The following is a 72,089-nucleotide window of genomic DNA, read 5'->3' on the forward strand; positions in this document are numbered from 1 at the left end:
TAAACTCGAATTTAACCAAACCCATCCTTGCATTCTCACCATGGGAACCTAGGAGACTTACCTCACATCTTTGTCGAGGCCGGTGACCTTCTGTTGGAGAAGAAAATGGAGGAAAAAGGCTTGGAGAAGAGGGACAAGGCTGCTGAAAATTTCAGAGAAAAGGGGTGACAAAAATGGATTGGAACTCTTCCAAATCTTCATACATGCAACTGAAACTTGGATGGATGGACAGCTAGGGAGTTCGGGAATACGATGGTGTGACATGCATACCTCGAATCCAAGTTCTTGAGGTGTGAATTGGGGAGAAAAGGAGATAAGCTTGAGAGAAGTGCTGCTGCTCTTTTTCCTATTTGGTTGGAGTGGGAGAGAGAGCACGTGAGACTGAGAGTGAGAGGGAGAGTGAGAGTGAGGGGAGGGAGAGAGCTGCTGCTGATGCAGCCGAGTGGAGAAGAGGAGGTGGGTCGGCCAGGTGGGCCCCACATCTTAGAGTCTCATCTATATCAACTGCAATTCCTTTTCTTTCTCTCCTCAAATTAAAACCCAAAGGAGATGCTCTAGTGCTCCAAAAATTTTAGGAATTTTTGTGCATCGATTACAAAACGAGATAAACTCATTTTAAAATGATTCATCCACAACGCCCATACGGGACTCAAAATAAACGAAAACTCTAAGGCCAAGTTATTTTTATAACTCTCAACAAAAGTTAAGCCAACAAGAAAAATAACAAGCACTCATCAAATACTCAACAATTAAACATAATGCTCATGATGCATGATTATACTTAATGACATGTTTATAAGATTTGGGATGTGATACGTAGGTAGCAGGAGCATTGGAGACAGGCAGACCGAAATGGAAGCCGAATATGGGGAACCGTCGGACTAACATCCCTGCAGTTGCAGCAAGAGCGTCTGGAACAGTTGTGGCGTAGCAGAATTTTATTGGATACAGCATATTCCATCCCGAATAGAGCAACTTTTTTTAATTGGGTTGATGATTTTGAGTTTAAAATTTTCTAGTTGAGTCCAATTTTTTTAATTTGGGGTAAAAAAATTAGTTAAGCATTTTTAATCACTTTGGATGATTTCTTATGCAAGAAATTAAGTTATTTATTCATTTTTTTTAATAGAAGATGCAAGAACCTGTTACTCGAGGAGGTGAAAAAAAAAACTAAACCAACGAGGAATGAGATAGCACTGTAAATAAAAAATAGGAGGTGTACGCTCAACCTTTTATTAATTGGTTCCTTATGGAGCAGAAAATTAAGGGGAGGGGAGCCGAGGGAGGTGGAATGCTTTTTTTTTAGATGGAAATGGAGCATTTTCATTAAATCACAACGGGATTACAAGGTGGATTACAATCTCGCTGCGAACAAACTTGCAAGAAATCAGGTGCCTCATTAAGCCACAAACACATGTGCAAGCCGCAGGAAGCTTGCTTCGCACACAAATATGCAGCAGAGTTGCAATGTCTGCGCGTAAAACAAAAATCAAAAGAAGCAAAATTCATGCTAAGGCTCCCAAATATCAGACATAATGGGCCGTATCTCTGCCCTTGAACTGTCCGGCTCCTTCCAACCACCTGGATTGTGTAGCAAACGAGTAACCAAAAGGGCAAACAGCAACGTGTGCAAGTGCCAAACAAAAATTACCAGACGTAACCTACACAACAAAGTTGCAGATAACCAAATGCTACATGGCCTTCAACAAAATACCAACTCTTTGCAAATCTTTCTGACTCGGGTTGCCAAAATGAGAGGAAGCCTGACTACAGTACACAGCCTCTGCTAGGTAGGAACTTTGACCTTGGGTGATGTAAACTGTAAAGGTGCCTGAACTTCTTGCCAAGTATGTTAAATTTCCAGCCTACCAGCAAGGGCTACCCACTAAACTTGGCAGCCAGTGACTAATATATAGAATAAATATAGTACTATGGGCTAACTTCAGGGAATGGTCACGCCATTGCAATGAACAGGAAAATTTCATGCAAATTTCGCCGGTGATTCCTGTTCTTTGGTTAAATTTCCAATCAAGTTCTTGCTCCAGTGCATGTTCCCCTTTTCCCTTTTTGAAAGGAGTCTTGCTCTCAGAGTCAATTACTCTATACATTCACAGGCCACAGTGACTTCATTATGCTCCAGCAGCAGATCTCCTAATGAAATTTGGCATCAAGGCATGGCCTGTCACACTCACGCATCACCTAAAAGTGACAGACATCCCTTTCGATTGTTCTTCACCAGCTCGTCTTGTTCCTGAAAGCCCAATCACCTGCTTGCTGTGCTTTATTCTAGCTCAACTGTAGCATATCGCACCCTCTACTGGTAACTGGATTATCCCCGAACATGAGTTTCTCGTGTTCCCTGGGAGGATAGGTTTGCCTGGTGGGATACTTGTCCTGACGCTTGATTTGATAGCCTCTTTAGTCGCATTCATCCACATGGTAGACTCTGATTCGAGGCTGTTCTTGGGAAATCAATTTGTTGGTTTCCTTCAGCAAACAATTTAAGAACCCTTAAGAAAAAAGGGTATAATCTCTGCAATATGCATGGTTATTTTCTTCGTCAAACAGTTTAAGGATCCTTAAGAAGAAACAGTGTAATCTCAGTAGGACTCATGTAGAACTCCTGTGTTCTAAATGGTGGGCATGAATTCGACGGTATGAAAACTGTTCTTGCACTTCTGTCCATTTCCTCAGAATATCCTCAACTTAATATCCTCGTCATCGCTTGATCACCGGTAAGATCCAGTCAAGTTTATCTATTTTACGAATCCACTAAATCTTATGGCGGGGTACATGTTTCACAGAATTTGTGTCGTTGGTGGCGCATCCTTGTTTGAGAATTTTAGTTTATTTCAACTTGGCGGATTTCATTTATTTTTTAACCTTTGGAGGAGATTGCAAGTTTGGGCTACCATTACTGATCGTTATTTAATTTAACCATGTCATTATTAGACGGTTGTTTTCACGAAAAGAACATTGAGGAACACCCAAGAATCCAAGACGAGTCGTTTTCTGTTTTCTCTCTCATTTCTTCACCACTTTTCTCAAATCCACGGCGCCGATACATCAGTGGAATAGCTCACATCAATCTTGCTAACCTTCGCTCTCTGAACATAAACTCGAGTTCTCCAATTAAATGAGAAGGGACCAAAAAATGTGGGTAAGTGTGAAATTAAGCAGAAGGTTGTCTTCTTCCTAATTTCTCAATAGTCATGTGACTGCCAATCCGTAGGAGTGCACTCGAGACCTGACGCCAAATGACGAATTTAATAAACTCAAAACCATAAGCTTGGAATTGAAGCCAAAACAATGGTTACAAATTTGCAAAATATATACAGAACCAATCGCGCTGTGATGTTGCCTTTGTATTCTGTAGCTAATAATCCTCTGTTACAGTGTTATGTATGTACAATTAAACGAAGCCAATTAAGAGGACGGAGCCAGTCGTCTTCAAGAACCGATCTTGCCGAACCCGCCGCCGGCGGCCATCATGAGCTTGAACTCCTCGAACGATACGAGCCCGTCGCCGTTGCGGTCCACGCCCTGGATCATGCGGCGGCACTGCGCGACGGTGGCGGCCTCCCCGAGCCCGCGCAGCACTCGTGCCAGCTCGGCGGGGGTGATGACCCCATTGCCGTCGGCGTCGAACACCATGAACGCGTGGCGGAGGTCCTCCTCGACGGCCGCCGCGTCGGTGGCCGCGGCGTCCATGATCGCCGCGAACTCGGGGAGGCTGATGCATCCGTCACCATCTGCGTCGGCCTCCTCCATCATGCGGGACACCTCGTCGTCGGTGGCCGCGTGGCCCACGCTCGCGAACAGCGCCGCCAGCTCGGACCGGGAGATCTGCCCGTCCCCGTTCGCGTCGAACTTGCGGAAGACGCGCTCCATCTCGTCCTCCGCCGGCGCCGGCGCGCCCGGGACCTTCCTCGGGGACGGGGACGCGGACGCGCTGGGCGCGGAGGAGGGAGGCGGCGAGGTCATGACGCCGCCGGCGCGCCGGCCGTTGCGGGAGAAGAACGAGCGCACCTTGCCCATGACGACGGTGGATCCTCTCCGGTGTCGAAAGCGAGCGCGAGAGGAGTTGTCGGCGTTGATGTCTCTGGCGATGCCTTGGCTGCGATGCTTTGATGATTCGAGGTATGGTAGCTGCGGGAAGTGGTGTGCATTTATAGGCGAGGGGCCGCGGGAAGCGGACGCGGTTACGGAGGTGGGGGCGCCGCGCGGGCGGTTGCGCGTGGGCGGTGGGGAGAGCCGCTGGCAGGTGGGTCAACCGAGCCGGCCGCACCGCTAAACTTGCAGGAGCCAGCCGCGCGCGTCCCGCGCGCGGGATGGGAACGAGTCGTCGGAGTTGGTCTCGGATCAGATAGAGCTGCCAGCGCCAGGGAAGCGGGCAGGCAAGCGCCGGTTTTGCGGCGGAGACGCGTCTCTATCTGGAGATTTGCAGCGGAGACGCGTCCGGACTCTGGAGGCGGTGGCGGGTTCCGGCTCTTCGGCTGTGGAATGTGGATACGAATTCCCTGCAGGCCTGCAAAGCTCGAGCGATCTTTGTTTCGATGGTTCTTGATGACTTCATCAGAGGCAAAAAGTGAGAGGGGCCAGGAGATTATCTGTGGCTTGCGCGTGAGGACTGAGGACGCTTTGGCGTCTTCCTCTCTGTCGCGCCAGCTAAGATGAGACCGACCGAGCCAGACCGCAGCGGCGAGGGAGGCCGTCCTTTGTAGTATCGGTGTACCCGGTTGGTTGGTTGGTAGGGATGAAAACGAACGGGAACGGTCGGAAAAACACCCTAACCGTTTTCATTTTCACATTTTCTCTCGAAAACGGAATCGAAAACGGGAAAGCCGGAAACGGGTACGAACTCGGGAATGTCGGGATATCAAAAACGAACCAATCCGAATATAAATATGCGGGTATCAGTCAGGAACCGATAATTTAAAATGAGAACACCGATCCGTAGAACAATAATTTCAAGCATCGACGCGACACATAATTAATTCACACCAACAAAAGTAATTTATATCATACATAGATGAACCACGTAATGACATAAGTATCAATTGAAAAATAACTATCATGTCGTAACTCGAGTACTCGGCATAACATACAATCATACAAAGACTAGGATTGTAGGTGGTGCAAGAGCTTGAACAACATCGGTAGGTCAGCAGCCGACCGAGACTGGACCACTGAGATCTGGTTGAACTTTGGGATAGAGGTTATGTTTGGACTGGCCGGTCGGGCTTGGTATGTGGGCTACATTGTGATTTGTGAAGTTTGATCTCAATTAGAAAAACGGGAAATTATAGATTAAAAACGGGAAATCCGAAAACGGTCGGAAAAACCCCGTAACCGTTTTCATTTTCACATTTTCTCTCGAAAACGAAATCGAAAACGGACAAGAAAATATAGAAAACGGATCGGAACGGAACGGGATTTATCCCGTCCGTTTTCATCCCTATTGGTTGGGAACGGGGCGACCGGTGAAGGAACGATGTGGCTGAGACAGTGATGGTGTACGACCGTACGTTGTCATTTTTTTTTTGTTTCGAGCTGACAAAACTTGTTCTTTTTCCCCAAGGGCTGATACTTATCATCGTTTTGAGATTGACGAAACCTCCGTGGTTTCGAACAATCGATTCCTCAAATGCATGCCCTTTGTCCCAAATCCTAACATCCCTAATAAGCACGTTGATGGTTAGGTTTAACCGTGCCCATGCTAACATGTGCATCTATATCTATACTATATACTAAACTTATATTTGGTAGAGATCCAAATTTACATAGAAATATTTTAGATTTAGATTCTCTTAGCAAATGTTTTTTTTAATCATAATCACTGGCTGTCTAATTCAGATTCTGAAAAAAGAAGGATTTTTCAGTATATTTTAACACGGCAAGTGAGGTTAACAAAATACATACATCTATAATTATCTCATAATAAAATAATTAGCCCACTGTTTGACCATTGAAAATATGAGAGATACCAAAATACGTGCTTCTAAAACAACATTACAAAATAATAAATTGATCTATGACCTAGATTCCATAATTGCTTTCACAAGATCATCACTGAATATGTCCATATTAATGTCATTTGCATCGAATGTAAATGCATAGGATGAATTTTGAGAGGGTTGATGCCTTACATACCTTCGAGGTATTGTGGGTATGTAATCTAGATCCGCATCACATCTTCGAAAATGTTTATTAAGTGCATGATTTTCACGAATGAAGTTACGGAGACACATGGTAGATGCCACAATCATCGTTTCTTTGTTCATCGGATAAGTAGGCATCTTAAGAAGTATCCTCCACTTCATCTTCCATACGCTAAAAGTGTTCAACGTCGTTACGAAGACTTAAGTGCAAATAGTTGAATACCTCTAGCTCACCAGAAAGAGCGACACCCCTTCTCCATTCAGAAACATGGTACCTCTGTCCTTTATATGGTGATAAGTATCCTGATTTGTTTAGGTAACTAGCATCAACAACATAATATTTTTCTAAATAAATACAAAATAAATCAATAATGTGAAAGTAGCAAGAAAGAAAGGGAAGGGAGAAAACAATAAATTTTACCTAGCGGAGGATGTAGAAAGGCTTGTGTATCATGTTCTATAGCATGATATAGCACATTTGTTTCATGCATAGACCATGGCTGACCAATAGATGCATAGATAAAACGCATGTCAAAATCAATCACTACCATAACATTTTGGATTGGAGTCCCTGATCTACCAATGTATCTTACATAATCTCGAGGAGGTGGTGTCGCTAAGATGTGTGTTCCGTCAATGGCTCTAATGCAATCCTTAAAATGTGGTCACATCTTTTGGTCACCACTAATCCTATTGTGTACATTGGAAAAGTTATAGTCTTGAGATCTTATGTAATCTATAGCCATCCGAACTAGACAATTCAACACATCATCAAACTTTCTACTGATTGTCTCCCTTGAATGCTTGAATGTATTCTGAATTGAACTATTGGATCTATTTTGATCGCAAATGCATAGAAAGATGGCAAATGATTCTATCGAGATCATATGGATGGATGACTCTAGACCACAGTTACTTATCAAAAGGTCATGCAATCTGATAAAAAGCCTTTCATTCATCCTGAACATTATGTGATTTTCTCCAGGTGTGTTTAGTGTTTTCATAATCCATCCATATCCACTGAGTTGTGAGGTCCTTGGTGCATTCTTATCATGACACTTCATGTAGTACTTGTGCAAAATAGCGACAATAGAAAACAAGTTGGCTTGCAGCTCTTGATGTTGACGTATGGCTTGTAAATCAAAAACATCGTCATCATTGGAGTCACTCCCACTCCTTTCACTTTCACTTGAGGACATCTATAGCATAACATAAATACAGCAAGTTCATGAATAAACCAACAAACATTACTCAACAGTATAAGTTCATTAATAAACCAACAAACATGACTCAACATAAAGCAGCAAACATGTCTCAACATAAACAACAAACATGTCTCAAAACATTACACATGACCATATTTTCAAAACATTACACACAACCATATTTGACAAAATGCTTCATAGTGAGCCAGACAAACCAGTCTTCTGAAGTGTCCAAAGTCATAAACATCTCCCTCTTAGCTCTCTTAGTGAATAATTCAAAAGCAATAAAGTATTACTTTGTACCAGGAATAGCACCACACTCCTTCACAATGGCCATTACTTTTCCTTGATAGAACACCCTGAGTTGTCCTCCCTTCTTGCCATTGACTCAACAGAAGCTGTGGACCTCTCATTTAAGAACACAATTTTACTAATTTGATCTTCTATCCATTTGCCTCCACTTCTTAGCTCTTTTTCCCTTGTCTTTGTCATCACCACAAGGTCTCTTGCCTTTTCCCTTGCCACTTGGTGTTATTTCTTCTGGCTCACTATCATCATTTGACTCAAACTCCTCATCACTACCATTTGAGCCACCATTAGGACTTTGAGGAATTACACTTAATGAAGCACAAAAGTGGTAATCACCTGTATTACGAAGGTCTTCAAACATAACCTTCAACTCATCTTTATTTTGAGGTCCCTTCTCTTTAAACTTGCCACATCCTGGAATTTTCTGAAAACATGTATGCATATGTTATAAATTTATTATTGGTCAAAGCATGAAAAGAACAAAAAAATTACAGCTTGCAAACTTACTTTTCTCATCTTCTTTCACCAATCATCGTTCATGCGAACTGTCCCCTTCTTTTCATCCCAACCTATATCTGTTTATTCAACAAATCGTTCCAAGCAGTATATTCTACCTTCAATTTGGCCCATTTGTTCTTAAACTGGCCTCTATTCTACAAAATGCCCATCTCCTCGTGAAACTTGCCAATCACATTTTTGTACCCTACATTGTTCAAATGGGTGATCGAACAATTTCACACCTAACTTGTTCAGCAAACAATCTACAAACAACTCTAGTGTTCTCTTTGGACCAACCAGCCTCAACCATCGATAAATCGACAAACATATTAAAACAGATTATAACACCGCTGTCACTAATCCAATCCAACACAATAGGCCATTTGTTTTCATATCCAGCACAAGCACAAGCCTATCTTCAATTACCAGCACAAGCACAAACCTATCTTGAATATCCAGCACAAGCACAACAACAACACAAACTCCTATGGTTCACTTTTGTATCTTTACCATTCCGCTTCACTGCATAAGGCGAATCATGGAGCACAAACAGAGCACAAAGTAGTGGGCACAAGCACAGCACAAAGTGCCTATTTGCTTTTTCCAACACAACAGAAACACAAGGCAGTGGTCGAATGCGAACCTTACCTTGCTGAGGGCGACGAAACGGGCAGTGGCGAGCTACGGTGATGGTGGGCGGCAGGCCAATGCGATGGCAGAGGGCCAAGGCTGCGGCGGCAGTGATGGCCTAATGTAGAAAACTGGTGGTGTCAAGGCGTGTGTTGCAGGTGCGACGCCTGGGATGGAGTTAGCTGCAACATTAGGAGGGAGTTGGTGGGGGGCAATAATTAGTGGCAGGTGGGTAAATAAACTACAACATCACGGCGAGGTAAAAAGACACGAGCGCTGAATAGGTGAGAAACGGGATATCGGTAGTTCCGAGCTGCTAGTTCAATTTTGAGGATAGTTTCAACCGATTCTATTAGAAACATTTCACGATTTTCACCGTTTGGTACAGATTCACAAGAAACAACAAGAATATGCAATGTTTCACACATCCAAATGGGGCCTAAATATACTAAAGAGTCTGGACTCGGCACACTCTTAGGTGGCCAGTCTGTTGTAACTCCTGTAGCAGCTAATGTAACCATTATTCACGTATTGTATCTACTGTTCATCACTGTAGTATATTATTGTTCGTACTATACTTACTATTCACCAATTATATATATATATGCTATTGTATACCTTTAGTGTAGAATACTATTCTACACCCAGCTAACCTAACACCTAGGCAACCAACTAGCTGAACCAACCCCCCATGATGCGGTCTGACCCAACTCATTCCCCGTTCTTCCCTTTAGCCACTTCCCCCAACCCACCTTCCATCTATTGTGCTTCTCCAGCGCTTGACCCAGTCGCTAATTAACCCCAACTCCCATGTAGCATCTAGGCCCCTAGGTAAGTAGAAATTATTTCGGTGATTAATGACAAATGTATCATTGTGATTAATAAGTTTATTTTGAAGGGTATCAAAAATTTAGTTCACAATAATGATTGGGTATTTTTGGTCCCTAAGTTGATTATATGGACGATCAAAGGATATGAGTATCAAGATTAAGGATCTTCTAGTTCTAAGTGTCATACGGAGATGAATGACACTTATAGTAGTATATGCCTCTTTTGTTAGTTTTTGACCGTACTATAAAAAGGTGCTATGAGTAGTAACTTTATCTAGTTGAGGCTAGGCTTAGTTAGATGCATATTTGTGAAATTTTAGCACTAGATAGCTCAGAGAAGCTCATTATTGAGATGTCAAGAAGTTAGAGTTCAAGAAAGTTTGAATTGGATGAGCTCAAAAAAATGTATTCTCACCAGATGGTCTGGCATTCAATGATTTAATATCATCAAAGCATTCTTAGTTCAGGTTAGAGAGATGATAAGTACATTGGATGGTCGATGATCAATAAGTTACTTTTGCTGGAGCATTTTTGGCTAGAAAACGAACAAGTCAACATCGAATAGTTTGGTGTTAGTGTGAAGAGAACGCCAAAGTATGTTACAGGACTTGTGCAAATTCTCAAAAGATGGAGTTGAATACACCGGATGGTCCGGTGTTCAATGGGATACAACACTGTAGCATTTTCTAGGAGAATTGCATTCGGCACAGTGGAGATGGTACTCACCGGATGATCCGGTGTATGGATAGCAGGAGCACCAGAGCATTTCTCAAAAGTAATGGCTAATGATAACTAGCATTGTGCTTTGAAAATTGTACACACCGGATGATTCGGTGTGTATGAGATGGTGTACATCGGATCATTCGATGTTCACAGGAAACATGGGTGGTTGGGCAACGGCTAGATTTGGACCTCTTGCCTATAAATACCTCCTCATTTCGTTTCACTAAGTACTCTTGCGAACCCAGAGGAGCCTATACACTGTGTGTATCATCAAGAAGTAAGAGAGTGAACTAGAGTGATTTTCAAAGTTCTTAATTGAAGATTAAGGATATCATTAGTGCATAGAGAGTAGCAAGTGCGTATCTAGCTGCAGTTTAGGCTTGATCTTGATAAAATGAAGTTATTGGCTTGTTACTCTTGGTGGTTGGCAACACCTAGTCGATCTTTAGTGATTATAGGTGTCTTTGTGAGCTTTGGAGTTCTTGTGGGAGCCTTGAGAAGAGAGATATACTTAATTTGATGCCCACCAATCCGAAGATGGAGAAGTAGCAATCATGAGGGAGCACTTGAGTCTTGGAGGCTCAAGGAGCAGCGATATCTTTAGTGGATGCTCCAACAAGGATAGGGGGAGTGCCAACTCCTCGATACCTTGAGAAAACATCGGTGTCTTTTTGACCGTCTCTTTACTTTCCCGCATTCACTTTGAGTATTTATATTCTTGCAAGCTTTCAAATTTTACATTTACTTTGTGTTCTAGCTTGCTTGATCATGTAGTTACATTTCTTTCCATCTAGACTAGGGTTACTAATTGTTCTAGAATTCGATAGAAGTAATTTTTAATTAGAGTTCAATTCACCTCTCTGACCATTCGATCCTTTCATCTCCAACTCTGCTCTGCTCCTTGGCGACCCCAGTCCCTATCCTGGTGGCCCTGCTCCTCTCCCTATTGGCCCTGCTCCTCGGTGGTGGCTTCCTCCTCTGACGCCAATCTAAACCCCATCGACAATGTAGAATCCCCTTTGTGGATGGGGATTCATGCACGCGCACTCTAACAAGGTAGGCTATTGTGGTGGCCCATCCAATGACGGTGTGCCGAGGATCCACACTAGGAATTGTTGCGTAGCTCTGGGATACAAGAAAAAAGAGTTGAGCGACCTCATTTGAGGCTCGACCGTGTGGCCCAACATGCTTGCTTGACCTCCCGCAACCCCATGCCACTGACACCCTAATCCCATCCTTGGTGGCGATGCAGGATCCCAATTTGGGATTTCCGATGAGGATCTAGGCATTAGTGACAACCCATCCTATGTCATGGTGCCTTGATGTGAGCAACGAGGTAGGGATCCCAGCTAGGCTTAGCAACGGGGTGGGACGGGTCAAGTCCCGGTGGGTTTTGCACCTGGCGGGAGTGGGGGCAAACTTTGCCGCACGGGGATCGCATGTCGGGGTCGTGATATGAGGGGGTCGGGGCCAGGGGCAAGATTTGACCCACGGGCCTCAACGGGCACCTAGGATGTTGGGCATCGGCCATTCGGCACAACACCTAGCACGGGGAGCCCCAGTCGACAAGTGGACCTAGTAGAGCCCACGCCTGGATGCGTCCTCGACTCCTCGTGCTAACCCTAGCTTGCTGCTTGCGTGAGGCGTGCAGCGTGCCTCGTCCTCATGCGGTCACCAGTTGCCACGCCTAGTCGACGGTCGCCTAGATAGCAGACGCCATGCCTCCACCGTCGCTCGCCCGCTCCTAGCGTCTGCGTCTCTGCAGCTAGCCTAGCGCCCTACAGATCTCCAGGCAACTGGGCAAGGCCCCCTCGCGGCAGCGCAAGGTGCCCTCCAACCGTCGTCCCTTGGTTTTGCCTACCTCGGTCGCTCGATAGTCGGCATGAGGCTATGGCCACGCCACCCGTCTAGTCGGTTACCGCCCGCCCGCTCCGGCACTCCTTTGGCCTACCACCCTCCAGATCTCCCGTGATGCCGCCCGCCTCAGCCACTCAGCGTGAGGCCGTGAGCTGAGCCACCCGCGTGGCTGAAGCTCGCCCGCCGCTCTGACACTCCCACGGCCCACAATGGATCCGGTTCCTGTCCTCCAGCACCGCCGCACCGATGAGTCGACTGCGGCACTATCTCTTTCTCCTTCCCTAATCCATCTTCCCCTTTCTTCTTCCTCTCCCTACACCAACAATACTTACCTCAGTTACATGGTTTTTTGCTGAGCCATCGCCATATCTAGCTCTACCACCTCCTCCGCCACCGACCGTCACCAACCGCTCTCATTTTGTTAATCGTTGACCTGATCCAAGCGCTTGGAGACCAACACCGACACCAGCACCTTAGGTCGACACGAGTCATCGACAAATTGATCCGGCTTTAAGGTATATTCCTACCCTTACAGTTGTGTTGGGTCTGAAACTATTTACAATTGTATAGCTTAGACATCTTGTGTAGCAATTGTTATCATCCCAAAATGTTCAGTAGAAGTCTGCATTTCATGTTTGGTGTTTTTTCTAAATCATCAACCACGTTTGATCTACATTTACTAACCACACTTGGTTTATCTCTTCTGACTACCCAAATTTAGTTATTATATGAGGTTGTTATGGGAATACCTTGCTGGGTTTAGCGAGTATGGTTTACTTCTCTAGAAATTTGGCATCTAGTAAAATTTTCATCACCATCGAAGTTATGGTAAACTACAAATCATATCCTAGCGCTAATTGTACTGAAATTTTCAAGTGCTATGTATAGGTCAGGACAAGCAGTACCTTGCCGATTGATTGATAGTTTATTGATTGGATATCAAATAGTATCAAAATTAATCCAACTAGGATGTTTATGTAGTGAGAACTACTTCACAAAAGTATTAAAATCAGTCCAACTGGGATGTTTCCTCTCCAGCCCTTTGTTCTACTATGACATGTACATGTAAAGCTTGAAGCATTTGCCTAACATATGGTTATTTTGGTGACTGGTGTGCTTATGGCAAAACTGAATCTCTTCGATGTCTATGCATATGCAACTGATGTACTTCTATATTCATACATGTTCTGATATTTTTTTTATTTTTGTCAGCTTGATTGGAAATGCCAACTCCTAGTATTAGTGCATCTCACGCTGGTGATACTGCTGGTGCACCCCCATTTGGCTCAACAGCTCAATTGGAATCTCAAGGTACTCATACTGATTATGTGGTTGAGATAGAGGCTGATGTTGCTGTAGTTAGTCAGAGAAAACTAAAATCTACTGTTTGGCAAGAGTTTGATAGAACTAAAATAAATAATGCTTGGAAAGCTAAATGCACCTGGTGTAAGAAACTTCTAGGAGAGACAAGAAATAGTACCAAACACTCGCTAAAGAGCTTCGTGATAGATTGAAGATGTTCTATGATGTAATTGAGTTATTGTAAGGCATTAGATATGTCACAACAAATCTTTTCTTTCCCAAAATATACAATGTTTATTTAGCTATTAGGAAGTGGCAAGCTTGCAGCAACTCTAAGGTAGAAGAAATGGCATAGTTGATGAAAGAGAAATTTAATAAATATTGGTCAGATGTTCATGATTTGATGGTTGTTGATGCTATCCTAGATTCTAGATGCAAACTACAATTGTTGAATGCTCTTTTTCTCAAAATTAATGGGATAGAAAGCACTACTAAGGAAGCCGTTGAAAAAGTTAGAGACTTGTTGTATAGTTTGGTGTTGTAATACCAAGATACCATGGAGTTTATTGCAACAACAGATGGTGCTGATACTAGAGTTAGTGCGGTTGCTCAGACCAAAGATGATGATGACTGGATTGGCATGTTCGATGAATACATAGCAATTTTTGTATCAGTAATACTTAGTGATACCGAAGTATGAGATTTTGTTATCACTTGAATTCAGTATTCATCCTTTGGTAGTTGATAAGTATTGTTTCAATAGTTCCATCTATATCAGTTCTTCAGTAGTTCCATCTCATAACAAATTCTTCAGTAGTTTCATCTCATAGGATTTAGTAGTCTTCATTATTTGAGCTCCAGCTCATAGCAATTTTTGATTCAAACCATATGAAATTACATCAATAATTCATGTAAGTAGTCATTAGTAGTCTCATTTTTTCTTTAGTAGTTTTTTTCTTTTCTTTGGTAATTCCAAGTCATATCAAACTCTGCCAACTTGGATCCGGTAGTCATTCGGCAGTTATCTTTTTTCTTCAGTAGTTTTCCTTTTGTTTGGTAGTTCAAGTTCATAGCAAACTCTACTAACTTGGATTCGATAGTTCCAATTCATAGCAAAATTAACACAGTATGATTTTCAGGCTTCCATCTCATAGTAATTTTAGGTCCGTAGTCCATGTCAATAGTTTATTTCTAGGGTTCATTAGTTGCATCCTTAAGCATTTGATAGTGCGTGTCAGTAATCCTTAGTAACTTCAAGCCATAGCAAATTTAGTCACTTAGGTTGATTTTGTTGCATTCAAGTCATAGTAAGATTGTTTAGTAGTTTTGAGTCATAGCTCGAGTCATAGCAAAATTCAACACTTAGTTAATTTGTTTATCATCTAAGACCTAGACAAAATACATCAGTAGTTTAACACTTTAGCCTCCAGTAGTTAATGGTTTTGTGGTTCAGTAGTCCCGGCCTTCTTCTTCCTGCTTGGTGAGCCTTGAGCACACCAAAAACCAGCAGCCAATGGGATCAATTGCTGTTATTTACCAACGATTTAGGGAATCAATTTGAGTGATCTTCACTAACAAAATCAATTTTCTGGGTGGCGGAGTGGGATCATAACACGACAAACAGGAGTTCGATGGTGGAAGTAGCCTGCAGGGATGCTCGCCGTCCATCTGCTCTACGCTGCTCTGCTGCAGACCGTTCCGCTCGTTGTAGCTCCGATCGTCGCGGGCGTGTGGTTGCTATCGGGCGCGGGGCCAGAGACACGGTCGTTTGGGCACGAGGATGGAGTGCGCAGAGGAATAGTTTGGTGGGAGGCGGCTCGGTCGGGCAGAGACATGTGAGAGAAGGAGAGGCGCTGGCTAATTAATTAGCTCCTCGCAACGCGCGCTGGTCCGCATGCATGGCGTGCGGGAGGTCCTTCGGTCGGACGCACGCATGCGACTCGGTCGGGCGCGCGGGAGGAGCTGAACCGCGGAGTGCTGGATCGGTCAGACCCGCTCAGCTATAGAATAGTTATTCTACAATATAGATGTAGAATAGCACTTTTGATATAATATATATACATACACTCGCAAATACGCTCTAGACTCACACGGGGTGGTGAGTTGACGTGATAGCTAGGTACTTGAAGGTCATATTCGGTATACTGTATGTCGAATATTGTACTCTAGTCTATATTTAGCATACCGTGTGTTAAATACGGTTGATATTCGGTATACAATATGTCGAATATATGCTATAATACCGTATTCGATATATGGTGTGCTGAATATGAGTTTTTCGGCGTACAAAATGATACGTCGGATACCATGCTAAATTTATAAATACGATAATATATTATCTATTTCGGTAAATATGCTCATATATGTTATCTAATTTTAGATTTTTGCTAGAGAAATTTAATATTACTCTCCATAAACTCCCGTCGTTAGCTAAAAAAATCGTCACCATCTCCTTTCACGTTTTCGAGCCTTTTCGCTCCATCCCAACTATATATTTGTGAGTCCAAAAAAATCCAACATCCCTCAGTAGACTTCAGTCGCTGGCAAAAAATCCTTATCACCTCATTCTTTCACATTTCCAAATGTTCTCGCTCCATTTCAACTCCCACCCCCACATGAGTCTAGAGCAATTCAACGTCCCTCCCACAGACTTCAGTCACCAGTCAAAAAATTTTTACTACCTTCTTACACGTTTCGCTCCCTTCTCTTCCTCGAATTTTTGCTCTTGTCAAGTAGCAAAATCGAAAAACCGATTAGTTAGACGTGCTCGCCGTCGGCTCTCTCTCCAGCTTCGTAGTCTTCCTCTCCAGCTCTGTCTCAGCCTGCGGGCGCGGATGTTTTAAACTCGTCATCATGCACACATGCTCGGCGTCCGTCGTACATGGCACTAGTAAATTGGGACAAGTGGAGCGCATCTATGGCATGCCCGCTGCTATATATACTTCGCAAAATTTAACGTGCCAGATGGATAGGCTACTTGTCAAAAGCGCATCCAGACGATGACTTTTGTGCAAGTCTTAATTGGCAGCCCCCGTACTAGCCTACGGACGTAGTACTACCTTTATTTTTAAATAGGTATCGTCCAAATTTTTGATTTTATTTTTAAATAAATGTTATTTTAGATTCTTAAGATGATATTTTACTAGAGTGATCATATTAAAGATTATTGGAAACTGAAGTTCTAATTTAATGAGTGTAGTGGATTGATTATTTATGTGTTATTAATTGAATTTTGGAGAGATTAAAAGAGATAACATGTTGTGTGTGAAAGAATTTATCGTAACTTATTATGTATGTCAAAGACTAAAATAACATCTAAAAGAGAATGAAGATAGTAGTACCGTATACTCTCTCCTATCACAAATATGTTGTTTTGAGTTGAGTACAGGCAATCTTAAATAATTTTGGCTATAAATTATTTTTTATATATTGAATATAGAAATTTGAAAATAATATGTGTATCTTTGTCTCAAAAAATACTTTTATAATAACATATAATATTTTATCAATATATAACAATAAAAGGCAATAGTTAAAGTTGTATTTTGAAGACTATATCGGTGTTCAAAACAACACTTATTTGTAGATTTTTCATTAAAAGAAGTATAACTGCATGTGTTGCTATTGAAATCGGTGAAAGCCCCTCAAACCATGGAATCACGGATTCGGCGACACCATCAGCTTGCCACAAATACCCTCTCCAGGCGCTCATCTTTTTCAGTAACCTCGGCAGAGCCGTCGCCCTCCTACTTTCCGTCAGCGTCACTCCTCCTGCCGCTACCTCTCCCTTGGCGGCGATCAAGCTGTGTGCTCGCCCATCCTTACCACCCAATCGAACCTGCCTCGCCGAAGGTCCTCCCTCCACGCTCGCCAAGGCACACCAACGAGGCTCCTCGCCCTACCGTTGTGCGCATGCGCCTCATCTATCCACCATCGCAATGCTGCTCCTCCTCTCTCATGAACCGGCTCGTTCCGACTGGATCCGGTGGTGAGGTGTAGCTAGATGAAGAGAGTGACTTGTCCACACACCAATCTCGCCACCAGGCTTGGGGTTGCTTGCATGCCACACGTTGCTCATCTATCATCGTAGCCATGGTCCATGGACCTCACAGAGAGGGGCATGGGACGAGGAAGAAGGAATTAGATGGAGGAAAAAGGGTATTTTTGTCATCTCATTATAGATGTTCAATTCTGTCTTTTATTTTTATTATTTCTGTGAAGAAAAACGGCAGGACACAACAGCTTAGACAGAGTGGTGGCAGACGGAATGGATTTGTGCACGCTTCGGTGGCATTTTACAATTAGACTTTTTTTTTAATGGCAAATCTACAGTTGGGCTCAAACTAGTGACAAATATGCAATTTGCCTAGACCCGTGACTGCAACAGTGAGAGGCTGTTTGGTTTTGGACTGGCCTGCTTGCCTGGCGCAGGCAGCAACTCCAGGCGTCCGATTCCAGATACATGAGGTTGGATGCTGCTGCTAGGACCAGACAGCTTTGTCCAGGTTCTAACCAAACAGCCCTGAGTGACCATTCAAAACACTGGACATCTACTTTGTCTTGTTTCGCCCCTGTCGTATTGTCACGCACTGGCCAGGATCCGGCGACCGGTCAAAACAAAAGCACACGTGGAACTCCAGCATGCCGACATGCGTCCATCAGATGACGTAGCACCAGCACCTTTCACTTTCTCGACCGGATGTCTCTAGAATGTTCCGTGGTCCAGTGGCGCTGTACTCACGCACCGTTCTTGATTTGACACCGCAGGCGGGAGATATCTATCATTCTAATCCACTGGCATAGCAGGGAAGTTTCCTTGAAGTGGAGATAAGTTTGGGTGGAGAAAGGCAGAATAACTACGCCGGCAATGGAAATGCAAGTTGTTGTCCTACTCTTGACACGTCCATGACGACGGCATGGTCCGGTGCACAACTTGCATGGACCAACCGTAACGAACTTCCTTTCTTGGAAGATGGAATTCTGTTCGACTACCGATGATCGCCATCTGCGAGAAGATCGATGGCCCAGCCACCGGTTCTGATCGAGATTCTTGCTAGTTACTTCTTTTCTTTTAGACTATCTCTAATTATATTTCTTTTTTATTCTTTTTCTCGTTTTTATTTTATTTATTTTCTTTTATTTTTAACAGCTTCTTTTTAAAAAGATTCGTAAAAAAAAAGAGAATTACATATGAAGAGAATGACTTTAAGAATTCTTTTGTGACGAGAACCGTGAAAAAAAACCGTAAAACGTTAAAAAAAACGAAAATTATTTCGTAAAGGAATTTTGATCACGACAACGTGGAGAGAAGGAAGCGTCAAGCATTTGCCTTGCCTCGTTAGTCAGTTCTCCTCTAGCCTATAACCAGCAAAATGATAATCTGGTCCTGGTCGAGTGAGCGCTCGAAATTTGCTGTCATGTTTATTCCTTTTCTTTTTATTTTTTCGAGTATGAAATGTCCTGCCCAGGTTCCGGCGACTGGTTGAAAGCACACGTGGAAGGTTCCTGATGACGTCACTATCTCACCAGCTTTTTTGGTTCTCCTTTTGACTTGCCCTTTCACTTCAGTACTCTCACGATGAGACTCTTCTAGAATGTTCCGTGGCTCAGTGGTCAAGTACTCACGCACCGTCCTTGATTTGACACTGCAGACTCACCGGAGATAACCATCCGTTGGCATTTGGCACGGTCTACGAATCCGCGAACCTGCATGGAAACTTCTCTGAGAAAGGTGGGAATAGATGGACTGTTGATATGTGCGGATGTGCCTATGCAAGGTAAGCACAAGTTGCATCATTGCATGGACCAGTCATTCCGAACCTTATTTCCTTTCTTGGAACATGCAATTTGTTCGACCGATGTTCTCCGTTTGGCCCATTTCAGCCACCGGTTCTGAGACTCTTACGCCACTACGATGCGTAATGTCTATGTTTATTTCTTAGAGGTGAGAAAATACATTAAATTAGCATGTAGAAATAAACATCTTATATATAGCTTATGTGTGAAAACTGTTTGTTTCATCGGTGAAAATTGTTTGTAATTTTGTTACTGCCTGTTAATGAAATTCGGGAGACCCCGCTCTGAAAAAAATATAGCTTATGTGTAATGTGTATGACTTTTTATAACTAATATAGGAGCACCGTAGAGATGGTAAAGGCAATACTGGGGCAGATGGAGGCAGCTTGAGGGGAGAAAATGGTTGGTGAATTGGGGCTATTTGTCATGCCATTCGTGATATAGGTATGTTTGGTTCATAGTCATATGTTGTTGTACTTTGTCACGTTTAAGGTTAGACAGGTTTAGTCAGTTTAGACAACTATTTGGCTTATAGTCGTGGTTATAGCAAATTTCTTTTTCTATTGTTGTGGCTGTATGTGTTAGGGACTCAGCAAAATATAGTAAACTTTTGTTAGGTAGTTTAAGATGTGAAGATGATTTTTTTTACAAGTGTGCTATCGTAAAAAACATTTGACAAACTTAGACATTGGTGAACCAAATCCCAGCCATCCATGGACCCGCCGAAGATACGTGGCCGCCTAGCCACCCGCCCCAGGCCTGCCCATGAGGTCCCGCCGCGGGCAGCGTTTCTTGATGTCGACGTGCGTCATGCATTTGTGGTGTTTGCGCCAGCCTCGTCACGTTCCGTCAGTCCGAGCGCGCGCGCGACGTCAGTCCGAGCGCGCGCGCGACGTAAGTCCGAGCATCGCGTCGCATGCCGTGTACTCGTGTGCGTGAGGGCCGAGGACGCTTTGGCACATGTCTCTGTCGCGTTGGCTGGGTCCGAGCCAGACAGCGGCCGCCACGCCGTGGTATCAGCGTCCTGAGTTGGTTGAGAAGAGGGACCGGTCGGCCGGAAGTAGGGATGGCAATCGATCAGAGCAAGTGGAGAAAAAACCCGTTTGCAACCAAACCCGCCTCACAATTTGAAAGCTGTATCCGGAATGGTTGGCGGGCTGAAATCTACACCGTACCTTCTAGGTGCCCACCAGGTTTTAGGGACAGAGGTGAACCCATGGCTCTAGCACGGACTTGTCCAGAGGAGCCCATATATAGCACCCCTCACGGCCTATAAGCATTCTCTCTTCCTAGCCTGTAACCCCAAGGCCAAGTATCGACTTCATCTTACCGTGCGGATTGCGGACTACTCAGCTCGATAATATCGATTGGGCAAACAGCAAGTCCCCATGACCCTAGCAACGGCGGCACCCGCTCACTATGGCCCCGGTGAGCGATGGCGATCGACAGGGAAAACACACAGAGTGGTGGTTTGGGTTAGGTTTTTGGGCGTTAGGAGCGTACACAGGGTGTGAGGAAGCGATCCTACGCTCAGTTTGGTCGGTGAGGAATCAACAACAGCTGACGACGGAGGCGGAGGTCAACAGCCATGGTGGCTCGATGGCAGCTTGGGAGAGAGGGGGGAGGCTAGGTAGAGAGGCAAGGGAGACGAAGTAAGGTCGGGTGAAGCTCCCAACGATGGCCTCTGGTGGTGGATTGACGATGGTGGTTGTCGGAGGGGAAAATGGAGAGAGAGAGAGAGAGAGAGAGAGAGAGAGAGAGAGAGAGAGAGAGAGAAGCTTGCCTTAGCAGGCTCGGCAAGTGGTGGTGAGCTACGGTGGAGCAAGCAGGTGGCTTTTATAGCCGAGCGGAGGGAGCAGCAGTGCCAACGGTGGGGTCTGGCGATGGCACTAGCATGTGGTATGACGCGTGTGGCTCATCAACGGCGATAGGAGGCTGCGGTGCAGCTGCTTTGGACGCGTGTGGTGTGAGCGGGAAAAGCGGTGTGACAACCGAGATGGTGGTGGCTCCTTTCCGTGTAAGCTTGCGCTGGCGAGGCTGCCGGTCGGTTGTCAAGTGTGGCACCAGAGGGGAAAAGAAGTGGTGACTCATCACCAGTGTGAGGTGACATCGCGTGCGCGTGCAAGCACAGAGAGAGCGAGAGAGCAGCGGAAGGGGAGGCAAGGCCAGTGGTCGGCAGTGACTTGTTGTTGCCCGTACGTGGCTCTGTCCGTGTGGCGTTGTGCACTCGTCGCTGGCTGCTGTGCGCGGCGACCTAGCAGAGAGAGGAGGGGTGACAGGGTGGAGGCAACACGACAATTTTTTGTAGTGGCAACAGTTAGGCAGGCGGGGTCCAACTACAATGAGCTAGGGCGCGCACACGAACTGTGGGAGTGGGAGGAAGAAGAAGTTGGAAGGGCGACGAGCCGGCTGGCGCAAGCAGGCCGCGGAGAAAGAGAGAAAGGGAGAGGGAGAAAGAGATGGGAAGGACCGTGGGAAGATGGGTCGAGGGAGGGGTGGTGGATCGGAATGAGGCCAAGGAGGGGGAGAGGGAGAGAAAGATTTTAGAAGTTGGTTTGCATTGATTTCTTTGAAAATGATTTTTTTTTTCAAACTTTGCTGAAATTTGGGATGTTACACATGATCAATTAACAACAAAAGGAGGGTTTGGGGTTGGGGTACAGCGACGAGCAGGAGTAGGAGGGCTCGATGGATCCCCACTCCCACTCCCGTGGCCTCTGCTCCTGCCATCTCGTGGAGGACTCATCTGCTCTCTGCTCTGGCGCTCCAACATCCGCTGCCGCCGTGGAGGCAAGGCCAAGAAGTCAAGAGGCTACGAGGGCAACCTGGGTAGGATGGATCGATCGTCGACGGATGGGGATTTGGGAGGTCGGCCGGTGGCACGACGCTAGGCAACATGGCAGGTCACAGGTGGTGTGGGTGTAGCGTTGGCAAAATGGAATGGACAGTGAGGAAGGGTTGAGTGGTGGTGAACGACATGAAGCTAGGGTTTCATTGAACATTATATGGGCATGGGTACTTTCTACAAGTTCTGAGCAACCTGAGCTGAGGCCTCATGTGTTTTGAATCCCCGATAGACACCCGTGGGTGGAATTAGAAACCAACCCCGACCCGCACCCTTTGCGGGTCCTCACCGGGCCAAACCCGTGAGTGTAAATTTGGACCCGAACCTATTCACTGTGCGCAGAACCCGCCGAGGGCCTAGACCTACGGGTCTAACTATCATCCCTAGCTAGAAGGACGATGGGAGGATTGTATGTCATCTAGGTTTTACTTAATCAGAGTCGAGATGATAAAATGTTTTTTTTTCATTTTCTTTCTTCTTGTTGAAGATCGAGTACATTGTTTTTTCTTCCAAGAGCGTGATGTCATCGTTAGGCGTTGGCCAGATCGTTGTCATCCATCCGCATTTCTCAAACCTAATTCGGAACCTTTAAAACCTCCGTAGGCCGTACTACTCGCTTTTGTTCAGAGGAGCATACGTTCTGTTTATTCACGTGATTACGTGAACTGAGTTGTCGGTGAGCACCCTAATTAAGCATGGTGATTAGACCGTCTCCAACGGAGACCGTTTCGGTGCGGCATTCTACTGTTGCGGCACATTTGCGGAGTGAGGGCGTCCGCATACGACTCCAACAGAGGCCGTATCAGCTGCAACAGCGTTGCGGGGTGGAGAAGGGAGTCGGCAAACAAACGAAGAGATGCTGGTTCCGGAACCCTGTGTGCGAGCGGATTGGAGATGGGGCGGTTGCTCCCGCGAAGCAGCGGAAGAGGAGCTGGCGAGCCCGTGCGGCGGAGAGGCGGGCGGCTTCGGACTCCGGCGGAAGCGCGGAACATCGGGGTACCCGGGAGAGTCCACGGCGTCCCCCGCGGCGGAGGAGTCCTGCGAAGCAGATCCGGCGATGGCACTTGGATCTCCCCCGTCCGTGTGCTCGGCGATAGCACCCGGAGCGACGTCGGCAGCTACGTTCTGGTAGGTTCTCCGGTCTCAGATCCATGATTTGTTGTGGCTGACGTCCGGAGCGTGGTCTGCTCGGCGGCGGTACCGAAGGACTTTAGGGATTGGTTGGTGCGTACCAGAGATTGGGACTTTAGGGATTGGTTGGCATCTGGCTTGAAGAACAAGAGATTGGGACTTAGATTTGGTAGGAATAAACTAGCAGTCCTTCTCCCATTATCAGTGCATGATGCTTGCTTGTAGTTGGGGTTCGTAGGGATGTGAGTTTGAGCTCTGTCTACTTTGGTTCCCGCCGTGCAGCTGGTTCTCTTCGTCCACCAGTGAGTGAGAGAGATGGCGCAAAGGCCAGCCCAATGTACCAGAATTGTGGTCTCCTGAAATCCCATAGTCTTGAATAACCTCTGCTCATTGCTACTCAGTGGAATTGTTGCACTATGTATACCCATTTGGACAGATCATAGTCTTGAATCCTTTGTTTGTGGCAGTAGGTATTTCCTCTACAGATCCATGACTTGCCTCTACTCTGCAGTGATCATGTATTTTCTGTCGGCATGAATTGGCAATGTGCAGTTGTCGGTGTATCAGGAACCGGGGGTCCCCGAATCCCGAGGCCAAGCCAGCCATCCGCCACATGGCGCCATCCAGCGAGGTCTCTCTTGTGGGGTGAGAAAAGGCCGAGTCCCGGGAGAAGGTGCTCGGGGCCACGGTTGGTGGCCCCCGAGTACCCCAGTACCCTGATGATCCACGGAATCCAAGCACCGGGAAGAAAGTGCTCGGGGAGATGTCCAGTCACCCCCGAGCACCCTAGTCCCCCGACGATCAGAAGAGCTAAGTTCCGGGAGAGAGTGCTCGGGGCTGCGTGCGGCAGCTCTCGAGCTCTCGGTTCCCCGAAGATCCGTACGAGAGTGCTCGGGAGACAGTGCTCGGGGCTGCACGTGGCAGCCCCCAAGCACTCGGTTCCCCGAGGGTTCATGCAAGAGTGCTCGGGAGAAAGTGCTCGGGGAGGTGAACAGTACCCCCGAGCACCCGGCACCCCAAGGACAAGGATGGGCATTCTCGGGAGAGAGTGCTCGGGGATGTGAACAGTACCCCTGAGCGTTCGGTACCCCGACGACCCAGAAAGGCCCCCGAGGGGCCTACCGATGAGGTGTCAACCAGCCAGAGGTCCGAGGCCGCATTTAATGAGCGTGCATAGCCTGACACCTATAACTACTCCCGCCGCGCTCAGCGTCAGTTCCTGCCACGTTTTGGCAGAGAGGCGTGGGGTCATTAATTGCACAGGTCCTGTCCCGTACCATCCGGCTTGTCTCAGGATAACGTCGTGAGGATCAAGACGTTCCGTCTGCCACACTGTTGTGACAGGGGAACAAGACAGGGCGAGCATGCCGGGTTGCTCTGCGGCTGCCCGGTGGGCCCTCTCCACGGCGCCCGTTGCCAGGGCATTTATGGTGACGGGCGACCGGGCGTGCGACACATTTTCCACCCCCGGTCACTTCACCCAGAGGAAATGATGACGCCCTTTCCATTTATGGCGTCTCGGAACTTGAGCCCCCTCCTTTCCGTTCGGGGCATGTCGTGGCCGGCGAGTACTTAAAATAGCCGGCAACACAGAAGCAGGGGGACAAGACCAACAACGAGGGACGACCCCGACGAACCAGACAAACGACGAGAGACCGAGAGTAGACACGAAGAACACAGCGCAAGAGAGACACCGTGAGCAAGGTTGAGCACAGTTCCAGCCGAAGAACAAGGAGCCTCAAGCTCCTAGTTAGGCCAGCATTCTTGTAACCAGCAACATCCTTGAGGGACTTCCTCAGGACAGTTATAGCATCCATACAGGAGTAGGGTATTACGCCCCCGTGCGGCCCAAACCTGTCTAAATTCCGGTGCATTTACTTCTTCTCGTACTAGGTCGACACACCCACCACCGGCCGTTGCATTCATTCCCATTTATTTCTCCGGCGAACTTATTCAGGATCATCCCCCGGCCGAATCTCTAAAAAGGGGTCTCTCGGGATCCCTGCGACAGGAGTTAATCCTTCGACAGCAGTAGGCAGGAAGCAAACTATACATGTGAAGTAATTAGGAAAGCAGTATCTTTGTTTATCATCTTATTTGCTTGCCAAAATCTATGTATGCATCTTATTTCCTTGCCACAATGTATATGTGATTCTTGTGTCTGCATGGCATTGTCTTTGTTTATCATCTTATTTCCTTGCCAAATTCTATATATGCAGTTAATTTCCTTGCCAAAATGTATATGTGCTTCTTGTGTCTGCATGGCAGTATCTTAGTTTATCAACTTATTTGCTAGCCAAAATCTATCAGTATCTTAGTTTATCAACTTATTTGCTAGCCAAAATCTATGTATGCATCTTATTTCCTTGCCAAAATGTATATGTGATTCTTGTGTCTGCATGGCAGTGTCTTTGTTTATCATCTTATTGCCTTGCCAAGTTCTATATATGCAGTTAATTTCCTTGCCAAAATGTATATGTGCTCCTTGTGTCTACATGGCAGTATCTTAGTTTATCAACTTTTTTGCTTGCCAAAATCTATGTATGCATCTTATTTCCTTGCCAAAATATACATGTGATCCTTGTGTCTGCATGGCAGTGTCTTTGTTTATCATCTTATTTCCTTGCCAAGTTCTATATATGCAGTTAATTTCCTTGACAAAATGTATATGTGCTTCTTTGTGCCTGCATGTGTTGGTACTCAGTGCAAGTGTTGCAATGTGTAGCTTTAGCTGTAGCTTCACTTTGATGCACAGCTTTGACTGTTGCTTGCCATTCTTGTTAGTGGGCAGGACAATAATTGTAACTACATGCTGATGCTGGTTTGAAGCTAGTATTGTTCCAAAGGCATATATTACAATAGTTTCTCAGTTCTGCAATTGACCTATGGTCAATATATGTGGCATATTCTGTTACTTTAGTTTGTAATCAACCTGTAATGTTCGATGACAAGGAAATGTACATAATATATGCATGGTTTGTAGATAATAATAGATTCTCAGTTTAGGCATCCCTGTCGTTGGTTGTAGATGGACGCTGCTTCGCTTGCCGCTCTTGTCTCAAAAATGCAGGACCATGTCGAACAAATGGCGGCCGAACTCAAGAACGTGGTGAAGGACAACTTGAGTACGGAGAACACCCCCGCTGATGTGGACCTGAACCGAGCTCTCCTTCAGGTAGACAACATTGCGGGGGACTTGGAGCAGCTCGTCTTCCAAGTTGAAGATGCATTGCGGACCGGTGCCGAGGGCAAACAAGTCTTGCTCGGCAGTAATGTAGAGGAGGAAGGGTCCGGTTCACAGGACGTCGACGATGATGACCTTGTTCCTGTGGATTGGAGCCCTGATGATCTGTTGTGTGGAGATTCAGTGGAGTCTATGACCGTAGAATCCGATAGGTCGTGGCGTCTTCAGTGAAGTGCATCATGTATCTTGTTGTACGGTTTGTGGTAATGCATTGTGGAGTTTAGTGGCCGAACTAGTTGGTGGTTTGTACTGAGATAATCTAATCAACTCTTGCTTACATTTGGGTGGGTATTGTCTTTGTCAACTAATGGGCCGGGTTCTTGTATTTCATCGCGTTTGTCACGCATTGCAGGAGCAGTATGGAGTACACCCCATTTCTTCGTGGTGACGAAGATGAGATTCCTTGGGATGATGTTGTGCCGCCCACCCAGGACGACATCTTCGGGACCCAGCCTTCTTTGGCACAAGATCAGCATCCGGAAGGACAGGGTGATTTGCCAGCTGCAGGTGGTCGTGGAAGCAGTTACACCATCCAGGAGGACCTTCATCTTGTGAAGGCGTGGCTAAACGTGAGTATAGATCACGTGGTGGGGAGCAACCAGAGTATGGAGGCTTTCTGGCAGAGGATCGAGTCCTTTTTCCATGAGCACAAGGACTTCTATAGCAATTGAAACAAGAAGTCTCTTTAGGGAAGGTGGACCTTCGTCAATGGTATGGTGCAGCAATTCCACGGTTACTATGCTAAGGTCCTCCGTAATAGAAGTAAGAAGGCTTTGTGGCCTCATAGTACATATGCACAGTACCTAACAGTGTAATACACGCACATACGTACTGTACCAGTGACCAATCCTATGCATTTCTCTGGTTTCGCCCCCAATCATTTTGTACTGTTACCATCCGTGACAGAGCACTAGCCCTAAGTACCTACAAGCAAATTGTATAAAACATGTCTAAAAGATTTTTATAAAATTTTATCTATATTATTCATCTTGTAATTTAATGATTAGTTTAAATAGGAGAGAGTATAAACATGTATCTTTTAGAAGAAATAAATTTTTTATAACATAGAATCCTATAAAATTAATTTACCGGACCGATGACTCGTCAAAATACCTGCGTGAAACTCCCCCCATGTGGCCAGCGCCCTTGATGGCGTCCTTTTTGTCAGTTTCTCATCATTTTCTTTTCTTGTAGACTTGCCCTTTCACTTCACTTTCGCAACCATCAGACGGTTCTAGAATCTTCCACGGCTCAGTGATCAAGTCCTCAGTAAATCATGGAGTAATTCTTTTTTTTTTCATGTAAATCGTGAAGTAAGAAGGCTTTTGTGGCCTCATAGTACATATGTACAGTATCTAACAGTGTAATACACGCACATACGTACTGTACCAGTGACTAATCCTATGCATTTCTCTTGTTTCGCCCCCCAGTCATTTTGTACAGTCACCCTCCGTGACAGAGTCTGATACTTGGAAGCAATAGAATGTTTAGAAAGATTCTTATAAAATTTTATCTATATTATTCATCATGTGATTCAATAATTAAATTAAATAAGGAGAGAAAAATAGACACGTATCGTAATAAAAAATAGAGTTTTTTTATATAACATAATACTATCAAATTAGTTTACTAGACCCGATGACTCGTCAAAATGCCTGCGTGAAACTCCCCCGTGGCCAGCGTCCTTGATGGCGTCCTTTTTGTCAGTTTCTCATCATTTTCTTTTCTTGTCGACTTGCCCTTTCACTTCACTTTCGCAACAATCAGACGGTTCTAGAATCTTCCACGGCTCAGTGGTCAAGTCCTCACGCGCCGTCCTTTGATTTGACGCCACAGACTCGCTGGAGATGTGATAAACATCCACTGGCACGGTCCAGAAAATCTGACGACCAGCTGCGAAACTTCCCTTAGGTTTTGGGTGGTGGATGGATGGATACCAATGGAGGAAGGCAGGACGAGCTAGGCCGGCTATGGCTGTGCAAGGTCAGCATCACAAGACGCACTGCAACTTCTCCTGCTCCAGATGCGTCCATCTTCGGGTATCGATGGACGACATGTTGGGTTTTCTATCGGGGAGACGGCAAGCGGCATGGCCCGGTGGGAAAAATGGTCGTCTCCTTTATGGCTTTCCCTTTCTTGGACGGTCCTGATCGAGTGGGCGAACCTTATCTCGCTGCCATGTTCACTGGTAGCTAGCAGTAGCTCGCAGGAGCCTGGACGGACCAAAGCGACGTACGAGTGGCGCCATGCACGCCACCACCGGCGGGCACACGCTGCAGCTGCGAGATACGATTGCTCAACGATCTGGCCCTGTTCTTGTGGACACAGTGAACACGTGGTGACTTGTGGATTATAAAGGAAAGAAGAAGAAGCGATGTGTGGACGACCGCCATGAATGGGATTGGTATAAGCTTAGGACCCCTTTTTCTCCCCATGAGAAGGTTCCCTCTGAGATTGTTGTCTCGACTTTTGGACTGCAAAAGAGCAATCAACAACGTGTTGGTTTCATCAGGCCTGGCCCAGTTTATTTCAGGCCGCTGGACCTAAGAATGTCCTGGGCTAGATCCAACAGGACGACGGGCCACGCTGGTCTCGTGATAGGCCAGTCCTGCTAACAGCCAGAGCGTGGGTCGCAAACCCAGCCCACTCTGGGCCGTTATAGGCCTTGTCCAGTTCCAGAAACAAATTCTATGCATCTATTATACGAAAGATTATCTCTCCTATAATAGAGTCTCATGAGAGTATTTCTAGATAAAGTCTTATAAATTTTGCTTCCGTTAGTGTCTCTTCCGTTTCAAGAACATTCATGAACTTTGCATCTTTGAAACAAGGGCTCTTCAAGCCAGCTTCAAGGGTGTGATCCTGGCTTCTTCTGTATTGCTCCTCTCAGAGCAATGAACTTTGCAGGTTACAAGCTCGCCAAGGAGGCGACGATCAGAGCCCAGAGACTCGATCCATGAGAAGAAAAGCCACCGAGAATTCCAGACGATGATAGGTCTATAAGTCTACTCACCTGGTTAACATCTACTCCGGTGCAATGCAAAGAAACTGAAACCATGCAACACAGGTTTTCCTGCCCTTTCCGCAAAGAAGCAGCAGAAACTCTGTGCAATGCCTTTGTGACGTTTGTATCAAGTGGTAAGTTCTCATGTTCTTCTCAGAAAGCCGATCCTTTCTGGGAAGAATGCACATGTCATCTCAGAGAAAGAATGGCTCATGGTTTCACAAGTAAATAACTGCCGATGCGATAGTAACACCAGTGGGCGAGAAGCTAACATTGAGGTTAGAATTCCTGCTTATCTACTGTATACTAAGTAAGTCCTGCTGATGTACCTTATGCTAAGCAATCAGAGGGAATACATATCAACACATCATCTTCATCGTAGTAATTGCCCTCCTCTTTGATCACGGATTATATTGCGTTCTTCCCACAGCGGGCAGGAGCAGGTTGCTCTCTTGTGCTTCCATTCTTTCCCACACGTGTAGCAGAACTCATAGCCGCACCTACGAGAAGCAAGATTGATATAGATGCAAGAAAGGTTAACATGAAAGAAGCCTGAGCATTACCACACAACAGACGTAACGATGAACAGATTGACATGAGGAGGATATATTTATTGATAAACACTTGGCACTAATATTAAACATAACAATAAGGAGGATATATAGCGCAATCAAGAGAGAAGGCTTAGGCCGTCTCCAAGAGAGGCCGTATCGGCCAGCCGTATCGCTGTTTGCTGACGTGGATGGAGCTGTCGCCAATTTTTGCCGAGTGAGTGGCCTCCACCGGAAGCGGCATCCTTCGGTACAGTAATGCGGAAGGAGGCATTGAGCGGCAAATTTGCTGCTGAAAACGGGCTCTCGTATTACCGTTTATGCAGTATGCGTGTGGGCCCGAGGAGAGGAGGAGAGTAACGAAAGGTAGAAAATAGGGTGGCTGTTGGAGATGAAAAAAATAGAGAATGTTGTAATAGTGTTAGAGAATGCTGTAATAATATTATAAGGGACGGATTTTAGAGTTTCTGTTGGAGATGGTCTTACACGCAAGTCATATGGTAGCAGCCCTCTGCTAGTTCAATCATGTGGTTGCATCTGACACATTGGCGCCACAACCGCTGCTGCGCAAGCACTGAAACTTTGCATCTTCCGAACAAACATGCGGGTGCCTGCTCTATACGGTTCACAAATGAGTTTGAGCACCGAAATGCCTCCTTGGCGCATTTTTCAAATATTCGCGAATATTGAGAAATTCGAAGAATTCAACTGAAATTTGTATTTTTTTATTTTTTGAATTTAAATTCAAATTCGACCGATAAGCGTCAGTTTTCATAATGTGACTGAGCACGAATCAATCCATATTCGTCGATATTCATGAATATCGTTCGAATTTGTGAACCTGAGTTAGAGCAAGTCATCCCGTCATGCCACGTGGCCTTGCACCTGATGCAGAACGAGCCTATGCATCTCACAGACTCTCATCAACGTCGCAGCATCATCAACAGTTGTATAATTTGAGGAAGATCTAAATGAAAGTACAACTCTCGGCCTCTGCATCAATAAGATGTCAAGACATCCAATTTCTCTGCATCAATAAGATGTCAAGACATCCAATTTTTTGGAGATATTTTACGGTGGTCTCAGAGTAATTTGGGTTATCCATTTTTTGAATTGGATGGTCTAGATCGGTTAGAATACTCCCTATTATCTAGAGGTAGTATATGAAATATATATTAGTAGTATAGGGAGTATATGACATTTTTGAGAAAAAAAGAAATGGCATGGAAGTAATAAGTGCAGCACCCCCGCGTATGTCGTGCTCGAGGTGCTCTACGTGCTGAAGGTCTTCAAGGCCGAGTACCAGGTGCCGCCATGGGTCTCCGGCGACGTGCAACACCTCATCGCACGCCTACTCGTCGTCGACCTCTCCAAGCGCATCTCCATCCCGTAGATCATGCGCACGCCGTGGTTCAGGAAGGGCTTCATGCCACCTGTCCCGTCCCCCTCCCCCTGTCTCGACCAAGAAATGGCTCGAAGAAGACGATGGTGGTGTCCTCCTCGACGGTGGCGAGGACAACCACAACAACAACTCTGGCGCCATCTCACCACGGACATGCAATGCCTTCCAGCTCATATCCTTCATATCCTTTGGGTTTAACCTATTGGGTCTGTTCGAGGTCGACCAGAAGGCCGTGACGGTGTTCATATCCCGTGCGCCGCTGGCCACCGTGGTGGAGAAGCTGGAGGCCACGGGCAATTACTAAAATGCCCAATCACGTGGATGGTAGGCTTAAGTCTATACTAACTTCTAGCTACATGTAGTATGGAGCACCGTAAAAGTTCTCTTTTTTTATCCTTGCATTGCATGTATCGTCCATTCACTCAGAGACTTCAAGGCTGAACACTTGGGGTGAGGGCAGTAAACCTTTGCACCTGAAGGGGGTCTGTTGTTCCCTGATACGTTCCACCATAATCTATAACAGTCGTGGCGATAGGAATCTCTTTGAACCCTCCACAGTTAGCTTGGTGGAACAACCATCTTCTGGGCAGGCTGGAAGCTTTCCATGGAGCAGCTTACATTTGATGTGTTCCTTCATGCTGGAGAAGCAGAAGCGATACGCGCAACCTTCAACCGCATGAACCATCGAAACATAAGTGTATTCCAAGCAGATGTTGCAGGTTTCCTTTTTCTCCTTGGGAGCATTGGCAGCGAGAGCATTGGTGATCTGAGCGTCTATGTAATTTCTTTCAAGTTTTATCACATAGCCGACTTCGGTACTCGGGACAATTGAGATTTCAAAGTGGTCAAACATCCTCTGAAGTGATTGAACCTGATTGATCATGTCTTCAACCTTCTTCTGCCTTGCTTAAACATTCTAGTCATCCGTCAGGAAGATACCATAATAAAAGATGAGTCTTTTTTTTAATGATGGAATAATCATTATCCTAACCTCTGCATCACATGATGCACATAATCGTTCATTATTATAAAGGTACCACACCATAGAGAAGAAAAAAAACTTATAGGAAACCAAAACATGAAAATAAAACTCTCAAACACAGATACGATTAGTGAACCTCCATCCATGTTTAGTAAAGATTTTCATCAATGTAATCTCCAAAAGACGGCATGCATTTCTCATATGGTGGTGTTCCTCCTCCTTTTGCAACAAGGCCCAAAAGCGAGTATAATGAGTACCCCTGAAAATTACTTGCATAAGAGAGAGCACTTTTGCTTTGTTAAAAATCACATCATTACGACTTAACCATATGGCCCAACATATAGCAATTGCACCAACCAAAATATGATTCTTTATTTTTGGTTTCACCCCATGTAACCACATTCCCAACATATTAGAGATGCTAGTTGGAGGTGGAAAGCCAAAAGCCATTTGAATCGCACGCCAAATAAATCTAGAAAATGACGCTCGAAAAAAGGTGTTGTATCGTTTCATTAGCATGACAAAAGCTACACCTAATACAACCATTCCATTGTATTTTTTCTAGATTATGTTTGGTTAAGATCACTCCAGTTTGCAAGTACCATAAAAAACTTTTATCTTTAGGGGGAGTTTGAGCATCCATATGTAGTGGTTGTGTGGAATGACACCATTATTAATCAATGCTCGATACATGGATTGGACCGAAAATTGTCCATGCTGATGTAAGGACCATCTAAAGGTATCAGGTTGATCATTGAGTTGTATATCTGAGATTTTATCTACCAACTCATGCCAAGCTATTAACTTATCTCCCACAAGCACCCTTGGAAGGACACATTATAAGAATCCGAGCTTAACACATCCGCTACAGATGCATCTTTCTTTCTAACAACGTTATATAAAGTGGGGTATTGTTCTTTAAGCTTTCTACCCCTGAGCCACACATCTTTCCAAAAATGAATTTGAATTCCATTTTAAATATTAAAGGAACCTAGATTCAAAAACTGATGTTTGATCTTCATTAGGCCAGACCAGAAATGTGAATCGCCAGGTTTCTTACGTACATGAGAAATCATTTTGGTTTTCAAATACTTGTTTCTAAGAAGATCTTGCCAAACCCCTTCCTCATTGATTAACTTGAAAATCCATTTACTAAGTAACCACTTGTTTTGCACATCAAGGTTTAAAACTCCCAGTCCCCCTTGATCCTTAGGTGTGCAAATAATGCTCCATTTAGTTAGTCTATATTTCTTCTTATGTTCGTCACTTTACCAATAAAAACTAGATCTATAATAGTCTAGTTTTTCTAAAATGCCCCTAGGCACTTCAAAGAAAGATAGCATAAACATTGCTAGACTGCTAAGGACCGAATTGATAAGGACAAGCTTGCCTCCAACTGAAAGCATCTTGCTTTTCGAACAACTCAATTTTTTTCTAAAACCTCTCCTCCACTTCTCTCCAATCCCTGTTGCTTATCCTTTTGTGATGCATAGGAATTCCCAAATATCAAAAATGGTAGTGTCCCCTATCACATCCAAAACTCATCGAGTAATCATCCTAAAAGTTCTTTGCTTCACCATAACAAAATAATTCACTTTTATAGAAATTACTTTTTAGGCTAGATAGTTGCCTAAATGCACACAACAAGAACTTCGTATTCTTGGCTTGTTCAATGTCATGCTCCATGAAGAGAATTGTATCATTGTAATATTATAAAATTGAGAGACCATCATCTACTTAGATGTGGAACTACCCCTGTTATTTGACCTTCCTCCTTTGCTCTACAAATTAAAATCGCCAACATATATGCTACAATATTAAAAAGGATTGGAGATAGTGGGTCTCCCTGTCTTAAACCTTTCTTAGTCTAAAAAATGTCCAACTTTATTATTCACTTTAACTGCTACACTCCCCCTGTGACTACTTGTTCAATCCATTTACATCAACTAGGTGAGAACCCTTTCATTCTTAAAGTTTGTTGCAAAAACGGACATTTAACTTTATCATATGCTTTCTTGAAGTCAAGTTTTAGAATTACCCCTCTCATCTTCTTCCTATGTATCTCATGGTTTGTTTCATGGAGGATGGCAGCTCCCTCCATAATGTATCTCCTAGGTAAGGAAGCTGTTTGAGTAGGTCTTATAATTTTTTTTGCTACCATAGTAATTCTATTTGTGAGGACCTTAGTAAAAACTTTGAAGCTAACATTCAAAAGACAGATGGGTCTATATTTTTGGATTTATTTTGCTTCTTGACATTTGGGTAACAGAGTTATTATTCCAAAATTGAGGCTATATAATGACAACTCACCTCTATGAAACTCATCAAAAAGCAACATTAGGTCCCCTTTGATGACTTCCCAGAATGTTTGATAAAATTCTGCTGGAAAGCCATCAGGTTCCGGAGCGTTGTTGTGTTCTATTTGAAAGATTGCCTTTTTCATGTTCTGTTATGAAAACACCTCTGTTAAAAGATCATTTTCTTCTCTGGACACTTGAGGGATATCATTCCGGAGAGACCTAATCATTGTAAATTGATTATTCTTTGGTGGATCAAAGAGACCTTTGTAGTATTTTGTGATGTACTTTTTAAGGTTTCCATCGCCCTCAATAATTCCCTCATCTTGTTCAAGTCTAAAAATACGAGTCTTTCTATGTTTTCCATTTGCAACCAATTAAAAATATTTAGTGACACCTTCAAGCAACTTCATTGTTTTAGATCGTTGGAACCATTTAATTTCCTCCTCTCTTAACAACTTAGATAGTTTGTCCTTCAGGCAATGCTTAAACTCAGTGGTAGACCCAGCTAAAAATTTTAGTTGGGACGAACTCGAGTGACAAGCTAAACCAAAAGTATGAGTACATTGCAAATGCATCGCATCCACGTATTGCAACCACACAAATTAGAGTGTAAAAGGTAAATGGATGACATAGAAGACGATTTAAGATGATACCTCCAAAATGAAGAATAATTTAAAATACGCCAAAAGATAAAGGATCGACTTGTCAATTTAACAATGATCAATTAGTTAGTGATAATGAAGTGATCATATGCATAAAAAATTGATGAATATTATGATAATATACATGCCACTAGTAAAACACTAAGCACGTCTAGATTGTCTAGGTTTTATTGGCAAGTCCATTTTTCGGTCCTTCATGTCTTGAAACCTTCTTTTAATTTTATCACAATCAAGTTCTTTAAAAATCCCCTTTTCAATGTAGCACAATATGAAGTGATTAAGCCAATCATCGGACATCTTATTGCGTAAATCTGTCTTGATCAAGTGCATAGCTAAAAAGGCTCTTTCAACCGAAGCCGTAGCCACCGATAGGATCAATGGTAACTCAATGAGGCGATAGACCAAAGGAAAAGTAATATGCTTTTCAGTTTCAACCATCTTCGCTGCCAAACTTCCAAGATCCGGACAAGCACTGAAAATAATCAATTTTTCTCACATGCATAATGAAGGTCTCAAGTTGATCCCTTATAAGAGAACGGTCAGCAATAGAGAAATATTCATCATAGATCTTTGTAAGTCGAGCAACCTTATCAACATCAAACTTGGAGAAGGAATTTCTTGGATCAAGATAAGAAAAGCAAATAAGCAACTCCGATGATACCTCATTGAAGCGATGATCCATCTCTGTGATAATAGAACCAAGCACTGAAAACAAAATATCAACACGATAATGATGCTCTTGAGTGATTAAGTTCTCATCAAACATCGATCAACCCCATCTTAGTATTGCATCATCCATATTTGGTATTGGAATATATTTTGCAACACAAAATGATTTGACTTCTTCCAATAATGGCTCCCAACCTGCATTTCTCAAGGTGATCAAATGTGCTTTCATATCTATAAGGAACCGTCCAAATAGTATTTTAATTAATCATTGAGTTGATCATTTACATAGTCAGAACCACAATGATTAATCAGAATACCATCCCGGTAGTCTCAGCATGTGTTTTATGCCCAAGATCGGAACACACGCCTTTCCAACATATTTCATCACAACAGAGCTTAATAAAGAGCGAGTAATAAAATTATATTACAAGTCTTTAGAGGATTATCATTTACAATGATTTACAACGCACGAACAATAGGAGGATAAAAGAACAGTCTCACCTCCTAGCCACCTAGAGATACTACGTAGCAAAAAACAAAATTTATGAACAACAAAAGATGGGTGAAGCCATTTTCCCTGAGTCGCCACCCCAAAACCTCGTCACTCGAGTAGTTTGCACTACTCATGGCCGTCACCTACATCGGCGGGTGTGAAGTAACCAAACACTAGGTTCTCCTCACCTGTAGCACCTGTAAAAGCAGCGTGAGTACGAAGGTACTCGCAAGACTTAATTCATAATGGGTACATATAATAATTTGACTCCAAGGATTATGTATTTGGATGAGTTAGTAAGGAATCGGACACAAGGTTAAGTAGATTCATATGCAAAAACAATTTTTAACACAAAGTGTGAGCATCTACACTTAACCACATATACCCTTCTATTATGAAATCCCTAGCATAAACATATCTGTAATAGAACCATCTTATCTCATCAATAGCCATCACCAACCATGTCCCAACATACCATACTTTCATCCCACATCGGTACTCTATGACTGCTGCAAATGGACAGAAGTATGCTCATGACCGAGAGCGTGACAATTTGAATTATTTTTACACCCTGCAGGGGGTATATCTTTACCCACACATCATGAGGACCATTTGGCTTGCATAACCACACAAGTCCACATAAGGGGATACTCATGACAACCTTTTTCAAGTAAGCTCTGACTGATTGGAACAAGCGCCTCTAGGTGCGGAGGTCAGCTAGAACTAGTCCTCAAGCAAACTAGATACCCCTTACAAGCCTATTATGCCGACAACACCAGAGATATTCAAGACAAAGGATCACAACTACACGAGATATTCGGCTCATCCTTCCCATATTAGATATGTGGTTAGTACGTAAAGTGCTAGAGCCAACTGCAACAACGGTCAGTGCTTAATCGACGGCATACGGGTTCCTCTCCCGACCTACCCCTAGCACCACCCATACCTCGCCTCATTCTCACAAGTCATACTTCCTAACATTATCATTATTTTGGTGAACAATAAATAAACCCTAAGCTTGCGAACAATGGTTGAACCACTACTCGACTTCTACCGATGACCTATGCATTGCTAAGTATGTCAAAGAAACTTTTAAATTAGACAAGAACATTGTTAACCTAGGTTATAAGGATACAGATTATCAACAATTCAATATAGAAGTAATGCATCAACATAGGTTCTACCCATATAACCCGACACTGAAACACTAACATCATAACTTACATAAGTAGTAACTTATCAATTTAGACTCCACATGATCCAAATTACGAGGGAAAATATTCTTAGATGCTTGCCTTGCTGCTCTGATGCATGCCTGACACTTCCTGTGCAACACTCACAAAACTCAAGTGCTTCGGTGTCGTCTTCGATCACTTTGATAGTTAGCGTGTCGCTCTCTAAATAAGCCAAGAATGCATCGAATAAGAAAATGATAGTGAAAATGCATGTTTATGATGCATGAACTGCAACTGGTATGAAAAGCGATGTATTTCAAAAGCATTTGCAAAAGATTAGCAAAATAATGGGGTTAGAAAAGGTTTGAACCTCAAATGGGACAACTAAAGACTACAACGCACTATGTAGCTGGCGGTCAGACCGGAAGAAGTGAAGGTCAGACCATTGGGTTGCAGAGAGATTTGTGCTCTGGTGGTTAGACCAAACCTCTGGGTGGTCAGACCGGCCCTAGTGGGGGTATGACTTCTGACTACGGAGTTTGATTGAGGTTTTGACCTACAGCCGGTGGTTAGACCGGCCTGAGCGGTAGTCAGACCGAGAGTCCCTACCTGCAGAACCTTGTCGAGGTCGCCGGTGAAGGCTCCGGTGATGCCTTCGACCATGAAAGGTACCAAAGGGTTCTAGGAGACTAGTGAAGTGCTCCTAGGGTGGTTTGAATAACATTCACCGAGCCAAACTTGAAAAGCTCCATGGATGGGATTTAGGCTAGGGTAGAGCTCGAGTCCAAATAGAATGGGGACTAATTAGAGCTCAGGAAAGACAGGAAAATGGTAGGAGATATCTCACCTTAGCGTAAGAAAGCTTTCTATTGAAGGGGATCACTCCGGGGAAGCTCCAATTTAGAGATCGGGCTCCAGGATGGCGTATGGGCTTGAGGTGAACGAACGCACGTAGAAACTCCTCCGGAGAAGAGGAGGAAGGGGATGAGCTTGGGGAAAGGCTTCGGGAAGTTCAGAGGAGTCTCTCCCGTCGATCTCCGGTCGTTGGGGCAATCCTCTCCCTTCTCTCCCTCAATTCGTGTGAAGAGAGTGAGTGAGAGTGAGAAGGGAGTGAGAGAGAGAGAGAGAGAGAGAGACCGGTCGATGGCTTAAGTGGAAAGCCACTACGCGCTGGCGATCAGACCACAGGCTCGAACGGTCAAACCTCCCTGGGACAGAGGCCAAAATGGCTCTACATGCCTATGGCGGTCAGACCAACGGTGGTGCGATTGGACCACCAGGGGAGGGTCTTTTACCAATTTCTTTCTAAGGGTCTAGGGTCTTCCTAACCCTCTCCAAACTATTTCTACTAAAAAATAAATGGTGGAAACGCGCATAGACTCAAGACATATATTTTTGAAATGTTTTTAAATACTTAAAACATGATTTTAAGACGCCATGATGATTATACATACTTAATTACATAATTAACATCTTAGGATGTGACAATATCAATAAGTAATGACATAGCCTGGACAATATTCTGATCTTTTCTTTGCATCAAGAGAGATAAATCATGTGTAATGCAAAACACTTTCAACATCAACTTCATATTTAAAACAAAGAAAAAGCTCTCCATTTTGCGCACCAAACCACCTGCTTGATCAGGATTGTGTTCATCCTCATGAATCATAGCCAATACCTTGACCACAAAATCCCACATTGACTCAATCTGAAGTAATGTTGTGAAATGAGAGCCTCATCTTGTATCTCTAGGTCTAGCCAAGTTTGTACATTGGTTCTTTCCCCTTCCTTTAAAAATCTCACCACTCTCCAACTTTGCCAAAATGGTTTCACGATGCGTTGCAAGTAATTTGTCCTTCCTCTTGTAAGATACACTAGTACTTGTCACAATCAAATTTACATAGTTGAAGAAATCATCAAAAGATGGGCAATAAGTTGCAACATAAACTATGATCAACTGTAATTGGTGAGCAAAGCAATGAACATAGAAAGCATAAGGGTTCTCATCACGAATTTGCTTTTGCAAACAATTGAATTCACCTCTCATGTTTGAAGCTCCATCATATCCTTGCTATCGTAGTCTAGCAATAGGTAAACCATAGTCAACAAGAATTTCAGTCACAGCCTTCTTTAATGCATTTGATGTTGCATCTTGGACATGTTTGAGACCTAGAAACCTTTCCATAACTATTCATTTTTTGTTCACAAACCTACAGGACACATGACATAGTTAGTAGCATAACCTCAAGTCATCAATGAATATTTCAAGAGTAAATTTCAGAGACTCACCACTACTTTGGCTAAATTATCACAGACCCACCATTACTTTGGCTATTATATCACAAACCCACAATTTTTCCCTCTTTCGTCAGTTCTGCCGTTGAAATCTACTGTTCACCAGCACTGTTCATGGGTATGATAGTTTTCTATTTATTAAAAAAAATCAGTGGTCTGCTGTTTTTTCAAAAATTCTAAAACTTTTTGTATGTGTTCCATAATCTATGTGAAACCCATTTTAATTATATTCACCTAAAAAGCATGTGTATAATTTAAACTAAAATTCTTCAAAAAAAGGCTACTTTTATAAATTCTAACAATTGTTAGGGTCTCAAATAAAATCCTAAAAATCTGGAAAATTTCACTAATATCCTTTTTATATGATGGAATAATTTCTAAAATTATTTTTAGACCAAGGTTATATGGCAAAAAAGTGGGTTCCTTTGCAATGCTTTATTTATTCCATTATTTATAAATTGTTAAAAGTTATAAAAGTAGTCTTTTTTGGAGAATTTTAGTTTAAATTCTACACATGATTCTTAGGTGAACCTAATTAAAATATGTTGGACATGGATTATAGAACATGTACAAAAATTTCTAGGATTTTTGGAGAAACAGAAGACCACTGATTTTTAGAGAAACAGAAGACCACCGTGCCCATGAACAGTATCAGTGAACAGTATATTTCAGCGGCAGAACTGACGGCAGAGGGAAAAATGGTGGGTTTGTGAGATAATAGCCAGAGTAATGGTGAGTTTGTGAAATAGCCTCAAAATTAGGTGGGTTTGTGAGACAACAGCTAAATTAGTGGTGGGTTTCTAACATTTACTCATATTTCAATATAATGCATAAATAAGTAACTACTAACCTCACAAGCACAACCTTTGCTCACTACTGAGATACCACGGGATTCATCAATTAGAATAGAGAAAAGACTATCTCCAATCTTTTCCTTTATCACTTCAGTGATCTCTTTTGCACAACTTTGTGTAACATCCTTTTAAATCTTGTGAGAAGTCATGCGGGCATTTTTTGGACACAACTCATCAAATGCAACCTTGACATCCTCATTCCTTTTTTTTACCAATCAACAATCATCTCTAAGAAACTGCCATTGTTTAAGGAAGAGACGGATTCATCGTGCCCATGGAATGCATGACCTTACGAAATGAGGTAACTTGCAACATCTAAAGCAGCAGTCAAATGAACTTCATATAGCATTTCTGTATTTTGGGAATTGGAATCGATCATATGATAAATACTTGCCATTTGATTGTTAAAATCCTCGGCAAATAGCCTTGCTTTATTGTGGCAATTTGAAAGTCCACCAACATGACCGGGCAATCCTCTATATGCATGCTTACAATCGTTATACCCTATCTTTGTAAAAACTATATGACCAAATTTTTCATGCTCGGCTTCATGCCTAAAAAGAAATTAATAGAAGCAAAATGTGGCATCCTTTGACATGCTATATTCCAACTAATCACAATCCTTATACCATTGTGGTCGAAAGACTCAAAAATAATTTCCAACGCACTTGCGAGGAAAATTGTGACCTATAGGTTGAGTTGGGCCCCTCAATAAATAAGCCCTCATAACTTCAGATTTAATGTTAGGATGAAATCTCTCAACTGGTATTCTAAGAGCTGGATCAGCAACACAATAAACATGTAGGTCAAATTCCACAATTAGACTAATACCTTCATCTTCATTTTTGTTCTTGCTGTGGTTGTGGTTGTTCAGTGTTGACCCCAATCTGAACTTGTTCTATATTAGCTTCCACATCTTCAATGCAAACATTATCTTGAACAACTTCTTCGTTATTGCAATCGGCAACATCGCAACTTTCGTGGTGCTTGGTTTGTTGGAGCTTGAGCCAAAACTCAAACTAGTAAAATAGTTCTTCAAATCTACATAATAAGTCATTGTTAAAATCTGCTAAAGTGCTAAATGCTAAAATTATGGATCAAAAAATGAACAATTTGTAGTTTTGTACCGTTTGTTTTGGTCTTCTTCTTGCCAATCGCATTGCTGCTATTGCTCCTGGTGCTGGTGGGGTTGCTTCTGGTGGCACCTCGGCCTCGGCCGATGCCAACTCCCGTCGGAGCTGCAGCTGCCACTAAAGTTCAACCATGGCTGTGCCCTGCAGCGGTTGCAGCTGCAACGGGCGGAGCGCCTACCACGTAGTCTGCTCCCTTGGGCTCCTCTTTCTCTCCCTCTATCAAGCTCCTGCTGCTCCTTGCTAGGGGATTAGGGCCTGCCGCCGCACCAATTTGAGGCTCGCTACGCACCTCCGCCTGCTCGTCGTCTGGCGGTCGCCGCTGCTCGCTAGCACTAGGTTTTGCTTTGCCCGCACCACACAATGTTCAGAGATGGGGAGGCCAGAGGGGATCAACGATTCAGTTGCTGATTAGGCTATCTCCAAGCCAGCAAGCCCAATTGTCCAAGACTCTAGCCCAATTGTCCAAGACTCCAAGATAAAGCCGGCAAGCCCACAATGAATTGGCATCCTCCTATGATGTGTCTTCTTTGTCATTCTCACGAACAAAACAGAGATTTGACGCTGCGTTTCTTCTGGCGATGGGATTCACATAAGCTCTCGCGGTCTTGCCGGAGGAGGGGCGGGGGTGCTGCTGGCCGTCGGTAGCTGGGGTGGCCACCCCACCATGCCTATAGGGTGGGTCTGCCACTGCTTAAACTATAATTCATGTGGTTGCAACAACGAATACTCAGCCTTCTTATCCAAATCATCAAGCTTTGCTAACAGATCTTGTTTTTCTTTTCTATATGTGCCAATTGAATTTTTGACCCACTCCTTAGGACTTGTCTACGTTAGTGTATATTAGATTGCCATTTTTCTAATGGTGTATGTCCCCTAGTTTCTGTACACCATGCATCCTTTACCCGGTCAAAGAAATCCTCTCGTGTTAACTAACTAAGTTCAAATTTAAACAAGGGTGGATTACCACTATGTGAGGCTTTCATGGTATTAAGGAGTAACGGTGTGTGATTTGAAATCTCTCTAGTTAAGGCATACACTATAGATAAGGGGAATTTTTGTTCCCATTCCATGCTCACTAAGATTCTATCCAATTTTTTAAATGTTGCTACTTCCAAAGAATTAGCTCATGTGTAAGTACGGCCAGATATTTCTAACTCTCTCAAATTCAAGCCATTGATAGTGACATTGAACAAGAAAGACCATCGATTATCATATTTGTCATTGTTTTGTTAGTTGGACTTCTAATAATATTGAAATATCCTCCTAGCCAAATAGGTAATTTTTCCTTACTACAAGAATGAACCAATTTGGCCAAAAATCATTCTTTAAATTCCGGATGTGCTGCACCATAAACAGCAACCAGAATGCATTGAAAACCATCATCTTTGTTTCTTAGATGGATTTTTACATAAAAATCCCCCTCCTAAAGACTATAAATATCAAAGACCTCTAGATTGATGCCTAATAAGATACCACCAGACCCACCATGGGGTTTAGTCCAATGCCAAAAAAACTCCTTTTCCCCACAAAAAGTATTCATACATGTATTCGTGCATTTCTTTTTACTCATGTCTAGAATACCGATAAAGTCAAGCTATTGTTCTTTAGATGTATCAGAAAGAAATTGGTATTTGCCAAGTCACGATGACCTATGCTATTCAAAAAAAATCTCTTTCATCTAGAACGATGTTTAAGGTCATTGGAAGCACATCCACGATAGGCTTTTTTCTTTTTGAGTGAACTAGATTTTCTTTTTTGTGGAACTAAATCACAACTCTGTGAGATCTAAGCCCACATCCATAATCTCCTCTGTTAAGTCACCACAAAGATGACCAAGAGTTAGACAAAAAAACTTGTAACACAAGAGATCCAGATAAAAGCATTCCCAGAGCATTTATAGCATACACATAGGAGTAAGGTATTACACTCCGTGCGGCCCGAACCTGTCTAAATCCCTTGAGCATTTACTCCCACTAGTAGTCAATCATCTGTCCTGCCTACATCACATATACACGCATTTAATTTATGTACGAGATAGATTCAGAATCATCCCCCCGGCCGAATCTCAAAGGGGTCCCTCTGGATCCCCGCTTGAGGAGTTCATCCAGGAATCTCGCTCCCGCGAGGGCTCCCACTCCCGCGAGGCCCGAACCAGGAAAGTGGTGTGAGATCCACCAAACTGACTGACACGACCTCACTGAGTGCCGATCGGTCAAAGGGCTCATCGAGCAGTGCCAGAATAAGCGCAAGGAGCGCCGCAGGGGTGGCGATGACAAAGCCGCCCCCGAGAACCAAGAACTCGGGTTCCAAGAGCCTGAGCACACCGTCGCTTTCATCAACGAGGGCGCGTACACGCCCTTTTCTCGTCGCTGCATCAAGATAATGCGGCGTGAGGTGTGCTCGGCTACCCCGGGCACTGCGGCCGTAAGGCCTCTGAAGTGGTCGGAGACCCCGATCACCTTCAGTCTGGCGGACAACCCCGCGAGTACTGCAGGCGTGGTGCGACTATCTTTGGTAGTGTCCCCCACCATCTGCAATGTGAAGGTCAGCAGAGTGCTAATTGATGGGGGTGCAGGCCTAAACCTTCTATCCCAGGAGGCCTTCAAGAAGCTGCAGGTGCCTTCAAGATGCCTAAAGCCGTCGCTCCCCTTCTACGGGGTGACACCGGGGCATACCTTGCCCCTCGGGCAGGTCGAGCTGCCCCTCACATTCGGGAGCCGGGACAATTTCCGGACGGAGAGCGTCGTCTTCGATGTTGCGGAAGTCCCTCTCCCCTACAACGCCATCCTCGAGCGCCCGGCGCTCACCTGGTTCATGGTGGTGACGCACTATGCCTACCTCACGATTAAGATGCTGGGCCCTGGAGGCCCTATCTCCGTGCCCGCCGAGACCGGTAGCGCCGTCTTCTGTGCGGAGCAGCTTTACTCGGCCTTGGTCTCTGCTCAGGCCGAGGTCGGAGGACACCCAGGGGGCCTAGGACCCTCTTCATCCAAACCCCGACTCGCCGCCGATGCCTTCATCCCCACGAAGGAGGTCGTGGTGGGCGAAGACCCGTCCCAGGTCATCCGGATCGGCGGTGACCAGGGCGACAAATAGGAAAGCGTGCTCGTCGCCTTCCTCCGGGCTAACGTCGATGTGTTTGCATGGAAGCCGTCCGATATGCCCAGGATCCCTAGGGAGGTGATCGAGCACCACCTTGCTGTGTGACCAGACGCACGGCGGGTGAGGCAGAAGGTCCGGCGGCAGACGCCCGAGCGCCAGGAGTTCATCCGGGAGCAAGTCAGCAAGCTCCTCGACGCTGGATTCATCCGAGAGGTCCTCCACCCGGAGTGGCTGGCCAACCCAGTCATCGTCCCGAAGGCCAACGGCAAGCTGCGGATGTGTGTCGACTACACCGACCTAAACAAGGCTTGTCCGAAAGATCCTTTTCCTTTACCCCGCATAGACCAGATAGTAGATTCCACTACGGGATGCGATCTTTTGTGTTTTCTAGATGCAAATTCGGGTTATCACCAAATCCGCATGGCCAAACAAGACGAAGAAAAAACATCTTTTACTACCCCGGTGGGGACCTATTGCTATGTGTCGATGCCCTTTGGTTTGCGCAACGCTGGATTTTTTCATCATTCCAGCGCCCCGTGCGCATTACCCTTGATACGCAGGTTGGCCGCAACATTGAAGCTTACGTCGACGACCTCGTGGTCAAGTCCCGAGATCGGGCCACCCTACTGGAAGACTTAGCCGAGACTTTCAATAGTCTCTGCACTACCCGCCTGAAGCTCAACCCCGAGAATTGCGTCTTCGGGGTACCCGCGGGCAAGCTCCTCAGTTTCTTGGTTTCTAGCCGAGGAACCGAGGCCAATCCGGAGAAGATCCGGGCCATCGAGTAGATGCGTCCCCCGACTCATCTCAAAGAGGTCCAGTGTCTTGCTGGCTGCATGGCGGCCCTGGGGCGCTTCATCTCCAAACTCGGGGAGCGAGGGCTCCCACTCTTCAAACTGCTGAAGAAGACCAGACATTTTGACTGGACACCGGAGGCCGAGCAGGCCTTCCAGGGCTTGAAGAAGTATCTCACCTCACCACCCGTACTGGTGGCCCCCTCCGAGGGCGAGCCTTTATTGCTCTACGTCTCGGCCACCCCCTAGGTCGTGAGCATGGTACTGGTGGTGGAGCATGATGAGTGCTCGTGGCAAGGTGCTGGGTCCGAGCTCCCAGCCGCCCCCGAGCAGCCTTCGGGTCTCGGGGCTCCTCCCGACCAGGCAGTCGAGCTCGAGACCACGGCTCCTCCCGACCAAGGAGTCGAGCCCGAGATCTCGGCTGGCCCCGACCACTGTGCCGAGCTCGGGGGCTGTGAAAACTCCTCGGGCGAGGCCATAGTCCGGGCCCGCCGCATATAACAGCTGGTGTACTTCGTCAGTGAAGTCCTCTGAGACGCCAAGACAAGATACCCTCAAGCCCAGAAGATGCTTTATGCAATGCTCATCGCTTCCAGGAAGCTACGCCACTACTTTCAGGCGCACAAGGTCTCGGTGGTAACCACATACCCATTGGAGCCGATGCTCTGGAACCGAGAAGGCACTGGGCATATCATCAAGTGGGCGGTCGAGCTCCCAGAATTTGATCTGCACTTCGTCAGCCGCCAGGCAATCAAGAGCCAAGCTCTGTCTGACTTTGTGGCAGAGTGGACGCCAATCCCCGAGATCGACAATGAAGAATTGTCCGCGTACCCCTGGCAAGATGAGCCTGGGTACTGGGTCATGCACTTTGACGGCTCCCTCACGCTGAAATGCGCGGGGGCTGGAGTGGTGCTCACCTCCCCAACGGGTGAAATACTCCAGTACGTCGTACAGCTGCATTTTCGAGCAACCAACAACATGGCGGAATACGAGGGCCTCATCGCTGGCCTCCATGCAGCGGTGGGTCTCCGGATCCGGTGGCTGCTAGTCAAGGGAGACTCCCAGCTGGTAGTCAACCAAGTATCCAAGGAATACCAGTGCGCTGATCCTCAGATGGCAGCGTACGTGGCAGAAGTCAGGAGGCTGGAGAGGCACTTTGACGGCCTAGAGCTGCGGTACATACCTCACCGCGACAACGCTCTGACCGATGACCTCTCCCTCCTGGCCTCTGCCCAGGCGCTCGTCCCAGCCAGAGCCTTTGAAGAAAGGCTCACACAGCCATCCATCCTGCCTCCCGACCAGGATGAAGTGGAACCCTCGAGCCTAGTTGAGGGAACCCAGTAGCACCCTCAGTGGGAGGTCCCGTCAGGGTGCCGCTGCCCAATGAGTGCGTTGCGCTCGCCGGTAGTTCTCAAGATGCCTCGTGGATCGACGAGATCCGAGGGTACTTGAAAGAAAATATCCTTCCCGGGGATGATGCCTCTGCGGAGAGGATTGCACGGCAGTCCAAACGCTATGCCATAGTAGATGGGGATCTCTACCGGTGCAGCACGGATGGTGTCCTCCTGAAATACATCACCCGGGCAGAAGGCAGTGAGCTCCTCACTGAGATCCACGAGGGCGAGTGCGGTGGCCATGCATCATTCCACACGCTGGTCGGGAAGGCCTTTCGGCAAGGTCTCTACTGACCTACAGCTTTCCAGGACGCTTCCAAGTTGGTTCGGCGCTGCAGGGCGTGCCACTTCCACGCAAAGCAGATTCACCAGCTAGCTCAGGCTCTCTATACCATCCCCCTGTCATGGCCCTTTGCGGTCTGGGGGCTGGACATCTTGGGTCCATTCCCTCGAGCCATCGGGGGCTATGAGTACCTCTACGTCGCCATCGACAAATTCACCAAGTGACTGGAGGCGGTCCCAGTTGTCAAGGTTACCAAGAACACGGCAATCCAATTCATCCACGGTATCACAAGTCGCTTCAGCGTCCCGAACAGGATCATCACCAACAATGGCATCCAGTTCACAAGTGCCCTATTCGGGGACTACTGCGAGGACCTCAGAATCAAGCTCTGCTTCGCCTCCGTTGCTCATCCTGGGAGCAATGGGCAAGTCGAGCGTGCAAATGCCGAGATACTGAAGGGGCTCAAAACCCGGACCTATGACATGCTGGCAAAGCATGGGAAAGGGTGGATCGACAAGCTGCCTACTGTGTTATGGGCCAACCGGACCACACCAAGCCGGGCCACCGGGGAGACACCGTTCTTCCTCGTGTACGGTGCCGAGCCGGTCCTCCCCTCCGAGCTCACTCTCGGCTCCCCTCGGGTGAATGCCTATTCAGAAGGCAAACTGGAACTGCGAAGACGCGACGACGTCGATCACTTGGAGGAGCGTCGGCGACGAGCCACCGTCCGAGCAGCAAGATACCAACCAGATATCAGCGTCACATCCGGGCCCGGTCACTCGAGGTTGGGGATCTAGTTCTCCGACGCACCCAAACACGCAAAGGAAAGAATAAACTGTCCCCTATGTGGTGTGACGAACCGTCCAAATAGTATTCTAATTAATCATCAGGAGGATCATTGTTCATAATTACAACCTCGATGATTAACCAGAATACTATTCCGGTAGTCCCAGCACGTGTTTTGTGCCCAGGATCGGAACACATGCCTTCCAACTCAAATATCACAACACAGTTTAATAGAGAGCAATTAATTAAGCTGTATTACAATACTTAAACATGCAACTGCTTCCACAATTTACAACAAAAGAGGAACAACAACAACTACGCAGCGGAAGATAAACCTATACAACAAAAGAGTATGGAGCCGTATGCCCTTAGGCTCCATACCAAAAGCGCCGGAGTTCGGAGTAGAAGGTGCTACTCCTGCCCGCCACCCTGATCGGCAGGCACAAAGTAGCCGAACACTGCCTCTTCCTCACCAACCTGTGAACCTGAAACTTAAGGGCAGTACCCTTAGTACGAAGGTACTAGCAAGTCTTACACAGTATGAGTATATATATTCTCGACTCCAAGGATCATGCATTTAAAGCTGTAGCAAGGATTAAGACATGTTTAAGTTCATTAAGCGGTAAGCAACCTAGACTCTAGGTGTAAGCAACTGACTTAACCAACCACCCACTCAGACCCTGCCAACCAACTGATCAGAACAGATATATAAAAAACAAGTGTATAAAAGTAAACCATTACCACCGACCACATACCGACCAAACCACCCAAACCAACCATGCCACAACCCACATCAAAACTCTACGACCAAAACATGATCGCTCGGTGGAGATAAGCGATAGCAATGCTCATGACCGAGAGCGCGGCAGTTTGAACTGATTATACACCCTGCAGGGGGATACTCCTGGACCCACACGACACATGGACCATACGGCTTGTGCCACCCGCTAAGATGCACACAAGGGGGTACCCGTGACAACCTTTCCTAACCAGGCCGAACCATGTGGATCAACCATAGCTCGACGCGGCGGTATTAGAACTACTCCCCGAGCAAACTAATACCGCTAAAAGCCCGGACTCAAACCGGACTCACACCGTCTATGACGAGGCCCACATGACCACGTCTGCGAAGGTAATCAGCTCGCCTACCATTATATCAGCATGTGGTGAGTAAGGTAAGTGCTAAAGCCGACTACACCGACGGTCGGTGCTTAACCGGTGCAAGCGGTCTACGGTGTCCGGGTTCCCTCCCCGAACTGCCTGAGGACTCCTCGTGAGCAGATGACACCCCTAACACAGCCCACACCTCGTCTCAACTCACCACTCACCAAACCGACTCATCATCAACACAACCACAAGTGTGAACAAGTAATAAGCCCTAGGCTCGCGACAATGGTGGACGCCGTCGTCGACTTCTACCGGAAAGCCTAAGTACCACTAAGCATAGCGAACTATAATTAGACCTCGATGACACCACTAGGCTCCAAGGAGTAACACATGACACGTGACCGAAATGGGAGAATGCATCGGCATAGGTTCTACCCAACTCGGTACCCGACACATGCAATGTATACATAAGCCTAGATAACATATTAGATTTTCAAGTAGACACGGTGCAATATGAACGATGCTTGCCTTGCTGCCCTAGCTGCTGCTCACAGCTACCCGAGTCACGATCACCACTGCGGGAACCTCTGGGGACAGCCTCGTTCGCCGGGTCGAAGCTCCCTAAAAGAATCACGCGTGCAATGCAATGAATATGAATGTTATGAAATGAAGGATGCTCCATAGAATGCGATAACAGTGCAAATCGCCGGGGCACGAGTTCTAAAGCATCGAAGATTTTTCTTAAATGGGATTACTGCTAAACGTTTGAACACTTCTAGGATTAATTAAGCTTAACCCTATATAGAATTGTAACAACATCTAACATGTGGGTGATTATTTTTTCTGAATAGGGAGTATTAAAACAAGAATAACAAAATTGGACTCATCAATTTTGGAAATACCAAACTTTAACTATGAATTATCCAAGCCTAGACATATTTCATTAATTCAATAATTCACAGCACACATTTCCTGGCCACTGGCATTTTTAATGGATAGATCATGTCATAACAAAACCAACAAAATTGGTTTCATGAATTTTGGAGCTATACACAATTTCCTATGCATTTTTCAAGATTTCAGCCGATTTATCAACTCAACAGATATTCATTTCGCAATTTCTGATTTCCTCAAATATTAAAATGGGCCCACGCCTTTTTCTACCGGCGCCCAACTAGCCACAGGCACAGACAGTGGGGCCGGGCTCATTTTGACTGGGGTCAAAATTGAACCCCGCCCAGCACACCGCGCAGCGCGGCCGGCCGGTGGCTCGGGCTGTGCCCGCCGGCGGCGAGCGGCGCAGTCCAGGCGGCCGGGAAGGGTAGCTGTGGCTCCAACATGTGCGTGTGGACCCAGCTGAGGCATACGTGGTCGCCGGCGACAGCTGGAGGATGGCCAGCGGCAGCGGACGGCGGAAACTATACGGCGGCGGCACGGTTTTGACGCGCCGACGGCAAATGGTGACGCAACAGACTCGGACGAGGGCAGCTATAGCTTCTACGAGGGCGCGTGGACCAAATGGCGCGGCCCAACACCGAGGAGCTCAACGGTGGCACGGCCGACGGCGAGAGCTGTCGCGCGGCGGCAGCCGGTTGTCGCGGACGCACGCGCCAGCAACGGGACGGAGGGAAAATGGCGCGCGCATAAGGTGTACAGGAGCACGGGGAAGCTCACCGTGTAGCGGGTTGGGCCGGAGAAGCGAGGACGTGGCGGGTCGACGGAGGACGGCGGAGCTCGGTTGCCGCCGTTGGGGAAGAAAGCGCGGACGGCTCCAATCCGTGCGGGAAACGGCCGGGGAACGAGGGGAAACGGTAAAGGAGGGCCTTGGCGACCTCCCTCGGTGCTCCACCCTGCTCGGGCTCGGCGGAACACGCCGGTGGCGCGTGTTTTTGGCCGGCGGCCGTGACTCTGCTTTGCTCAGCGCTGCGCTGCTCTCTGTGCTCGCTGGTGCCGCGCAAGAGGGGAAAGAGAGAGGGAAAGCAGAGGTAGGGAGGGGAGGATAAGGACACGGCGCCGTGTCCTGGTTTCCGGCGACGTGGCCTGGCCACCGAAGTCAACAAGGGCGGCCGCCGCTTGCTCTGTGAGAGCGGGAGAAGGGGGAGCGGAGAGCTGTGTGTGCGAGGGGGGGTGACAGGTGGGGCCGTGAACAGTAACCGGCCGGCAAAATATCCCCACCACTTTAGCCATCCATTTGAATGCCTTCCCAAGGTCCAAAATTGGTAAAACAAATTTTGTTTGAAACTAAAATTCATAAGGAACCCATTTGAACTTGTTTGATCCAGAATGCTTGAGCCAATTTTGAATAAAAATTGTTCAAAGATGCTATCTTTTCCAACTTGTGATAATTTTTATGCCTTCTAAACATTTCCCAAAAATTTGGGAAAATTCATTTATATTCTCCTCTTGGCATCTACTAATTTCTAAAATTGTCACCAGCCCTATGTTCTATGGAAGTTTTGGGAGATGCTTTACAACACATCAGTTAAACCTGGTTTAACCAAATTCGGTTTAATCCACATTGCAAGTCTATACTGCTCAAAACAAAAACAAATGATGCTAATGATGCTCATTAGCACTTAATTACGTGTTTAGAAACTCTGGGCCGTGACAAACCTCCCCCCCTTAAAAAGAATCTCGTCCCGAGATTCGGTACGAGCCGGAGAGGGGACAATGAGCACGCTGTGATGACTTAGCAGGCTGTGAGCCAACATCATGACGCAAGAGATGGAATCCAACGTAGATTTTTATTCAATCATAGCGATGAACACATACATGCGAGAGATTCCAAATACGCTATATTACATTAGTATTACAAATTCTCAAAGAACTCAGGATACTCGGAACGAAGCTGATCTTCCCGCTCCCAAGTCGCTTCGGACTCGGAGTGGTTACTCCACTGAATCTTCAAGAATTTAATTGAACTCCGTCGTGTCTTGCACTCGGCTTCATCCAAGACTCGCATTGGCTTCTCACAATATGTCAAGTCCGGTTGCAATTCTTCGGGCGCAACATCAACGACATCGGTCGGGACTCGGAGACACTTCTTGAGTTGTGAGACATGAAACACATTATGTACCGCGGAGAGGGACGGCGGCAACTCCAATTGATATGCAACCTCTCCTCGCCGAGCTAGAATCTGAAACGGTCCAACATACCGAGGCGCCAGCTTGCCTCGGACTTGGAATCGACGAACGCCTTTGAGAGGCGAGACCTTCAGGTACACGTGATCCCCTACCTCAAACGTGAGCTCTCGGCGACGTCGATCTGCATAGCTCTTCTGCCTCGACTGGGCCGTGAGAATACTCTTGCGGATATTCTGGACATGACCTTCTGCCTCCTTGACCAAATCCGGACCCAGAAAAGCCCGCTCACCGGATTCGGACCAATTCAGCGGCGTACGGCACCTCCGACCATAAAGGGCCTCGAATGGCACCATCTCAATACTAGCCTGGAAACTGTTGTTATAAGAAAATTCCGCGAACGGCAGGCATATGTCCCACTTCTTCCCATAAGTGAGCACACAAGCACGGAGCATATCTTCGAGAATCTGATTTACCCTCTCCGTCTGACCATCCGTCTGCGGGTGATACGCCGTGCTGTGGAACAACTCGGTCTCCATAGCCTCCTGGAAATTTCTCCAGAAATGAGAAGTAAACTGTGTACCCTGATCAGAAACAATCTTCTTCGGCACTCCATGGAGACAAACAATTCTAGTGAGGTACAACTCCGCATACTGCTTAGCAGAATAAGTGGTCCTGACAGGAAGAAAGTGTGCGGACTTTGTCAACCGGTCCACGATGACCCAAATAGAGTCGTACCCCCTCGAAGTCTTCGGTAAGCCGGTAATGAAATCCATCCCAACTTCCTTCCACTTCCAAGATGGAATGGGCAAAGGCTGGAGTGTGCCGGCAGGCTTGATGTGTTCCTTCTTCACCCTTCGACAGACATCGCACTCAGACACATACCTAGCAATCTCCCGCTTCATGCGAGTCCACCAGAAACGGGGTTTCAAATCCTGATACATCTTCGTACTGCCTGGGTGAATGGACAGCAACGAATCGTGAGCCTCATCAAGGATCTTCTTTCTCAGCGCCTCGACCCTCGGAACCACTAGACGGTTTCCAAACCAGATAACGACCTGACCATCCTCAGTAAAGCACAAGGCCTGCCCGATCTTCCTCTTCTCTCGAATTCGGGCCATACCCTTATCATCCCTCTGAGCAGCCTTAATATCATCAATGAGCATGGACTTGATTTCGAGATTTGCAATAAAACCATCCAGCACCATATCAAGCCCAAGACGCCGGAAATCATCACACAACGTGGATTCCATCGGTGAGGCTACAAGACAGTGACAATGAGCCTTTCGACTCAAAGCATCGGCGACCACATTCGCCTTGCCAGGATGGTAGTGAACCTCCAGCTCGTAGTCTTTGATCAACTCAAGCCATCTGCGCTGTCTCATGTTCAAATCCGCCTGCGTGAAAATGTACTTCAGGCTCTTGTGATCCGTGTAGATACGGCACAAGTTTCCCATCAAGTAGTGGCGCCACATCTTCAGAGCGTGCATGACAGCTGCAAGTTCAAGATCATGTGTCGGATAGTTCTCCTCGTGACGCTTCAACTGTCGGGATGCATATGCAACGACTCGGTCCTCCTGCATCAAAACACAGTCGAGACCGATGCCGGACGCGTCGCAATACACATCAAACCCTCTGGTCACATCAGGCTGAGCAAGCACTGGGGCAGTCGTGTGCAGCTTCTTCAATGTCTGGAAGGCAGACTCACAGGCATCTGAAAACTCAACTTATGCTTTCAAATCAATAGCCTTCTTCTTCATCAATCACAACTCTAATAATTAGTATGTATATTGAATAAACAAAAAAAAATTCATAATTAAAAAGTACTAAATAATCTATTCTATTTATTCAATATTCCATAATTAACAAACAGGCGAACTAATTTAGAAAGTATCAAATCGCAATATCGCATGACGCCATGACCTAATCAAAAGCACCAACTGATCTATTTTGTTTATTCATCGATTAACAAACACTCAAACAGTGAAACTAATGTTAAAAGTCACTGAAGCATTGTCGAAGATGTGCTCTGTGCATGCCAAAAGCTGAATCGACAATCCACAATCTAGGGACGGATTGTGCCACAATCCACAATTCGGTTCCCCCCAAGTTCTGTTAGATTGTGTGGGATGGCAAATGAGCCTTGACATCAAAGTTGGTGGAACTTACCCGCAATTGCCATTGAACCATCCCCCCATTGATCCCTCCCCTCTTTGCGCCCCCACTCGATTGCTCCCCGACTCCTTCGCTCCCTCCCTCTCTAGAAACCCTATCGCCGCCCGGTGACCCTGGTAACTGGCACGCTCCCTGCCCGCCCGGCGCGCCTCCCCACCGCCCGACGCGCTCTGCCTCAACCAGCACGATCCCCGCCAACCTGCGCGCCTCCTCGCCCCTGACCTCACCGACCGTGCTCCCCGTCCGACCGGCGCGCCTCCTTGCCTCCAACCTCACCAACCGCACATCCCTCGATCATCGCCCCCATGGTCCTCTCCTAACTCTGGCGATGGCTTCTCTCGCGGGAAGGTGAGTTACTCTTCCTCCTCCCCTCCCCCTCCACCTCCGCTTCGCCTCCTAGATTTCATCTCATGAGGCGAGTTGTTAGGGTTCAGCATGTTCTTCTCTGAGAGGAGGAGCTCAGAGAAGGGAAGACTAGTGGTGCTGCTAGAGGAAGGCGAGGGGGCAAAGGGAAGATTGCTAAGGGCTGTGGGGGAAGGTCTACTCTGGCTTATAGCTTCTTTCTACTCTCTCTGACCAAAGGTATGGAGAAAATCTTCTTTGTGCCTCAAATTGTGTGATGCCATAGGTGGATTGATATTTCCTCTTGGTGGATCTTGATGTCCCTTGTGTGATTTCGTGTAAAATTTGGTTGCTGAGGTTAGCTTTGTGTGGTTTATCTGATGATATGATGCGTTTATGTATACACATGCATAACAGAATGGATGGTATTCTGTCAATTTTTGCTGGACTACTTTCCCAATCTTTATTTCTAGAAAGTAGAAATAATATGGAAACATTAGAATGCATTTGTAAATGTCGAATCAACATTATATTTGTATATAGCAAATGACTCGCGGTGATGCACGAGACACCTGTCGTTGCGTTGTTCAGGTGGCTTTGCATTTCATCAAAGGGATAATTCCTGTCATACCAATGCAAAATCATCCCCATCACGAACGGGCGAATGCTCGAGCGGTAAAGCTTGGGGGAGCAACCGTGGGTCGGGGGATCGAGCCCTAGCTCTCACCATTCCGCAGTCACGCACAGAACATGGGAGTTTAACTCTACGGTAGAGTCGAGCCCGGCGGAAGCTACGTTCCCGTTCTGCACCTAGTCTTGAGCCTTCAATGAAGACCGTGTAGATATGATGGTACTATTAAAAAAATATCATCCCCATCCTGCAAAAAGTGACAGCTGAAAAATGTGTGGACCAAAACGGTGGGTCAAGGCGCCAGGCATGTTATTGAAAATAGAAACGCTCATCGGCTTGTGTTGTGTCCAATCTTATTGACCTGGGTGATTTTTTTAAACATGTGTCATGAACATGGGACTTTCAAGATGGGCTTCCGGGCTGGACAATTGGGTTGGCCCTTAGCCCAACTAGTTGGTATAAAAGAAGAAACCAAGCATCCTCTCAAAAAAAGAAAAGAAAAAAGAAACCAAGCAAAAATGGGAAGCATCCATCAACAACATAACAGCAGCTACTTCTTCCTCCGGTGTTGTTCTACCTCAAGCTCTTTTTTTTTTATCTCACTTTGAGCTGTAAGTTGTATAAACATATATATAAAAAAGGAAGTCTAAATTAGGGACGTTGGCGGAACATCTACTAAATTTTCAGTTGATTTCGTCCGATCTAACTTGGTGAGGAGCCACACAAGCTACTGATTGGCTTCTCTAACTGACCATCGGACATAATATATCCATCTTGTTACAGATTGGACGTGTATTTACTTACTTGTATACTTCATTTGAGATGCATAGTTACTATAGTTTCTACCTTCAATTTCGTTTTTTTTTTTAAACCACACGGGAAACCTCCTCGCTCATATTCTTATTTTTTATGGACTTCAATAGACTTAGGTCTTTCTTTTGAAATTGCAAAGGTCTGATAACTGATATGCCCTACTCAATTTTTAGGTTGGGTTTGCCCCTACAAGTCATCAACGTCTACTTCTGCCACCAACATTTATAGTTTAACGTTCACGGTTAAGATATTTTTCCCCTCTTCCAAGCAAAACTAAACCACTAAAAGAAGCAAAACTAAAGATCTCAACTGATCAAAAATTCTCAGAAAAAAAAAAGATAAAAAAATATACCGTCACAGCTTAGTACAGGTGATATAACAACTCACTAATACTCTTGCCGCGCGTGCAACGAATAACAAGTGCTTGGCTTGTCGCCTTCTGTTTTTGAAAGAAAATTTTATAAGACTGTGCCAAAAGATTCGTAAGATTTTAATCTACACTATTTTTCTTCTGATATAACGGTTGGTACGTGTATATATATATATATATAAAGAAGTAGGAGACATGTGTGATATTAGAAGAATGGATATTTCAAAAATTCGGATCTTATAAATTTCCTTCCTCGGTTTCCGGCCGCCACAAGCGCCTCTTATCCTCCAGGACCACCCCGCAAAACGATGGCCGCGGCGACCTCCTCCATCTTCTCCTCCACGCCCCCGCGCCGCCTCCCCTTCCCTCTAGCCCGCAAGCCCCTCGCCGGCCCCGGCCCCAAGGCCCTCACTCTATCATCACAGAAGCTCCTCCGTCTCCCGTGCCCACCCGCTTCGTCCGCCCCATCCACGCCGCCGCCTCCGCCCGACCCCGAGGGGACTGAGAAGCCGGACCCCATCAAGCTCGCGTTCGCCCGCGCCGCCGCCTATAAGAAGGAGAGGGACAGCCCGGCGCCGCCCCCGCCGCCGCCGAAGCCGCCGACGGAGGCTTCGGTCGAGGGGTCGGGTAGCAAGGAGGCCTTCAAGCGGGCGCTGGAGTACAGGAACGGAAACGGGGAAGGAGAGGGTGTGGGTGGTGGTGGCTCCGCTCTTCCCGGGGGATCGCCGGTTTTCGGTGAGCCATGATAAAAAGTCCCTTGCGCGTTGAGAGAACAATGTGTTGTAGAAATCTGATCAGTGATAGGACCGAGGAATGGTTGGAGATAGACGAAAATTTTTGGGGTTCCAGACGATACCAGTGCAATCTGCTGCGTGCTGGTGTTGGCATTCGATTGTTCACACATAATAAAAGCGTGTTTTGAACAGAAGCTTGCGTTTTGATACATTGTTATTGTAGGTGTTGCTAATGAAAATGTGGAGTATGTAGAATTGTAGATGGCTGAATGTTTGAGGCTTTCGTGATAATGATTGATTGAGGGTGTTTTATGTTGGAGCATTTCATGTGCATCCTTTTGCTGATAGGTAATGAATCACACTCTCCTCACACTCTCCTATAGGCCATAGGGAGGCGTGGATTCATTCACCGCAGAAATTCGATATATATCGGCGTACTCGTTAGGACTCATGAGCATGGCACTATTTAGTTGGTGTCAGTAATACTGATCGCTATAGTGGCAAATCAAGTGAAAATGACGTTAGATCCACCGCATGAACAATTTAATTGGTTCGTAGAGTTTGGTTGGTTGGCTTAGAGTTGGGAGAAGCACCTCTTTTCTATGCGCCTGCGCTTGTTTAGAAAGAGTGTGCTGATCTCTTTTATGCTAAAGATTATGCAAGAGCTGGTAACCCCAGCGTACCTTTGCTTTCGTTTTGCTTTCTAGAAAGCATGGGCCAAGGCCTTTGGTCTAAAACATGAACAATTTAAACTTTCTGATCCAATTCTATTGTGTCATCTATTTTTTTTTCATTGCCCATGATATTTGTTTTATTTTTTAGGTCGAAGCACCTTACTTGGTCAAGATGGTGCATTTGGCAAAGTTTCAAATAAGAAGGGAGAGTATGAGTATGATGAGACAGATTTTTTGGGCCTTGACTTTTTTGAGAAAAAACGTTATAAAGGTCCACCCCCTGGGCTGGCTCCAGCTATTGACCCTTTAACAGATGAAGATTTTCCTGAGGTGGAGATAATAATTGGAGACCCTAGCAAATTTGAGAAGTCTCGTCGCTCAACAGAAATTCAACCGGTAGTCGACAATGAGCCAGAGAAAACTTCACGATCAACAACCAGTGAACCAAATGAAGATGACAAGGTTGAGAAAGCACCTCCTTCAACTGTTGTTGAACAAGAAGAAGATGAAAATGCAGAAGTTTATAAACCCACGGTTAGGTCGTGGGGAATGTTTCCTAGGCCACAAAATATTTCAAAGGCGGTAAGATGTAGTTTGTATCATCTCACAAGCTGTATCTGTATCTTTCTTTTGCTTTCAGGTATAAAAATTTCCTAGCATGCATGATTCCTTTGCTCAAACAACAACATTAATTTCGATTAAGAAGGAAATGGTATAAGAAGGTATATGCATGTCAATTGACCATTTGATAATGATCTGATGGCTTTTTGCCCTTGTTAACTTTCCAATGGAAACTTATATTTTCTCTTTAAACAAAAATTACCAGGGTGATAAATGGTCATGTATTGAATCACATTCTGCGCTAACGATATCTCTACAACCTTCAACGCAACAAAATTTGTCTATCCATTGGAAATATCTGGCTGTGTAACATCAATTTTTACCATCTCTGGAGTGACATTACGATCCTGTAGCAATTTTCTCGTTTAGATCCATCCTGTTGCAACTTTCTCCTTTATTTGTGGTAAATTTTCTCTTTGAATCTACATACTAACTGTAATTCTCAAACACACTACCGTACAAGCTGGTGGCACCAGGCTACCGACACAAGTTCGGACATTGATAACCATATCCATAAGCTTGTTCTTGTATGACAATCATCCATCACAAAAACTAGTTTGAACAATCTATGCCCTTTTCATGTTCTTAATCGTATCATTTGGTTTGTTAAATACCACATGGCTCATCAGCCATTGTCCAAGAATCACTTGTACGAATAAAAAATGGGCATCTAAGTATATAATATGTTTGCTTGACTGATTTCAGAGATCGCCAAGCAACGTTGTACCAAATCACTTTTAGAGTTGTCTCTTTCTATGCATCTTTGGTCTTGTTTTGTTGATACACTAAGAAATGACATTTGAAATACAGTTGAAAATGGCTTCATAAATATTTTACTTTTTTCTATATTTCTTTGGATTTAATTAGCCAATGTACTACATGTTTGTAAATTGCTGCCATTCTATGATATCTATCATTAATTCTTGATGGTACTGTTGCATTTGCCTGAGTCTGATTTTTCCATTACCTTTCCTTTTAGTATGGTGGTGGAAGAAATATACGCCGTGGTGGAGAGACTCAAAGTGCTGAAGAAAAGGCAGCCAAGGATAAGCGCACCAGAGAGCTAATATCTGCATATAGGAATCGACAAAACATGATAATCGATGCAAAGACAAAGGCAGAGTGCACCGAGGTACTGATTGAAACATCACTCCATTTAAGTTGACCACTCCAATGATTTAAGATGACCTTTGATGTCCCTTTAATGCTTGCACTTTTATGGGAATTTCTATGTCACATGAGGGAGTAACCTTTATTTTCTTCTATTCTGTATTTATACTTTAGCAGTGAATTTACACGATGGTGACTTAACATTTAAGTAGTAGAATTAACTATTTCTTTAACAAATTTTGAAAGGGTCATGATTTTCCTCTATCACACTCAGACTCCATTTGTAACACGAGAATGCTTCCTGATTCCCGTGGGAATTGAACTGTTTATCTGCAGGATTCCAATCTGGCGGCCAGGTTTTGAAGTTGGTTGCCTGCATAGTGTCAAGTTGTCTCTTAAGTATACAGAATGTGTATTATATGTCCGCACTCCAGCAGTGTTTGTCTAATTTGCACTAACACTCCCATTCTGTTCGTTTGAATCATTTTCTGCACTTATTACTTTTGTAACATCACGGACCTTTTTGCAGTTTGCATACTTGGCTTCGATACATATGGTTACAGTATGTAATTTGTAAAATCTAAATGTTGAAGGCTTTGAGGGAAGGTGATGCGCTGATGAATACTGGAAGGCTTAAACAAGCATTGCCTTATTATGAAAAAGTGATGAAGGCTGTGGACTTTAAGGTATTCTATTACATGAATGATATTATATATAAAAAAGGAGGTATCAAATGTATTGGTTTGATTAAAATGAACGTTTCAACTTGACTCTTGGCAAGAACATGAAACTGCACTCCTTCGAAATAATTTACCAAGTCTTTGTCAACTTCCAAAACTCAGGAATCCCTGTTCTCTCTATCGCCCACCAACCTTCTGTTGCTACTTTAGGTAGATCTGTGGAGCTTCTTTTTGTTCTGTGGATCTCCTTTCAATTAGATTGCATTTTAAGATATTTTAAAAATAATCTAGCAACAGAACCCAGCCTCAAAGCACAAGTGCACAACCATTGACTTAATTGGATATCGAGCTCCTAATTTTGTAATATAGCCAAACTGTGTAAATGACCTATTTTGCTAAGCCAAGCTGCTGATGGGACAAATGATATCTCTATTTATGATATATTTCTAGTTCAGCTTGGTGATATATAAACTTCATGCACTATAATGTTATCGTGCTTCAGATCAGATACAGCATCTCCTCTGTTTTTCTTACTCATGTTCTAGGTGACATCTAGTTGCTTGTATTTCTGTTTACCATTGTTCATTGTGATGCCCTTTTTTGGTTTCCTGTTATATCTTTTTACTCATTTAGTTAAGTGCAGACTGAACTTCATGGAATGGCTGCCTTGCAGTGGTCCATCTGTCTAGATTCACTCTGCAGGTAGTTCCCTTTGTTCTCCGCTTATGCCCTTACCTTGTATCACTATATTTGTCAAGTTTTATGTTTTAACTGCTCAGATGCAAATGAACAGAAAGTTCCTAATCCCTTGATGAAAACTACATGAGATTTGCAATATGACTTGCGCAGTTTCTATCTGAGATTTCCTCCATGTTGCATATGTATTTCATGAATATCTTACTTTTGCAGGTCCAAGGAAGCAATGAGCATGTATAGCAAACTCAAAAACCATCCAAACTCTGAGATTAGCAAGAAAGCAAACATGTTTATGTTCAGCTTTCAGGTGTGTTTCAGAGCCTTGCGCAATTTCTTCCTCACACCTCTAGAGTAGGCTTCGAACAAGTGTGAGCTTAGGCATTGATAAGCTGATAATGTTGTTTTAGCATGCATGTTAAGCTGATAATCCTTCATTGGTCGCTTAACTAACATATTTTTCTTTCTCCTGATCATCCTTCATTGATAAGCTGATAATCCCTCATTGGTCGCTTAACTAACATATTTTTCTCTTTCTCCTGATCATCTGAAGGCAATGGATTTTATGAAGGTCAGCAGCACACCTTTGCCCAAAAGCACGGGCTACGAGACGTACTTCAACAAATTTCGCGGCCAGAAGAATTACTACGCTAGTCTAGACGAACCTGACGTGGGAATCGACCAGATCATCCCATACATGTTATTTCTTGTTTCCCCTATATTTCTAGTTGCTTTTGTTGCTCTGAGAAAATCCTTTCAACTATAAAAAGAAATCATGAACGAGAAGTTTGAATACCATATATGTAGGAGCAAATAGTTTGCTAAATAAAAAATCGTTCTGTATAGTTTGGAAAAGCAATCCTGTTGTATAGATCAATTTGTTTGCGTTCAGCACCTTTGCCCGTTCTCAGACCTGCGTTCAAACTTCAAAGACTCTCTAGCTGACTGAAATGAAGCCCAGAAACATGCTTGGGCCGGCCGAATCGTTTGACGTACCAACATTCTGGTTTCTGAACTTCCTTGGCGTGTGGGTTCGTGTATTGCTGGAGTCTGAACGCCATATAGGAGCAATTCTCTCCCTCACTGACACGCAATGTTGAATGTTTGTGCGATGACGTCCTTTGGTACATCCCCCTCATGAACTTTCGGTGGTTTCGTCGTTAGGTTTACTGATCTACCCACGGCAGCGCCAACGCCAGAGATTTGTACGCAAGAATTCACAGCAAGACTCCTCCAAAGTCGTAGCTGTTATCATACTCCAAGCGGGTTCACCGGTTTGTTATCATTGTTTTGCTTTTAGTCTGTAACGTGTCAAGCATGACCTGGTTGTTATGGCAATGAGTTTGTAGCTCGCGCTCGACGCATGCGAGTTCATGCGGGAGTGCATCCGAGTCATACGCGGCAAGTTCGCGGTCGTGGGATGGCGCGATCGTCATGCATGCATGCTGCGCATATAGGCAGGTTAGTTGGTTTCTTTTAAGTAGTCGTGAAATATATTCTGAAAAGCTGCCATTGCACCACCAAAAACTTGTGTTTTCGTTCTTTTAACACGTGAGTCTGCAGGAGTCCGCCAGTGGCGAGGAATCGCCGGTTAAATCCAACATTTGGTACCAGAGCGGTTACGACCCTGGGCGACGATGTATGCGCATTCAGCACCAAACGGTGGACGATCGCCTTTGCCGCCGTGTCGCCGCCGTATCTCGCATTCGCTCATGCCGTGCCGCAGGCGCCATGGTGGGGAGATCATTGTCGAGCGTGTTGTCAAGGAGACTAGCGCCTTTGTACAGTACCCGCTGCTCACGTGCACCAACTAACAGGATTGGTCATTGTTGATGCGCGTGAACCTGCAGGCGCAAGGGCTTTGGCAGGCGGTCGAGCCAGAGCAAGGTGAGATCGTCGAGTACCGCGAGGACCGACTCACGCTGGCGACGATTCTGCGCGTCGTGCCGCCCGAGATGCTCGGGTTGCTCGCGGTCAAATGGACGGTGTGATCGGTGTGGGAAGCGGTGAAGACAATGTGCGTTGGCATCCAATGTGTTCGCAATGCCAATGAGCAGCTGTTGCGCAAGGAGTTTGGTGAGATCGCCTTAAAGGACGGCAAAACCGTCGAGGACTTCTCGCTTCGGATCACAGGACTCGCGAACAACATCCACATCCTTGGCGGCAATGTCACAGATGTGGAGATCGTAGATTGCAATCTCCATTAAGACGGTTGTCGGAGGATTAACTCCTGTCGCAGAGATCCCGAGAGACCCTTTTTTTAGATATTCGGGCGGGGGGATGATCCTAAATAAGTTCGTCGGAGAAATGAATGAGAGTAAATGCAATGGCCGGTGGTGGGGGTGATGATCTAGTGCAAAGAGAAGTAAATGCACCGAAAATTAGACAGGTTCAGGCCGCACGGTGGCGTAATACCCTACTCCTATATGGATGTAATAACTGTCATGAGGAAGTCCCTCAAGGATGTTGCTGGTTACAAGAATATTTGTCTAACTAAGAGCTTGAGGCTCCTTGTTCTTGGGCAGGGATTGTGCTTTGGTTCTTGGTGCTTCTGTGTTTGATGCTTGTGGTCTCTCGCTCGATTGCTTGTTGGGTCGTTCTCTGGTCCCTTGTTGGGTGTATTGTTGGGTCGTTCTCTGGTCCCTCGTTGGGTGTATTGTTGGGTGTATCCTTCTCTTCTGTGCTGCCGGCTCTTTTAAGCACTCGCCGGCCGCGACATGCCCCGAACGGGGAAGAGGGGGCACTAGTTCCAAGATGCCACGACTGGGAAAGGCGTCATCATTTCTTCTGGGTGAAGTGACCGGGGGTGGAAAACACGGCGCACGCCCGGTCACCTGTCACCATAAACACCCTGGCAACAGGCGCAGTAGAGAGAGCCCACCGGGCAGCCGCAGAGCAACCCAGCGTGCCCGCCCTGTCTTGTTCCTCTGCCACAGCAGGGCGGCAGACGGAACGCCTTGATCCTGACGATGTTATCCCGAGACACACCGGATGATACGGGACGGGACCTGTGCAATTAATAGCCCCACGCCTCTCTGCCAAAACATGGCAGGAACTGACACTACGGCGGGAGCAGTTGGGGATGTCAGGCCACGCACGCTCATTAAATGCGGCCTCGGGCCTCTGACTGATTGACACCTCATCGGCGGGTAACTCGGGGGTCTTTCTGAGTCATCGGGGCACCGAGTGCTCGGGGGTACTGTTCACCTCCCCGAGCACTCTCTCCCGAGAATGCCTATCCTTGCCCTCGGGGTACCGGGTGCTCGGGGGTACTGTTCACCTTCCCGAGCACTCTCTTCCGAGCACTCTTGCATGAACCTTCGGGGAACCGAGTGCCCGGGGGCTGCCACGTACAACCCCGAGCACTCTCTCCCGAGCACTTTTGCACAGATCTTTCGGGGAACCGAGAGCTCGGGGGCTGCCACGTGCAGCCCCGAGCACTCTCTCCCGAGCACTTTCACACTGACCCTCGGGGAACCGAGCGCTCGGGGGCTGCCACACGTAGTCCCCGAGCACTCTCTCCCGGAACTTAGCTCTTCTGATCGTCGGGGGACTAGGGTGCTCGGGGGTGACCGGGCACTTCCCCGAGCACTTTCTTCCCGGAACTTAGACTTTATGGATCATCGGGGAACTGGGGTGCTCGGGAACCAGGGACTGTGGCCCTGAGCACCTTCTCCCGGGACTTGAACTTTCCTCACCCCGCAGGAGGGACCTCGCGGGATGGCGACACGTGGCGGATGGCCGGCCTGGCCTCGGGACTCAGGAACCCCCGGTTCCTGATACACCGACAACGGTTCTCGATGTTGACATGATCTCGGTGAAGGAGGCGATGGGACGTCTTCGGGCCGTGGAACAACGCAGCAAGCCGATGCCTACACCAGTCGTGGACTTGCAGGGCTGCCTGCTCCTCTCAAAGGAAGAGTGGCTTGCACGGTTGAAGATCCACGAGAACGACAGTGAGGGCAGCAAGTCCAGTGGCAGCAAGAAGCGTGGGAAGCCATGCGGGTGTGGCCACAACAACGGTGCGTGCGACGGTAGAAGCAGCACGTGCAGCAGGCTAGGTCAGGAGCACTCAGCGGACAAGTCTCGCAACTGCGGCAAGGCCGACCACTGGGCCAAGGACTACCAGCAAGCCCAAGAAGTCCAAACATGCCCATGTGCCCATGGAGAAGAGGAGGAGTCGGTGCTCCTCATGGCTCACACGTCGTTTTCTTCCGTAACTTCACCTGTGGCATCGCTGAACGGTGAATCCAGCCCCGTGCCAGCACTTGCGTCGCGTTGCGTCGTCCAGATCCACGAGGCGAAGGTCTTGGCGCATCTCGGGCCGCAAGAGGACTGCGACCATCGGCGATGGGTGCTCGACACGGGTGCCACGAACCACATGACTGGCGCGCGGACTACTTTCTTCGAGCTCGACGCCAACGTCTGCGGCACTGTCCGTTTTGGTGACGGCTCAGTTGTGGAGGTCGAGGGGCACGTGACCATCATCTTCAGCTGCAAGAACGGTGAGAATCGCACATTGACAGGGGTGTATTTCATTCCCCATCTAACGACGAATATTGTGAGCCTCGGTCAACTCGACAAGGCCGACTATAGACTGGAGATCGATGCCGGAATTCTGCACATCTTCGACCAACAGCATAAGCTCCTCACGCGGGTGAGGCGGTCCCAGACACGCCTCTACATCCTGGAGCTAAACATCGGGCAACCAGTGTGCCTGTCAGCGCACAGCTCGGAGGTGGCCTAGCACTGGCATGCCAGGTACGGGCATCTAAGTTTTTAATCGTTGCGCAAGCTCGCTCATGAGGAAATGGTGTGCGGGCTGTCGCTGCTTGATCAAGTTGATCAGGTGTGCGACGGTTGCCTCGACCAAAAGCAGAGGAGGGCGCCCTTCTCAAACCAGGCACAGCAACGGGCGACGCACATCCTTGACCTCATCCACGGTGATATATGCAGATCGATCGCACCTACGACACCCAGCGGCAATAGTTACTTGTTGTTGGTTGATGATCTGAGCTGCTACATGTGGCTCAGCCTACTCTCCAACAAGGACTAAGCATCGACGACGATCAAGAACATCCAGGTGACGGTTGAAGTTGAATCCAAAAGGAAACTCAAGGTCCTCCACACTGACCGTGGGGGAGGGGGGAGTTCACATCCATGGAGTTTGGCGAGTACTGCACGCAACGCGGCGTCTAGCGGTAGCTCACCACCCCTACTCACCGCAATAGAACGGGGTGGTTGAGCACCGCAATCAAAGCGTTGTCATCATGGCTCGATGCATAGTCAAGGCAAAGGGCCTCCCTGGCTACTTCTAGGGCGAGGCCATCTCCACCGTTGTCCACGTCCTCAACCATGTCCTGACATGAGCGCTCGACAAAAGACCCCCTACTTTCACTCCCGATGTCCTGACATGGCATGGCGAGCGCTCCGCGGTCCACTACTTTCACACCTTCGACTGCATTGTGCACGTGAAGAACACACGGTCGAACCTAAAGAACTCGACAATCGCAGCACGTCGGTGATCTTCATCGGCTACGAGAGCATGTCTAAAGCATACCGCTGTTACGACCCTATCTGCAGGCGCATCACCATATCACGCGATGTCGTTTTCGACGAGGCAGCACAGTGGGATTGGGATAGGAACGACAACAACGACACAACGGGGAATGAACCATTTGTCATCGAGTATACTGTGGAGCTTGTTCCTGGTGCACCTAAAGAAGAGATGGGAGCGCGGGGTTACATGTTGCCAACACCTGCGCTCGCTTCAGCACATGATCTTGTGACTGCCCATGACGTCACTAACACTCGAGTCCATTGAGTTCGTGACTCCGCCACCAGAGCAAGAGGTGGACCTAGACGCCGACCATGATGATATGCCGATGCGGTTCCGCACTATCAATGCCATCATCGGCCATGCGTCGGCTCCTGGTCTCGTGGCAAGGGTGCTCAATGAGGAGATGCACTTCACCACGGCAGAAGAGCCCACTTCCTTTGGGAAGCAGAGAAGCAAGCGTGCTAGCAATAAGCGATGCACAAGGAGATGAAGTCCATTAAGGACAACAACACATGGGACCTCGTCACCCTCTCAGCCGGGCACCGAGCCATCGGCCTCAAGTGGGTCTTCAAGGTGAAGCGTGACGAGAACAGCGACATCGTCTAGCACAAGGCGTGTCTGGTGGCCAAGGGCTACGTTCAATGCACTGGCATCGACTTTGATGAAGTGTTCACGCCAGTGGGGCGGATGGAGTCCGTGTGCATGATGCTGGCCCTAACGGTTCACGAATGCTGGGAGGTCCATCACATGGATGTCAAAAGTGCCTTCCTCAACGACAAGCTCAAGGAGGAGGTGTACGTGGCCCAACCGCCTGGGTTCATCAACGGCAGGAGCGAGCACAAAGTATTGCGCCTGCGCAAGGCAATGTATGGGCTTCGTCAAGCACCAAGGGCCTGGAATGCCAAGTTGGACTCCTCCATGGTGTCACTTGGTTTCCAAATGAACGACTCAGGACACGGTGTCTACACGCGGAGCAGAGGAGCATCACAACTGGTGGTGGGTGTGTACATCGACGATTTAATCATCACTGGTACCATCGGCGTAGTCCGAGATCACGACATTCAAGTCTGAGATGAAGGAGGTGTTCCGGATGAGCAACCTTGGGCTACTATCGTACTACCTTAGGATCGAGGTGAGTCAAGGCCTATCCAGAATCTCGTTGTGCCAATCCTCCTACGCCGACAAGCTTCTAGACCGAAGCGGCATGAGCACTTGCAATCGGAGCCTGGTGCCCATGGAGCAACAACTCAAATTGAGCAAGGAGAGCACCAGTCCTCCGGTGAATGCCACGGAGCCGGTTCATGGAGAATCCACACGATGATCATCTGGCTGCGATGAAGCGCATGCTTCGGTACATGGTGGGAATGTGCGACTACGATGTCCACTATGCCAAGAAGGAGGAAGGGCGACCTCGCCTGATCGGTTACAGCGACACCGACATGGCGGGCAACATCGACAGCCGGAAGAGCACCAGCGGTGTCATCTTCTTCCTCGGCAGCAACCCCATCACCTTGTAGTCCTCAAAGCAAAAGATGGTGGCTTTATCCTCGTGTGAGGCAGAGTACATTGCAGCAGCCACGGCTGCATGCCAAGGCGTCTGGCTAGCTTGGCTATTAGACGACTTCATCGGTTTAGAGTTTAGTGCACCGGAGCTCAGGGTGGACAACCAGTCCGCCATCACATTAAGTAAGAACCCTGTCTTCCATGACCGGAGTAAGCACATTGATGCTTGTTTTTATTTTATCCGGGAGTGCATCGACGGAAAGAAGATCGTCCTCGAGCACACATCGACAGAACATCAGCTCACGGACATTCTCACCAAGGTGCTTGGGCGCATTTGCTTCTAGGAGCTGCGCACCAAGATCGGCGTCAATAAGATGATTGGTGATCGCGTCAAGGATTAGGGGGAGAAATGCTATCATACTCCAAGCATGTTCACCGATTTATTATCATTGTTTTATTTTTAGTATATAGCATGTCAAGCATGGCCCGGTTGTTATGGCCGTGAGTAGCTCGCGCTCCACGCATGCGAGTTCACGCAGGAGTGTGTTCGAGTCATGTGCGGCAAGTTCGCAGTCATGGGATGATGTGATCATCATGCTTGGGTGCCGCGCATATAGACAGATTAGTTGCTTTGTTTAGCTAGTTGATTTCCTTTAAATAGTCATATAATCCAAAAAGTTGCCCGTTTGCAACGCCAAAAACTTGTGTTTTCGCTCATTGTTCTTTGAACGCATGAGTCTGACCTTACCTTATGGAGCCACCGGCCCAAACTTCACTTTTGCTGACTGTTTCATTCAGAAACTTCACCCCTCGGGGTTGCCCAAAAACGGCCCCAAGAACTCCATTCCCGTTTCCCCATCGTTCGCCCTTCCGCACGAGGCGCCCGGCTTACGCAGCCTTTCTCCATGGCCGGCCGACACTTGTCGCAGCTGCGTCTCACGTTTTGCTCCTGGTCCTGGACCGCGTCTCATTCAGGTATGGAGTAGTGGTGGCACTAGCAATTTTAGCGTAAACAAGTTGGTCCGGTCCATAAAGCTGCGTATGCTGTTGTCGATGCGCCGCCGTCCCGGCTGCCTTTCTGGCCTTCCAGAAACACGCGATGGTGGAGGACCATCGCCCACCGACCAAACGAGAAATGTGGAGCACTGGAGCATCATCGCCGCTGCTACTTTCTTCGCCGTCCGTCCTTGGTCGCCGTGGCTGGAAGAATTGAAGTCTTGAACGGTACCACGCACACGGAGCATTAGCGAGAGAGAGAGAAAGAATAGAATGGCTGCTCGCTGTTTTTGGGCCGGACCACACGTACCTTTCGCCCGCAGCCGCTTTCCAGCCGACCACAGGCTGGGCTGGCCCGCACGGCCGCCGCCCGCACTGCTCCAAGAACCGCTCGTCATCTCCTTTTCTTCTTGGGGCCCTCGCAGGTGCCCCACTTCGGCCGTGCTGACGCTGCGGCAGGCAACTTGCAGGCCGCAAGGACTTGCCGTCCCGGCATCGTCTTTGCACCTTCCCCTCCCTTGTCCGGCTATCCTTCTCTCTTACCTGCCGTCCTGCCGATTCTTCACTTGCAAGAATGCTCTGTACGTATCGTGTCACGGTGTGTGTAGTATTTTTTGTACATGCCGGTTTGGTCAAAGTTGTTGCGAGCCTTCAACTCCAAGAGAAGATCATGTGGCACGAGTGTACCACGGGGTTCTTGTTGATGATACAACAGGACGGACCGAAACGGAACGGAACAGTTGGTTGCTCAAAAGTCAGTGGAAATTTCAAGGATAGTTGACACAGGAGCCTAGTAATTGGGCTTCTCTCTTCCCTTCAAGGCACAGATTGTTCTGAAAACATCAACCTGACTCCTAATAAGTTTTCGGTTCGTACGCGTACACCTATCTCCAGGCCTTATAGGGCGTGTACAACAAGTGTTTGAGGAAGGAGCTTGATGTCGGTCATTTTGATACTATTCTCCTTTTGCGTAGCCCGTGTCACCTTGTAGTCCCTTCCCCTGTGCTGGCTAGACGTTGTACTATATTTCTCCTGCGTTGGCAGAGCTCCAGCCCTTATTTTTAAAAGGGAGAAGCTGTTTAACGTGCATGGTCAAGCATTTATGTACACGTGTTTAATTAACAAGTTTGTTAACGTGTGGCATCATCCGTCATGCTTGACTCACTATGCGAAAAAAATCGTTAGCAACGAGTGGTAATCAACATTAGCGATGGGTTTGGTACCTGTCATTCTTATTGTGTCACTAATAGTAGGTTATTAGTGACAGGTTATAATCTTATCTATCACTAATGATCGATAAATATTTTTCGTATTTTTTTTTGACAAAAAAGAGTAAAAAAAATTTCCACCTGAACCATTCTAATGCAGGCTCATCCTATATGCCTCACAAGCCACGTTTTTTCATATTATTTTCAAGTTTGTGTTCTATGAAAATCGAATTCACGACCTTAAATCGAATTCACGACCTTCTCCTCATGTGTGTAGCCACCTTACCACCTCTACTATCACGTAGTTGTGATAGGGAATAGATATTTTATCCTTTTAACCTTTTTTACCGAAAGTTATTAGTAACGTATCATAACCATGATCCGTCACTAATGACTAATTTTGACAAATTTCGTCGAGAGTTATAATTTGATAGATAACCCGGAGTGCATTCGGTAAAATAAGCATAATTTTTACATGCAGACTCCAATTTCAACATTTTTTGAATCTACGGACATCTAAAAAAAGTTACATTAGTTTCTCCCCCACTTTGTTGGGTTCGAAGAACCTTTTGAGGCCAAAAATAATTTGAAAGATTGAGTTCTCACCCACGAAAGTTTTTACACTATTTTCAGAACACGCCTTTGTGTTCATAGTCGTCACACCTTATATCAAACTTGAGCATAAATGTAAAATAGTTTATATTCTAATGCTGTTGAGGTGAGAAAAATAAGAGAAAAATAAAAAAAAAGTATTTACGAATACCATCATTAGTGACTGGACTTAGTCATTAGTGACAGATTACAAGTTGACCTATCACTAATGACTGCCATAGGACGATCCATTACTAATAAGTGGATCATTAGTAATAACTGGCCTATGATGACCAGTCATTGATGACCTTATCATTAGTGACGGGTTATAACTTGATCCGTCACTAATGACTATCTAGGACGACCCATCACTGATGATCTTATCATTAGTGATGGGTCACAACTTGATCCGTCACTATTATTATTGGTGATAAATCATGTTACGATCCGTCACTAATGACCACTCATTAGTGATGGATCTATATCCGGTCTCGATCAGAAGGGACATTAGTGGCGTGTCCTTATTGGACCCGTCACTAATAGGACACTAGTGACGCGTTTTGAGCAGCAGTCACTAATATGGTGTCTTCTTTGTTGATTTCTTATGTAGTGACTTGATGTACGACACTAGCCCTCCTTGTTTGAAATGATAACTTAACCTGATTATCCATTTACCCGCAGGTAAATACCTTAATAGGGTTAGATATGGATCGTATTTGATACCCACGGGAACGTTCGTGGATGAATAATACTACCTGACGAATAGACGGGTATAGGTATGTGTAAGG

At 46.1% G+C, this 72,089-nt stretch overlaps 2 protein-coding genes and 1 pseudogene across 3 annotated transcripts; 1 reads left to right on the forward strand and 2 right to left on the reverse strand.

Annotated features, from left to right (window-relative positions):
* Window positions 1-3,248: 3,248 nt before the first annotated feature.
* On the reverse strand, window positions 3,249-4,155 carry LOC133885319 (probable calcium-binding protein CML15). Its single transcript, XM_062325015.1, has one exon. It carries the CDS (start codon window positions 4,036-4,038, stop codon window positions 3,451-3,453), a length of 588 nt encoding a protein of 195 aa, XP_062180999.1. The 5' UTR covers window positions 4,039-4,155; the 3' UTR covers window positions 3,249-3,450.
* A 25,753-nt stretch (window positions 4,156-29,908) lies between these two features.
* On the reverse strand, window positions 29,909-50,860 carry LOC133884050 (E3 ubiquitin-protein ligase RSL1-like; annotated as a pseudogene).
* Window positions 50,861-57,188: 6,328 nt separating this feature from the next.
* LOC133884429 (uncharacterized) lies at window positions 57,189-62,302 on the forward strand. 2 transcript variants are annotated; one of them, XM_062323832.1, is made up of 7 exons: window positions 57,189-57,666; window positions 58,488-58,921; window positions 59,940-60,092; window positions 60,664-60,756; window positions 61,394-61,452; window positions 61,660-61,753; window positions 61,997-62,302. In XM_062323832.1, the coding sequence occupies exons 1-7, from the start codon at window positions 57,240-57,242 to the stop codon at window positions 62,207-62,209; spliced, it is 1,473 nt and encodes a 490-aa protein (XP_062179816.1). In that variant the 5' UTR covers window positions 57,189-57,239; the 3' UTR covers window positions 62,210-62,302. The 2 variants fall into 2 exon arrangements, with proteins under 2 accessions (XP_062179816.1, XP_062179817.1); XM_062323833.1 differs by lacking the exon at window positions 60,664-60,756.
* The last annotated feature ends 9,787 nt before the right edge of the window (window positions 62,303-72,089 follow it).

This window comes from Phragmites australis, chromosome 11, assembly GCF_958298935.1.
Source record: "Phragmites australis chromosome 11, lpPhrAust1.1, whole genome shotgun sequence".
NCBI classification, from domain to species: domain Eukaryota; kingdom Viridiplantae; phylum Streptophyta; class Magnoliopsida; order Poales; family Poaceae; genus Phragmites; species Phragmites australis.

Bases quoted from the DNA above. Each gene is read 5' to 3' on its own strand.
- LOC133885319 (XM_062325015.1), bottom strand. From the start codon at position 4,038: ATGGGCAAGGTGCGCTCGTTCTTCTCCCGCAACGGCCGGCGCGCCGGC.
- LOC133884429 (XM_062323832.1), top strand. From the start codon at position 57,240: ATGGCCGCGGCGACCTCCTCCATCTTCTCCTCCACGCCCCCGCGCCGC. The intron at 60,757-61,393 runs GTATTCTATTAC...AGTTAAGTGCAG, and splicing joins TGAAGGCTGTGGACTTTAAG to ACTGAACTTCATGGAATGGC. The intron at 61,754-61,996 runs GTGTGTTTCAGA...GATCATCTGAAG, and splicing joins TGTTTATGTTCAGCTTTCAG to GCAATGGATTTTATGAAGGT.